The sequence below is a fragment of the Eulemur rufifrons genome, chromosome 29, assembly GCF_041146395.1.
Source record: "Eulemur rufifrons isolate Redbay chromosome 29, OSU_ERuf_1, whole genome shotgun sequence".
Lineage (NCBI taxonomy): Eukaryota > Metazoa > Chordata > Mammalia > Primates > Lemuridae > Eulemur > Eulemur rufifrons.
This window is the reverse complement of record NC_091011.1, coordinates 20009764-20081852: the sequence shown is the minus strand read 5'-3', so window position 1 is coordinate 20081852 and position 72089 is coordinate 20009764. Positions and strand designations below refer to the sequence as shown.

Genomic DNA, 72089 nt, shown 5'->3' with positions numbered 1-72089 from the left:
ACACCAGGGCTGCCCCAGTAAAACCCAACACCAGGCAGTACCCCTCAACCCCCCTGGGACTAAGCCTTCACAGTGAACTCGGTCTTGGGATCAACCTGTCACCAAGCAGCCCCCAGGAACCCTCAGCAGCCCCAGGCTTTACATTGCCCCCGGCACCTGCCAGCCCCAGTAGTCCCAGGCTCTGGACTGGCACCAGCACTCTTTGGCCCCAGAGCTCCAGCACCCAGTCAGCCCTGGCAGTCCCAGTGGACCGAGCCAGCACCTGTGAACTTAGCCTGAGGCTGGCCCTTGTAGATACAGGCTCCAGGTCTCCCCAGTGCCAGATCAGCCCCTGTGGCCCCCAAATCCAGGCTGTACCCATGAGCTGAATCTGCAAGATCGCTCCAGGTACCTGGCAGGATCCCACAGGAGCCTGGCAGATCACAATGGTACAAAACTAGAAATCAATAACAGGAGACATTTTGAGAAATTCACAAACATAGAAATTAAATAACTTGCTTCTGAGTAACCAATAGGTCAAAGAATAAAACAAAACAGAAATTTGAAAATATCTTGGGACAATCAAAAATGGAAAGACAACATACCAAAACTTATGGAATACAGGAAAAGCAGTTCTGAGAGAAAAGTTTATAACAACAAACACCTACATGAAAAAAAAATGTCAAGTAAACAATCTAATGTTACACCTAAAGGAACTAGGAAAAGTAGATTACACTAAGCCCAAAGTTAGTGAAGGAAAAACAACAATAATAAAGATCACAGCAAAAATACATGAAATAGAGACAAAATATAGAAAAGATCAATAAAACTAAGAGTTGGCTTTTTGAAGAGATAAGCAAAATCAGCAAACCCTTAGCTAGACTAAGGAAAAAACAGAGAGAAAATTCAAATAAATAAAATCATAAATGAAAGAGGAAACATTATACTTGATACCAAAGAAATACCTAAGACACTACTATGGACAATTATGTGCCAACAAATTGAGTAACCTTGAAAAAATGGACAAATTTCTGGATTCATAAAACCTATCAAGGTTAAATCATGAAGAAATAGAAAATCTGAGCAGACTAGTAATGAGTAAGGATATTGAATCAGTAATAAAAAGTCTCCCATTAAAGAAAAGCCCAAGACCTGATGGCATCACTGCTGACTTCACTGCTGACTTCTACAAAACTTTTAAGAACCAGGAGTAATCCTTCTCTTCCAAAAAATTAAAGAGGAGGGAATTCTTCCAAACTCATTTTACAAGGCCAGCATTACCCTGATACCAAAGCCAGACAAGGACATTACAAGAAGAGAAAATTATAGGTAGATATCCCTAATAAACATCAATACAGTGAATCTAAACAAAATAACTTGCAAACCGATTTCAGCAGCACATTAAAAAAAGCATTCATCACAATCAAGTGGGATTTATCCCAGGGATGCAGGGATGGTTCAATGTACATAAATCTATAATAGTGACATGCCACATTCATATAATGAAGGGCAAAAACCATATGATCCTCTCAATAGACGCATTAAAAGCATTTGACAAAATTCAACATCCTTTCACGATAAAAACTCTCAACAAATTAGAGAAGGAATGTATCTCAACAATAAAGGCCACATATGACAAACCCACAGGTAACAGCATGCCCCTAATGGTGAAAAGTTGAAAGCTTGCCTCTAAGATCAGGGACAAGACAAGGGTGTCCACTCTCTCTACTTCTACTTAACATAGTGTTAAAAATACTATTCAGAGCAATTAGGCAAGAGAAAGATAGCTCTCTCTTGCCACCCCTTCACCCACAGGAAAAATAAAGATTATTGAACTATAATCTATCAGTGAGTATCATTCATTTATGATGATTCTCATACAAATATAAATAGACCATTGGAAGAGAAAAGAGAATTTACAAAAATACACAAACATTTATGGCCACTTAATGTTTGATGCAGTTGATATTTTGGTGGAGTAGGTAATTATATCGACTTTTCAATAAATGGTGTTGAATTATTTGTATGTTCACGTGGAAAAGAAGAACAAGGGGAGTGGAAGGAAGAGGTGAAGGCAAACAACAAGAGGGAAAGGCATATAGATCCCCTGGTTTACACCATAACAGAAAATCAATTTCAGATGGATTGTCATTCTAAATGTGAATGGTAAAAAAAGTTTTTTGAATAAACATAAAACATCAGAGAACATCTTCATAAGCATAAAATGTAAAAGACTATCTTCATGAACATAAACATAAGATAATATCTCCATGATGTTAGCATGATCAAAAGTTTCCTAAACAAAAACAAAGCACTAATCACAAAGAAAATAATTTATAAATTAGGTTTCATTAAATTTAGTAAATTTTATTCATCACAGCACACATTTAAGACTTCTGGTTAACTAAAGAAAATACAGCCTGTGTAGCAAACAACCTCCCAAAATTTTCTCCCCAGATGATACAAAATAACTGCATAACTATGAAGATTCTATGTATAACCATGCCCTAAACATTATTTGAAGACAGAGAATGTGAAAACTACAAAGTAACTAAGTAAAAGGAGAAATCAACAAGACCTCATGAGTAACTTCTCCTGCATTCATCCTTCCTTCACGCTATCAGAAGCTTATGTGGAGAACAAAGATAGACCCTGAAAAATACGGGGCACAAAAGAGGAGGGAAAGCAAAGAGCTTGGAGTTATCTGGGTTAGTCACCAGAAAGATTAAATCCACCCTAAATATGAAAATACTAAAAATATAACCAGGCGTCTTAAATGGCCAGAACCCATAGAAAGGGCAAAACCTATGATTAAAAGAACAGAGATGGGTAAAGGGGCAATTGTGATTCGAAACAATAGACATAGTTTAAAGGACAATCTCCGAAAGTATAGATTTAGGACAAAAAAAAAAAGTCAAAATCATCCTTTGGCAATTTGGAAGTGAAAGGGAAAATAAGAAAATGGGAGAAAATATAGGGTCCTGTGAGACAAAAGAGAACCACAAAATCAAAGGACTCAGAACCCCTCTAAACAAACAAAACCATAAAAACCGACAAAAGTACCTGGACTTTGCTAGACTGAGAGAAATGGATGCCGTTAAACAGGAAATTTTTTAAAACACTATAATTATTGTAAAAGTTGAATGAGAAAATTGCCGATACCAAGATGAAGTCACTCTGTCAGACCCGACAAAGGAGAGCCGGGAAATTCTGAAGGAGGGAGGCTCATGCTTGTGTAATCAGAGAAATGAACTATCACAAGAACTTTCTAAAACAAACAACAAATTTCTTCGTGTCTTACATACATCTCAAGCCTTATTTGCCTTACATGCCTTGCTCCTTCTGCACATCCATACATATTTTTATAACAAGATTCATTGCAAGAAATTCTTCAAAACTGCAGAAGTTGAAATAAGACATTTACCTAGCAATGGCTGACTCCACCGATGGGCTCATGCCCACTCCTACAAGGAACTCCTGAGACTGGTGAACCTGGTTTCAAAGCAGCTTACGTGGTCTTCTCCTTTTGTCTTTAAAAGCTTCTCCTTACCTCAGCCTCTCTAGCTGCATTTATGACTTGTCATAGCCCATACATCCTGGATTACAATCTTCTGTCACTCATTCCCAAATAAATACAATTTTTCTAAAAGTCATCTTCTCTGTTGTTATTTTAGTTTGACTTAATAATAAAAATTAGCAAAAACACAGGAAAGCACTAGAGAACTAATGAGGAAATCAGGAAGTCAAATTTCCCACATATCAAGTAAGGAAAATATCCTTCCCAAAATAACCATGAAACAGAATAGAACTTTAAGTTGTTAGTCAAACAGAATTAAATATAATGTCATTTGAGAAAATGAAAAATCACTTTGAATAAGAAATTCTAAGCCCAAAAGCAAAGATGAACCAAAAAAAAAAAGAGAGAAATATACTAGTTGATTGAATTCAGCAAGAAAGTGGAAGAAAAAGACAATTTTCTCAGAAATGAAGAAATAAATCACAACTACTCAAGACATAATAAACTCAAATGACAATTTAATAAGAGACTTTGAAGAGGCATTGGTTGTGGGGAACAACCAAGAACTTTAAAGTGACACAGAAGGCCGAGCGTGGTGGCTCATGCCTATAATCCTAACACTCTGGGAGACCGAGGCAGGAGGATCGCTTGAGCCCAGGAGTTTGAGGTTACTGTGAGCTAAGCTGACATCAGGGCACTCTAGCCTGGGCAACAGAGGCGGACTCTGCCTCAAAAATAATAAATAAATAAATAAATAAATAAATAAAGTGACATAGAAAAGAAGTTTAAAAAAGTCAAAGGGAAAGTAATAGAAATGGATGACTGTCAAAAGAAATAGTATTTCTATTATCAGAATACATAAAGAAATAAAATAATGGAAGAGAGATAATTAAAATTATTATTCACAAAATTTTCCGTAAATAGAAAAGAGGCTCCCTGAATAACTGAGAAGATTAAGCAGAGTGATCAACTCCAGAACACATCCTAGTAAAATTACTAAAAATACAGATAATTTCCTCAAGGTCTGCAGGCAAAAAAATGACATAATTTATAAAGACAAAGGAATGAGACTAATTCCTTTTAAAACCAGCTTGTAAAGCAAGGAAGCAACGGAGCAGCACTTTTAGAAAGCTCAGTGAAAGAAAATGTGAACCAAGGATTATATCCAGCCAAACTGTCCTTCAAGCATCAATGGATATATAAACAGTTTTAAACATACAAGAACCTAGGAAATGCTGAGCCCATCAGCTCTTCCTAAGTAGATCTTCATAATCTGCTGGGGAATGAATTTCATCCAACAAAGTGATGACTGGGGAAAAGTCAGGAAAAGGATTGATATGAGCATTATAAAATATATAAATGTGTATACAAGAATAAAACAAAGTTGCAGATAAGGGTTAAAGAGTAATATAGAAATGATATATATTGTGACAAAGTAGAAATAAAGCATTTATTGGGAGGAAAGGGAGAGGAAAAGAGGAAACAGATAAAACTATTTGTTACATGCTAGCAGAAGGTATTAACAAATACAAAAAACAAAAAACAAACACCATGATATAACAAATTGTGAAAAGTTAAATAAGAAAAAAGGGGATTAAGGACATTTTAAAAGAGCATTTTAAAAAGTATAAATGCAAAAGTAATTACTAGAGCAAAAATACAAATGTTCCTAAATGCCAAGAAAAGGAAACATATATCTACAATACACATATACATAAACATATAGTATGCATTATTCATAAAAAAGAAATGTATTACTATATAATATATGGAAAGTAAATATCTATATCATCTATTTATATCTACATACATATAAAGAATACACATTTCATAGAGAAAGAAGCATAAGAAACAAAATACACATAATCATAAAACATTTTGACAGTTAAGATGACACATATCAGTCGTAATAAAATAACTTACCTACTGACAGAATAAGGTGCTCAATTAGGTTGGCAAAATGTACTCCCCAACTCTGTGCTGTATTCAAGAGACACACCTAAAACAATGTATTTCAGAAAATGTAAAAATAAAGAAATGGACACATTTGTACCAGGCAAATGGAAACAAAAAGAGAATAGGGTAACAATCCCAATGTCAGACAAAGAATTAAAGGCATTAGATGGGACAAAGAAGAATACTTTTTAATGCTAAAAGCTACAATTCACATTGAAGACAAAATATATGTGAATATTCAGGCACAAATAAAACAGCAATCACCTTTATGACACAAAACTAGAGGGGGTACAAGGAGACTTAGAAAGACACTAATAATAGGAGATTTTAATATACCTTTTTCAGTATAAGATAGATCAAATAAACAAATAACTAATGAGAAGATTTAAACAGCATCATCAATTGAGCAGATCTTATAGATATATAGCAAACCCTATAGCTCACTAATAAAGAATATATATTCTGAACATTCACTGTGGCATTTATCAATGGAAATGAAAGAAAACAAGTAAATGAATTAAAATCCCATCTCAAAACACCAGAAGAAAGAACAGCAACACAAATAAAAATAGGACACAAGGGCTTTACCAAAATAGTCCAGTTTGGTTTTTAAAGTATGCAAAAGAATATTCTTGATGGAATCAGGGAAAATAACTATTAGTTCTGAAATGACAACCTGGTCTTCTAATAGTTTCCATCTTACACCTTTGTTTCTCAGACCACCACCACAATGGTCTGAGCAAAATTTTCTCTAATAGTACTTATGGCCCTCAGACTCTTCTAGTAAGACCTTATTAGATGTGCTATTACTGCCCAGTGAAGTAGTGACTCTTTAAATGAAAGAATGCATGGATGATGACATGTTTGGGAGTCTTCGCAATTAAGTGAACTATTATGCAATGGCTACTAGGTGAAAGGAAGAATGATTCAAGGGACTCAGATGCTATTTTTTCCCTCTACTTGTCTTGCAAGATAGCAATGAGTCAGAATGAACCTTTTCATATACTAGTGGAATTATTCAGGATTGAAATGACAACCATATCAAAGCTATGTCAGTGTAGTTCTAAATTATAGACGGCATTGTCAAATATAGATACGATGAACATCATCCAACTGCAGAGTTAAAGACAACTACATGGACCTGATCGAGCACAAGGGATTCACTGTGTCCAAAGATTTAGTCTGAGACCCTCTTAAAGAAGAAAATCCATATTTGAGAACAGTCATAAAAATGTACATTTCTTAGTTAAACTTGGCCTTAGTACAAGTAGAGGAGGATAAATTGGGGAAGGAGAGAAGGTGGGGAGAGAGAGAGGGAAAAAGGAAAGAAAGGAAACCTCTTTTTTTATATTAGCTCCTCTGCTGGATGCTTTTGCATGTTATCTTATTTAATATGTCCCCAGATCATGTAAAAAAGATGATATTTCCTCCCCATTTTATGTTGTAGGGAGTTGACTCTTAGAAAGATTTATAAGATCAAAAAACTAATAGGTGACTGACGTATAATATAAAGTCATATTTGTCTGAATCCAAAGCAAAATACTCTTTTCATAAATAGTTCTGCCTCTGTGTCCCTCTGTTGCTCCCATTCTTTCCTCTTCTACTCAGTAAGCATTTCCTGACTAGCAGTGCACCAGGGACTGTTCTAGGCATAGAGGTGGAGCACTGAACCAGACAGACAAGTCCCTACTCTCGGGGCAGTACCTTCTTATGGAGGAGGCAGAACATAAACACGAAAAGGATATCATAATATCTGATAGGAAGATAATTAAGCTAGGTGATAAGAGAGAGCATGCATGGCTGGGAGACTGCTTTAGATTGGAAGGCAGGGCAGACCGCTCCGAGGAGAGGACATCATTTCAGGGACAGGCTCTAACAGGGAATGAGCTTTTGTGTTTGAGGAGCATAAAGAAAGCTAGTGGCTCTGGGGTATAGGGGACCAGGAGAGAGTGATTTGAAATGAAGTCAGAGAGGTTAGTAGGAACCTGATTGCATGAGAATTTGTAAACTGCAGTAAAGAGTGTGGGTTCTATTTTGAAGCTGGTGGAAACATGTGAGGGTTTTAAGGTGGAGGTTGACAGGACCTACTTTAAGTCTTGAAATATCATATTGGAGTGGTGGGATGATAGCAATAATAGAGTTTTTAAACCCTCCCCAATCATCTCTGACCAAATGGATCATCTAGGATAGCAAAGAAAAAAATCCTGTGGGCTATACCTTAGGCAAAATGATGGGCAAAACCTGGGAATATCTTCATGGGCTCCACGTTGTAGAAAGGGGCAAAAACTGTATATGGATATAAACAGATCAGTGTTGTGACAGTCTAAGCCCTTGCTCTCAAAGTTATCCAGCAAACACTTTCTCCTCAAAGGACTAAGCCTCACCTCACGGAAACAGAATCACACTTGAGCTAGACAAAGACAATGAGTTTAAGGAAGAGAGGAACCCAGAGAAAGCAGATCCCAGGAAATACCGAAGAAGAAAATCCTCCTTTCTAAAGGTGAGATCACTGCCTAGGGAGGGCAAAGCATTTGGAACCCTGGAAATCACAGGACTGCAAACACAGAAAACCTTCCTGACCCAGATCCAGCTCTGAGAGAGGAGAGGAGGTTGCTGATGCCGGGAGGTGAGACCATGTATTGGTCCTTCTCAGTAGCAGCAAGGAAGCTCTTGAGCTGTCAAGCTGGGAAACCACCATGGCCCATCCTATTCATTTCACAGAAAAATATAGCTCATTGAAACATGAAAACAAAGAAAGAATATGATATAACCCTGTACAAAGTTATAAGAAAAAGAGTAGATGAAAATATACCAAATAACATTCTGATAGACAGTGAGAACATACTGAAACAGGACCACATTGCAGACCAAAACTCCAACCATATTTCTAAATGATTCCAAAGAAACTTTTAAAAAGTGGAGCTTGGAAAGAATGGCACATATCAGAACTAGATGAACTTAGAAATGGTATGGTTAGGCAACAGGAAGATATGAAATTGAGGACTGACATAACATAGAAAAGGATTGTAAAAGAAAAAGTTCTGAAATGAAGAACAAATAGGAAAGTATATAAGAGAGAGAAGATGCTGTGGAAAAACATCATAAGGGCAATATGAGAAGTAAAGGAAAAAGGTGAAAAAATGGAAATTAAAGGAAAAAGGGAAATTAAAAAAATAAAATGGATTTGAAGGAAAATGATAAATATAAAAGTCAAGGAAAGAAGGTCAAATATGCATAAAATTAGAGACACTGAAGAAGCAGCTGTGGAAAGGAATAAATATTAAGAACCTATAATTCAAGAAATCCTTCCTCAAATAAAAGAACACTAGAATTTTCATATTCAAAAAGTATATCATACACCTTGGAAACACAACCCAGAATGCATGACAGGAAGACATCCTAGTAAAACCAAAACCCAAAGGACTTTAAGAAAATAATCTGAGGATCTAGACAAAGAGCTGTGTCATTTAAAAAGAAAAGGCAATCAGATTTGGATGGTATCCTGACACCCTTTTTTTAAATAGATTTTTTTTTGAACAAGAGAGCAATGGAAAAACATGTTTAAGGTATTCATGGGAAAAAAATATGAACCAGGATTTTTATATCCAGCAAAAATCTCTTTCAGTTATAAAGACCACATCCACACAGTTACAAGTTATAAATATGGAAGGACTCTGTGAAGATTGATCCCAGTGGTGAATCTGTTAGAGAACAAGCTTTAGACAAACCCTAATAATTAGAGAAGCTCCAACATAAAGTCTTAGAGTATCCATTGAATATATTGAACTATGGAACTAAACTAATACACAGGTATTTGGTTACAAAAGTAGGTAAACATTCTGTACTCTAACAATATAGAAATAATACCATTAATGATGTGAGAGGAGAGAAGAAGATTAAATGGAATGTAAGGACATTATTGATTGTATTATGTGTATTATCTGGGAGTAAAAGGAAAGCCTTTGAAGCTCACATATCTGGTCACAGAAGTTAAATATATTTCAGCCCGGCACGGTGGCTCATGCTGTAATCCCAGCACTTTGGGAGGCGGGAGGATCACTTGAGGCCAGAAGTTTGAGACCAGCCTGAGCAGCCTGGTAAGACCCTGTCTCTAAAAAAAAATAAAAATAAAACACTTAGCCAGACTTGGTGTCACATACCTGCAGTCCTAGTATTGGAGAGGCAGAGACAGGATGATCACTTGAGTTTGAGGCTGCAGTGAGCTATGATTGTGCTCCAGCCTAGGTGACAGAAGGAGACCCTATATCTTAAAAACAAAATTAAATATATTTAAAAATACTGTCATTAACACTAGGATAATACTTGTGAAATAAAACTGTATAGTGAGGGAGAAGGAAGGAAGGAAGGGAGAAAAAAGTTTCCTATGATTTCAGTATTGGTTATAATGGGAATCAGTGATATTATCTAAATAGTTTTTATAAAAGTGTTAGTAACTATTAGAATAAAATTACAACCTTTTCTAAACACGCATACATACACATACACACACACATAAATACTCCTCACAAAACAGTAAGGAAAGCAGAAACACAGTGAAGGATTTTATTATATAAATATTCATGATATTATCTCACCTATTAATAAAGCAAAACTCAATGTTATTTCTGAAATGTATCTAAAAAAATGATTCAGAAAGGTTAAAAACAGAAGGATTCTCAAAAATCTACCAGGAATATTAAAAAAAAAGAAAGAAAATGGAGGGAGGTCCTAATCGTGATATTAAACAAAGTACAATTCAGATCAAAGAACATTAAATAAAACAGAGGGACACTTTATACTTCTAAGACTACAATTCACCATGAAGATATAATTGTTATTAATAGCTATGCACTTACAGCACAGCATCAATTTTCATAAAGCAGAAACTATAGGGAAAGAAGAAATAGAACAAACATACATCGAAAATATAGAAAACTTTAACACTCCTCTCACAGATATCGACAGATCAAAGGCAAAAAACCTATAAGGATATAAATATATAATGAATAGTATACCTTCCTTTCAATTGCATGTGAATTATTTATGAAATTGATCATATAATAGGCCTCAGAACTTTAGTGAGTTCCAAAGAATAAATATATATGCAGCATTCTCTGCTCACTACACAATAAAACTAGAAATTAACAATAGAGTAAGAAAACAAAAATGCCCTTCCACATGGCTACTAAAAAGAAAGAAATGACTAGCCCAGTAAGAACTGAGACCTTAGAATGTGAATGCATGCTTTAGAGAAACAGGATTTGCTGATAGATTGCACATGGACAGAAACTACAGAGAGGTGTCAAGGACATCGACTAGATTGTGGGCTTAAGAAACTGGGGCCAGTTATTGAAGTGGGAAAGACTGGGAGCAAATTTAGTAAGGACAAGATGGTAATGGTAGAAATAAAGATTTTATTTTGATCATTTAAAAAGTAAGCTGCTCATTCAACATCCATTTGGGAACTGAATATATTCGGCTTCCACCCCAGGCAGCCTATCAAATATTCCTTTTGAGCACCTGAAAGGAGTTGTGGTCAACACATTTTGCTCCATCTAATCACTTTCCCAAGACAGTCTATTGCTGCAATGTTTCAGTGCTCCATGTATACTGCTGACTTTAGTAGCTAACCAACTGTCCCACTTCCTGATCTAGCTCTCTGACTTAGCTGGATGTCAGAACAGTGATTGGAACTTTGGTTTCCTGAGTCTTTGTTCATTTCTCTCACTAATGGCTCCAAAAGAAAGTAGGCAAAACAAACCCATTTTAAACAACTGTAGAACATCAGGTCTTACTAATTGTAAAGCTCCTTTTCATTTAAAATGCCAAACACTTTATCTAAATATACGTGAGTTGCCTTTTCTTCCTAATCTTGGCTTTCAATAGTTGCTTTGACAATTATTTTGGACATATACAGACTCTTGTTACATGCTGGTATGGGAAACAGGTACGCTAAGATAAATGCTTTGTTCTCATCCAGAGCGTGGTAACTTTTCTGCTTTTCCTGGGACAGAATTACTTGTGTTTTATTTATTTCCTTGATATTTTTATCACATTTCATAACATTCAATGAAGATTTTCATGCTAAGGATCTGAAAGGTCAAGAAAACTAAAAGTGAAAAAGAAAGTTGGCAAGACTATTGCACACGACACAGAAGTTATGACTCTTGACAATTTTCTTAAAGACTCTGGCAGGTCTACCTTAGGTCAAGCATCCAAGCCAATCACCTGGTCAGAGCACGAACCCAGAGAAAGGGGCAGAGCCACGTTATTCCCACATCTTCCTGCCCATGATAAATCATAGAATTTGAAGGAAGTGTAATAGATTAACTGGCATAGAATCTCTTGACTTTATAGAAGGAGTTTATATTACCTTTATTTTTGAGATAACATGCTTGATACTCAAACACTTAGTTCAGTGGTAGGGTGGAAGTTAGAAATAGAGAGCCCTGGCTCAATGCAGTGTTTTCTACTGGGTCCAATTTGGATTGCCTAACTACTGTCACCACTGCTACTGGGCCACTGGACTTTCAGTTTCTCTCCAATAAAGGAAGTGAGCACAAGATACTGGTTGGGCTGGAGGAAGAGGAAAATTGAGATGTAAAAGAGAAGAAAATAAAATGTATTAAGTATGAACTATATGGTGTTCTCTATGTATATTTTATAGATGCTATCTAATTTAATCATCACATAAATCCAGTTGGGTAGGCATCATCCTGATGTAAAGGGTAAGAAACTGAGGTTAAGAGATAGTAAATAACTTGCCAAGCCACAGAAGAAGGAGCTGCACATTGGACATTTGTTTCCCTGTATGCCTATTACATCGTGCATGATTGCTTGACCCTTTCCTATGACCAGTGCATTGTTCTTGGGTTTTCTATCCAATGTATGCTTGGTCTAGCATGGGAAGTTTCAGACTAGGACATTACTTTAGTAGCAAGCAAAACAAATAGCTTAAGAATCAGTCTGAAAGCTTGAATTAATTCAATCAATACATTTTAGAGCAAGATTTAAAGAAATATGAACATGTAAGAAATGTTGGGATGCTATTCTGAGTTACTCTTTCTTTTTGAAATTTAGAATTAATTGGTCAATTTTAAAAGTCTTGTTGAGGTTCTGAATGAACTGACATTAAAACTATTAATTTATAAAAATAATCAATATAGTTTCAATACTCAAGAGCATGATATGCCTCTCCATTTGTTTAAGTATTCTTTTGTGTCCTTCAGGAAAAAGTTTACTTTATACATGTCTTGCATATTCCTTTTAAAATTTATTTATAGCTTTTAAATACATTATTGCTATTGTAATTGAATTTTTCTTATAATTCCTATTCCATTTGCCTGAGATATGATGTATATTAATTTTTCATATTTTTAAAATGTAATCGTGTTTATCACGGGATTCTTGGAGTCTTTTGGGGGGGAACTAGAAGGGTAAATATTTTATAACCTGCAAATGGTGATAGTTTTATCTATTTGTCACCAGATATACCTCTTATTTTTTATTATTTTCATGTAGTTTGGGCTGGAAATGCAAGAATAACATTATATGACTCTGCTGAGAGGACTCACCCTGCTCCTGAATCTGGGTTCTAAGGAAATGCCAATGCTGCATTTTAAAATATGATTAGATTATGGTTTTCTTAATTGCTTTAGGGATGCTTTTACTTTTGTGTTAATACTTATGTAACCAGTCAAATAGTTGTCTCTTTTGAACAAATGATGAGATATTTCTAGTATTCCATCATTTCTATATTTCTGGAATGAAGCCAGCTGAGTCATACAGAATTGTTTAAAATATGCAGAAAGATGTGATTATTTTATTTGAGACTTTTTTTCAAAATGGAAGAATTCTATAGTTTCCTTTTCTTTTTTGGACATGATTTGGAATCAAGTTTATGTCTATCTTTAACTGACTTTAAAACATTTAACCTATTTCTATATGGGTCAGTGCATAAAAAATTATCTGCTTTGGAGGAGATTAAATAAATTCACTCAAATAGTTTGGAAATTTGGGTGTTTTTTTCTTAAGAGCGTTTTAAATTCCTTCCTCAATTTTTGATCTCTTCATGCTTTCTAGTTCACTCAGTTTTTAGAATTCCTATTTTCCTAGAAAATAATCCATCTCATCAAAATTGTGTGAATATATTTCTAAAATGTTGATCATTACAGACTCATAAATGTGCTTTCAATATCCTTCTGATTAGTTAATCACTCATTTCTAATTTTATGTATTTGTCCTTTTTCTCTCATGTAAACTTGCAAGAATTATGTTAATTTTCTTGTCCTTTTTTTAGTGAATCCTTAGATTTATAAATTCTAATTTTATATTTTCAACATAGTTGTTCTTATATTAATTTTCCCCCTTCCACTTTCATTAGATACCACCATTATTTTTATATTTTGAGTAAAATAGCAATTTTAAAAAAAATAGCCATTTTTAAATTTTAATTTTTATTGCTACAATGGATTTGCATTATTTCTTTTTAAGTAATAATGGAAACATTTAACACTAGGAATTTAATTTTTGACTACAAATTGGCCACATTATGTAATTTTTTATATAATTTGTTTTCACTATTTGTTATTGATTTTACATTTCCTCTCAAATTCTAGGATATTTTTATAAATATTTCTTCTTGTCTGGGTTAATTTTATTTTCTTAATTTTTAACAAGAATGCTTTTTCTATTATATTACAGAAATGTATTTTATATAATTATTATTGAAGCAATTGCCTTATATATTTTATTATTTCTCATGGACTCAAGAAATTTGTTTGAAGGATACATTGGGAACATACATAGTTATATTATTGTTTTTTATTATTTAAGCAGAGTATTGGAGTCAAATATACATGCTTTGAGGTGTAGCTGGCCACCATTACACCTAGGCCGTGCCACTTGTTGCTATGGGAGCTCACTCATAGTCACCCAACATCTCTGAGTCTCAGCATCATCTTTTGTAAAAAGGCGTTAATCATACATATACAGTCACGCGGTGCATAACGATATTTTGTTTAATGACAAACTGCATATATGACAGTGGTCACATAAGATTATAATACTATATTTTTATTGTGCCTTTTCTATGTTTAGATATGTTTAGATACACAAATACCATTGTGTTATGTTGCCTACAGTATTCAGTACAGCAGTGTGCTGTACAGGTTTGTAGCCTAAGAGCAATAGACTACAGTAGTAGTATAGACTATAGTAGTAGGCTATACCATCTAAATTTGTGTGAAAACATGATGTTTTCACAATGACAAACTCACCTAATGACACACTTCTAAGACTGTATCCCAATTGTTAAGCAATGAGTGAGTGTATCGTTAGCTGAGCTACTGAAAGTAAATCACTATGCATAAACCCTGGCACAAAGCAAATGCTTAATAAAAGTCATGATATTCTCTTTTTTGTTTGCTGCTTTAATCATTCAAAAGCATTTTGACGGGGTAAAGTTTTTCGTTTAATAAAAGAGTTACTTTTCCTGATTTCTCCCTATTCTAAGATTTTGCTTTATATGTTTTACAAACAGTAAATATAAATAGCTATTATGTTTTCCTTTATCAATGCAAATTAAACTCTGTTCAGTTGGTAAAATTTGCCTTGAATGCTGTTTTTGATGATAGTAATATTACCAGTAATATTACTGGTTTTATCTGTGGTTGCTTAACACTTTTTTCTTTTGAATTTTTGTGTCATTTTTTGTTATGTATATATGTTGCTTATACATAGAATTTTTTAAAAACATGATTTGTTGCCATCTATTAGGGAATTTTTAACCATCTACCCATCTACTGTTAATTTCACACAATGTGTTTGGTTATATTTTTGTGAATTTCTATTTCTGTTTTAATTTTCTTGCTCATTTCTATTTGTCCTCTATATGGAATGTGTCTTCTTTACACTAGTGTTTTGAAAGTTATAATTTTTATGTAGGTTACCTTTATTTTAATTAAAATACAGTATATAATATTTGTGATTAAAACTGTCATGAAAGAAACAGCACCCATTCAAATGCTGTCTGTTATGGCAGGTAAGGAAATTAGCATATTTTTTTCAAATTTTTAATCAGAACTCTTCCAGCACATCACAGTGTCTGTGATTATAATTTTGTATTTAAACAGAGGTTTCTAGTATTAAATTATTATTTGTATTATATTCTGGCACTCTCAAGAATATTTTTGACATTTTTAATGTTTTATAATTATATTGCCAATAATTATTTTTATCAAGGATGATTTCACATGATTTTTAGAAGACTTTCCAGTTTTTTAAAGAGACACTAGATACTTTATTGCTTTTGAATTCTTTCTTTCTTTCTTTCTTTTTTTTTTTTTTTGAAACAGAGTCTCTGTTGCCCAGGCTAAATTGCCATGGTGTCAGCCTAGCTCACAGCAACCTCAAACTCCTGGGCTCAAGCGATCCTACTGCCTCAGCCTCCCGAGTAGCGGGGACTACAGGCATGTGCCACCATGCTTGGCTAACTTTTTCTGTATATTTTTTTAGTTGTCCAGCTAATTTCTTTCTAATTTTTTAGTAGAGACGGAGTCTCGCTCTTGCTCAGCCTAGTCTTGAACTACTGAGCTCAAACCATCTGCCTGCCTCAGCCTCCTGGAGTGCTAGGATTACAGGAGTGAGCCACCATGCCTGGCCTTGAATTCTTTAATTCTTAAGTCTATTAACCAATATATGTAGTTAGTAACATTTTGAAAAAATGAGTGTGAATATTTGTTTAGAATTAAATAAACATTTTATTTGCTTTTACAGATAAGTAATACTATGTCTGCTATAAAATTTTGGAAACAGTACCTTTCACTTTCAAATTGCATTAATTTTGCTTCTTTTTAGTAATTTCCCTATACAAAGTTGAGTCCTAAGCCAATATTAGTTATCCCTTAAATAATTTTTAAACTTTTACTTTAGAACATTTTTAGATTTACAGCAAAACTGTGATGACGATACAGACTTACCATATACCCTCTACCCAGTTACCCTTATTATTAACATTTTACATTAGATCCACCCCTCCTTTTACTCCTCCTGCTCAGCCTACTCAGTGTTAAGACAACGAGAATGAAAACCATTATGATGATCCACTCAACTAAATGAATAGTAAATATACTTTCTCTTCCTTATGATTTTCTTAATAACACTTTCTTTTCTCAAACTTACTTTTTTGCAAGAATATAGTACATAATACATACAAAAATGTGTTAATCAACTGTTTATGCTGTTGGTAAGGCTTCCAGTCAACAGTAGGCTATTAACCCTTTGTGGTGCAAGGTTTAACCATATTTAATATTTAGTATGGTATATGTTAGTATGGTTTATTAAAATTAATGAAACAACATTGACACATTATTATTAACTAATGTCCATATTCAGGTTTCCTTAGTTTTAACCTAATATTCTTTTTCTACTCCAGGATCCCACCCAGGGTACGAGATTACATTTAGTCCTCATGTCTCCTAAAGATTCTCTTGGCCATGGCAGTTTCTCAGTCTTCTCTTATTTTTTTTATATTTTAAATAACCTTGACAGTTTTAAGGAGTACTAGTTAGGTACTTTGTACAATGTCCTTAAATTTGTATTTATCTGATGTTTTTCTCATGATTGGGGTTATGGGTTTTGGAAAGGAAGACCACAGACATAAAGTGCCATTCGCATCACATCATGTCAAGGGTGCACACGATCAACATGACTTATCACTGTTGATGATAACCTTGATCACCTGGTGGAGGTAGTTTTTGTCAGGTTTCTCTACTGAAAAGTTACTCCTACTTCCCCCACTTCCATGCTGTACTCTTTGGAAGGAACTCACTGTGGGGCACTCAGGGTGTGGGCAGTTATGTTCCACCTCTTTGAGGGAGGAGTATCTACATAAATTATTTGGATTTTTTTCTTCATGAGAGATTTCTTTCCTCACATTTATATATTTGCTCATTTATTTCTATAAGAATGGACTCATAGTATTTTATTTTATACATTGAATTATAATCCATTATTACTTTACTTATTTTGATGTTCAGATTGCTCCAACTTTGGCCATTGGAAGTTCTTTCAGTTGGGTGCTGTGTCCCTTTGACATACCGCATACCCCATCATTATGGATGTTTGTTTTCTTTTTTTCTTCCTTCTTTTCTCCTTCCTTCCTATCTCCCTCGCTCCCTCCCTCTCTCCCTTCCTCCCTCCCTTCCTTCCTTCTTTCCTTCCTTCCTTCCTTCCTTCCCCCCTACTTTTTTTGAGCACTTTCTTTCTGGTACTACAAGATGCTCCAGGCTCATCTTGTATATTGGGTTTGTGCCCATTAACCAACCCCTGTTGTATAATCCACCATTTCTATACAGATCCCTGGTGGCTTTTATTAGACAATTATATTAGAAACAAAGATCTCTGTGTCAGGTATACTCACTGGTACTGAGATGTTCTTGTTTCTAGGCTCTCTCAGTTGACAGAGCAAGGAAATATGTGTGTATACTAAACCATATGTATATATATATACATATCTATAAGTATTTATATATGTAACCATGTATATCAATATTAAACTAAACTTGAGTTCATCCTGATGTCTCTAACTCTAGTTCATTACCACATAGATCATTCTAGCCTCCTCCTGTTGCTCGTCTGTGACCTTTCATTCACAGTGAGAAAGGTGGTTCCCATTATCAGCCACCCATTTACTTAATTGTACAATTCTAGTACATATGTATAGAGGTGTCAGAATTGTTAACCTGTAGCCTTATGGGAATCAACTTTATCAGCTAAAGTACAGTGCTTATGTGCAGGTTCATTTGCATTCAATCTTACAGACTCTACCCATTTTCATAGCTACTTAGTTAAAAAACTTTTATCCCCACTCCTTTCAGTGAGGTTGTCTCATACATATGTAATATAGTTAGATTGTTTTGTCACATTCTGCATTTCATCTTGGGATCCTCGTGAGCTCTCATATGATTTATTTAAAACTACGTACATTGTTTTGATAAATGTATTGTCCATTACAGTGTTACACAGAATAGTTTTGGTTCCCTAAAATATCTCTTGTCTTTCACCTATTCAACACTTTCCCCCTTTTTCTACAACTCTGAAAACCACTTATCTTCTCACTGTCACCATAGTTTTGCCTCTTCCAGAATATCATGTAATTTGTTTTTTGTAAAGTTCACATATTAATATTAATAACTTGAATCATACAATATGTAGACTTATGTTTGCCTTCTTTCACCTAGCAATATGCATTTAAGCATCATCCGTGCCTGTTTGTGGCTTGAGAGCTCATTTCTTTTTTTCTTAATTATAATGTTATTTTTATTTTTTATTGATACATTATATTTGTGTGTATTTACGGGATATATGTAATAATTTGTTAAATGCATAGAATGGGTAATGATCAAGTCAGGATACTTAGGGTATTCATCACTTGAGTATTTATCATTTCTATGTGTTGGGAACATTTCAAGTTCTCTTTTTATAGTTATTTTGAAATACACAATATATTGTTGTTAACTAGAGGTACTCCATTCTGCTATTAAGCATTAGAACTTATTTTTTCTATTTAACTATTGTTTGTGCCCATTAACCAAGCCCTCTTCATCCTTATCCGCCAACCCACACACCCTTCCCAGCCTCTGGTATCTATCATCTTACTCTCTACCTCCATGAACTCAACTTTTTTAGCTCCCACATATAAGTGAGAACATGCAATATTTATTTTTCTGTGCCTGGCTTATTTCACTTAACATATGACCTCCAGTTCCACATATGTCACTGCAAATAACACAATTTTATTCCTTTTTATGGCTGAATTATATTCCATTGTATCTATATATCATATTTTCTTCATCCATTCATTTGTCGATGGGCATTTAGGTTGATTCTATATCTTTGCTATTGTGAATAATGCAAATGCAGGTATTCCTTTGATATACTGATTTTTTTATCCATTGGATACTCAGTAATGGGATGGCTAGATTATATGGGAGTTCTATTTTTAGTTTTTTGAGAAATCTCCATGCTGTTTTCCACAGTGGCTGTTCTAATTTACCTTCCCATCAACAGTGTATAAGAATTCCCTTTTCTCCATATCCTTGCCAGAATCTGTTATTTTTTATCTTTTTAGTAATAACCATTATAACTGGGGTAAGATGTTATCTCATTGTGTTTTTGATTTTTTTCAAGTGATTTTTCTGCATTTGTTGAGATGATCATATTTTTCCCTTTCATTCTATTATTGTGATATATCATGTTTACTGATTTGCATATGTTGAACCACCTTTGCATCCCTGGGATAAATCACACTTTATTATGGTATATTATCTTTTCAGTGTGCTGTTGGATTTGGTTTGCTAGTATTTTGTTAAGGTTTTTTGTGTCTCTGTATATTGGCCTTCAGTTTTCTTTTTTTTGTATCCTTGTCTATTTTTGGTGTCAGGGTGATTCTGGCCTTGTAGAATGAGTTAGGGAGAATTCCCTCCTCTTCAACTTTTTGGAATAGTTTGAGGAAAAATGTATTAGTTCTTCTTTGTAAATTTGGTAGAATTCTGCAGTAAAGTCATCTGGTTTATGGTTTGCCTTTGTTGGGACACTTTTTATTACTGATTCAACATTATTAATTGTATTCAGGTTTTCAATTTCCTGATTCAATTTTGGTAGATTGTAGGTGTCCAGGAATTTATCCATTTCCTCTAGGTTTTCCAGTTTGTTAGCATATAGTTGTTCATAATAATCTCTGATGATCTTTTGTATTTCTGTGGTATCAGTTGTGGTATCTCCTGTTTCGTTGCTGATTTTGTTTATTTGCATCTCATCTCTTTCTTTCTCAATTAATCTATTTATCAGCTTATTGATTTTGCTATTTTTCAAAAAACAAACTTTTTGTTTCATAGATCCTTTGTATTTTTTTAGTCTTTATTTCATTTAGTTCTGCTCTGTCTTTATTATTTCTTTCCTTCTATTAATTTTGGGTTTAGTTTGTTTTTGCTTTTTTATTTCTTTGAAGTGCATCATTAGATTGATTATTTTAAATCTTTCTATTGTTTTGTGTAGGTGTTTATTACTATACATTTCCCTCTTAGCATTGCTTTTTATGTATTCCATAGGTTTTCGTATGTTATGTTTCCATTTTCATTTATGTCAAGAATTTTTCTGATTTCCTCCTTAATTTCTTCCTTGACTCAATGGTCAGTCAGGAGTACATTGTCTGATTTCCATGAATTCGCATAGTTTCCAAAGTTCCTCTTGTTATTGATTTCTAGTTTTATTCTATTGTGGTCTGAGAAGATTCTTGATATGATTTCAATGTTTTAAAATTTGTTGAGACTTGTTTTGTGTTCTAACATATATGGTCTATTCTGGAGTATTTTCCATGTGCTGCTGAGAAGAAGGTATTTCTATAGATGTTGGATGAAATGTTATGTAAATGTCAATTATGTCCATTTGGTCTAATGCTCAGTTTAAACCCAATGCTTCTTTGTTAATTTTCTGTCTAGATGATCTGTCCAATGGTGAGAGTGAGGTGTTGAAGTCCCCAACTATTCCTATATTACAGTCTATCTCTCCCTTTATATCTAATAATATTTGTTTTACAAATCTGGGTGACCTAGTTTTGGGTGCATATATGTTTAGAATTGTTATATCCTCTTGTTGAATTCATCCCTTATCATTATATAATGACATACTTTGCCTCTGTTTAACTTAAATTCTGTTTCATCTGATATAAGTATAGCTATTCCTACTTGCTTTTCATTCTTGTTTGTATGGCATATCTTTTTCCATTCCTTTACTTCCAGTCTATATGTGTCTTTACAGGTGATGTTGGTTTCTTGTAGGTAGCATATAATTGGGCTGCATTTTTTAATCCATTCAGCCAATGTATATCTTTTAGTGAAAAATTTAATTTGTTTACATTTAAGGTTATTACTGATAGGTGAAGGCTTATTTCTGACATCTTACTAATTAATTTTTTATTGTTTTGTATGCCCTTTGTTCTTTTCTTTCTTTCTTATTGCTTATTGTTATGGTTTGGTGGTTTTCTGTAGTGGTAACATTTGAGTCCTTTCTCTTCCTTATTTGTGTGCTTGATCTATCAGTGGGGTTTATACTTTCATGTGTTTTTATGATGGTAGATATTGTCCTTTTGCTTCCATGTGTAGGATTCCCTTAAGCATTTCTAATAGGGCTGTTCTAGTAGTGATGAATTCTGTCAATTTTGCTTGTCTGAGATGTCAATGTAGCTCCAGGAATGTGAAGATGCAGGGGCCATTGGGCCCCAGGGTGGATGCAGTCTAATGGGGATTGGGGTTTCAAAATGTAGCTGTGTATGACTTGGGTTGTGAGGGATCCATTGTGAGCAATGCCATCACACAGTCTCCAGGTAGTTCTGTATGTTAGTCTCAGGGCACATGAGTGTTGAGAGGCTCTCCAGTGGTTAGGAACACAGGAGTCCCTGGTGAGAATGTGGACCTCTGGTGATCTCTCACTTACCATCTCCCCACATTGGAGAGCTTCTCTGGGCTCCCAGCTGATCCTGGCCAACCAGGCTGCCTTGCTTCCCTCTCCTTCTTTGCCATATTATTTCCTGTCACTTCTCTATTGAAGTCCAGTGTTATCTCTTGGGTTATCTACCTGAAATGTGATAATCTACTTACAATTTTGTGGAGGAGACAAATACCAGATGCCGATAGTCAGCCATGTTGAAACCATTAAAATTACCTTATTTCTTTTTAATTGCTGAATAATATTCCATTGTATAGATATACTACCATTTGTTTATACAGTCACCTACTAAAGGCCATCTTGATTTCCTCCAGATTTGGCAATTATGAATAAGACTGCTATCAGCATTCATGTGCAGGTTTTTGTATAGACATGCATTTTCAGATCAGTTGGATAAATACTTAGAGTGAAATTGCTGGGTTGTATTTTAAGACTATGTTTAGCTTTGTAAGAAACTGCCAAATAGTCTTCCAAAGTGTTATACCATTTTGCATTTCTGCCAGCAATGATGAGTGTTCTTATTGCTCTTGGTATCCTGATGTTTCCTTAGTTTATTTTTTAAGATGTGTTTAGGATATTTATTTTTACAATTTTATTTATTCTGGGGTGAGCATGAAATGTAGTACTTTTTATTTTCTTTTTATTTAATAACATCTGTACCCTCAGTTAAGTTTTCAACTCAAGTCAAGTATTTTTCAGTTATATATTTGGGATTTTGCTTCTATTCCAATTGCTTTGAATTATTTATCAAAAAATTACTAGTTCTGAAATTGAGTTTCTATTCATTATCCTCCCATTACTATTAATATCATCTGTAAATTTTTTTGTCATTTTCTCCTGCATTATAAGAGAGCTTATAAAATTTGACTTTTATATCTCTGATACAAGATTCTAAACTTCAAATGTTGTCTTCTAATGGAGGGGTTTTTTTGTTTGTTTGTTTGTTTGTTTGTTTTTTGAGACAGAGTTTCACTCTGTCAACCTGGGTAGAATGTAGTAGCATCATCATAGCTCACTGCAAACTCAAACTCCGGGGTTCAAACAATCCTTTTCCCTCAGTGTCTCCAGTACCTGGGATATAGGTGTGCCAATGCCCAGCCAATTTCTTATTTCTTGCTCAGCCTGGTCTGAAACCCCTGAGCTCAAGCAATCCTCCCACCTTGGCCTCCCAGTGTGCTAGGATTACAGGTGTGAGCCACCATGCCTGGCCTCTAATGGAGGTTTTTAATTCAGGCGCTAGCTCTCTTTGTTTAGTTTCCTTATAGCATTCATCTCTCTTTGCATTTCTGTTTTTATTTCATTTCTTATCTTATAATGGCTCCACGTTCCCATTTTTTTAAGCTTGGTTTATTTATAAAATCATTTATTTGTGATATGATTCTCTCAAGTCTTTAAAATGATGAGATGGATCTATTGTTTTCCAACAGTCAGGTTTTGTGGCTTGGCTTTCTTTTTACCTAATTAATGATATATATTTTTAAAATCTTTACTTTTTCTTGGAAAATATAAAGCATTGATAGAATATACAAAGATATTTAATGCAGGATGCACTGTGGCATTTCTCGCTAGAGGACAATATAGCAAAGCATCAAAGCATTACAATGTGTCACCTGCTTTGTCTAACTCATTATTTTCTGGGGGTTGAAATCTCTGAAGGTACTTAACCAAGAGAAATTTTGGAATGGGTGAGGGACAGTGTCTCACTGCTTCAAAATAATAACTTACTGCAGCAGAGAAATGGATTTCTTGTTTGGGGCTGAAAAAGGCCTGGGTTTCTGATCCACAGGCAAAGATGTTGTGTGAGAAATTTTATATTCTTTATTTTTCAGGTAAGAACATTTACTTTACCTTAAGTGAAAACCATATGTGAATCTCTTTTTCATAGTCTAATTCTCATTTCTGTTTCATACATTTTTAATTAGTGAAAATGGTCCTTATGGTCTGGCATTATGTTGACTGTCAGCCTTAGTTTCAGATGTAGTTACAAATTAGCATCATTTCCTGAGTTCTCATTGATATTCCATTGGGATTTGGGTTCAAACTAAATTTTGAAAAACTAGCCTAATGCTATAATATAATGGAAAAAACTATATTTCAACAGAAATATAGGATGTTTTCTTACAAATGTATCTTATCAGGTAGAGAATTCTTACAAAATACAGGGAAAAAAGTATAAGAAATCATAGCAGGTCATAAACAGATTATGTCAGCAATAATTTTATTTAATACATTAAATTCACAATATATAATATTAATGAAATAGAACATCTGAGATACAAGTATTAATCTAGTGTTTTACAAGCACCTTTATATTTTTCCCAGAGACTGAAACAGATTTTTGAGATGCACAGGGAGAAACTGAAAAGAATTGAATAAATAATAATAAATAGTAATTTAGAAAATGTAAAGTGGCACTTAAAAGCAAAAACTAACAGCCTCTAGACACCGCTATTCATTTACACACATTATTAGGAAATAAGAAAGAATCTTTAATCCATGTTTTTATAGCTTTATAAAGATATAATTGTCATACAATAAAATTCACCCATTTTAAGTGCAGTTTGAAGACTTTTGGTAAATGCATATAGCCATGCAACCACCACAATTATCAAGTTTAATAACGTTTTCCTCACCCTGAAAATTTCCCTGATACCACTTAGCAATCAATCCAGGCCACTAGCACTCATCTTGGAAGCACTGGTCTGCTTCCAGCCACTGTAGTTTGACCTGTGCTAGAACATGAAACAAACATGAAATCACACAGAATGTTGCTTCTTTCACGTAGCCTGATGTTTCTTGGGTTTATCTGCATTATTAGAATTTCAGTAGCTTGTTCTTTCTCTACTGCGGAGTGATAGTTCATTATATAGTTGTCTTACATTTTGTTTATCTATTCAGCAATTCATGGACATGTTTATTCTTTTCAGTTTTAAGTTATTATGAATAATGTTATAAACATTTGCATAAGTTTGATTAGCAGATGCAGGTTTTTATGTCTCTTGGGTAATGGAATTGTTGGATGATATAGTCAGTTTGCTTTTGACTTTTTAAGACACTGCCAACCACTTTTCAAAGTGGCTGCACTATTTTAAATTCCCACTAACAATACGTGAGGGTTCCATTTGCTTCGCAATTTGTTAACACTTGATATTGTCAGTCTTCTTACATGTAGCTCTCCTAAGTGTGAAGAACATGTTCAAAGGCAAAAAGTACGTTTGCATGTCTCTCCAAGCTTGTTAGCTTCCCTGGAGTCTCACAAGTTTACCAGTCAGCCAGACACGCGTGGAACGCTTATTTATCTGTTCTTCTGCAGATCTCTTGGCTCTCATTTCCAAATATTTCTGTTAAATTGTCCACCGCTCTGCAACCAACTCCAAACTGAACTTACCCTCTACGTTTGGAAAAGCTGTGGGTTTCAGTTATCTGTCTGTGGGAGACGTAGGAATGGCCATGGTGCCCGCCACAAACCATTTCTAACAAATGAAATATCAATTATTCCTGATTAAACCTTTCAAATTGTTGCCTACCTTTGGCCTATGTCCTGTGCCCTTAAATTCTTGTTTTTGAAATTTTTTTCCAGTTTATACTTGTTGTCTAGGGAAGAGAATCTCCCCACACCATACTACCACCACCAGAAGTAGTGCCATTAGTTCATTTTTTGTGAAGCAGGAAGGATCTGTGTATATACACATATGTATGTATACTCTCATATTAGAATGATGCTGAGGGCCATGTTGTCTCTGCCTCAGCCTGGTGGCACAGGCTTTGACGAAGAGCATGGCTGAGGTTACAGAAGTATTGCAGTTGAGAGTTTTCAGTGCATGACCAGGTTTTTATATACACCTGGTCAGGGGGAAGCTTGGAGAAGGGTACATCTTATAGTAAGGGTGAGTTTCATTCTGCACGTGAGAGGAGAGCAAAGAATATGAAGAATAAAAACAATGAATGATTTAGTTATCTGTGGATGTATTGCACATTATTTTAAAGATAATATAGTCCATTACTTTGTCTTTAGCTATAATTTTAATATAAAGTAAAATGGCTAAAAGTAAAATTAGCAATAAAGAGAAAGTTCCTTTGTTAAATATTTGAACAGGCCAGAAGGAGAAGTTATAAAACTCTCTTTTACTTTTGTACATTAAGAGTAGAAAAAAATGACTCTGTGGCTTGAAAGGTTGAAATCAAAAAAAGATGAACCTGACAAATACTTGATACTATTTCCAGGTGTAAAGATAATAATTAGGCTGTAAATTGTGATAAGATTTTGGAGAGGTATACATCAACAATTACTTAAAACTGTTTCTAAGTATACAAGGTACAACTATGATGGTTATTACAATTATTTCCTGCTCTCTCCCAATGAATGTTATAGTATTCAATTGGTTAATATAAAAAGCACATATTAGAATTACATATAAGAATTTTTAGTTGCTTAAGATCATAAGAGTATATCATATAACCAGAACATGGGCTTTAAAAGAAAAAAGCCTTATTACCACTACTTATATTATTATCTGCTGACTACCTCTTCTTGGCTTTAGCTAGTATATTCTGTGCCTTTCATAAAAGCAACTCTACATCTGAGATAAATGAGTATTCATGCACAGCCTAAAAATGAGCAAATCACTATGTACCCTGTATATTATTAGCAGGATAAATATTGTATGTGGGTCAGACAAAAAAAAAAAAAGGAAAATTGTACATGCAACAAAAAATTGTCTTTGATGATAGATGTAAGCAAATCTGAAGGAAACCATTAAAAATGAGCAGAATGGTGACTGTCCCACCCACATTGTCACTGTTCTTTGCTGTTTAAGGCTGAAGTTTTATTTTCTCATTTATATTTACAGATTTTTTTTCATTTAGTTATATTGACAATACACCTACTTCCAAGTACTTTCTACATTTTGAAATATTTTCACTTAATTTGTTTGATCACAACAATTCTGCTGTTCTCCTCATCGCACAGATGGCTTTCAAAGGAGTGAAATAAGATAATTAGCGTGTGGCTCTATTAGTCATGATTCTGTCCATTCTGTGTTTGCACAGAATTTGCACCCAGGGATTTTTTAAAGCTGAGTTAAATGCTCTTTCCATTGTCCATGCTGATGCAAACTTTCGAGCAGACATTGTTTCTTTGGCAGTCAGAAAAATGGAGGTGTTCAGAACACATCATGGAGTGCTCAGAAACATCAACAAGAGGTATCCCTTTTCTTAACTGCATTGTTAGATACAGACACACTAGCAAGAAATAAGTCATCCAATGATTAAGTTCTGATTAAACTTCCACAGGGAGGGGAGGTCATCTAGAAGATTCACAAACTCTTGGTTCTGCAGTACAGTTGTGTGCCACATAATGACACTTTGGTCAACAACAGGCCGCATATAGGACGTTGGTCCCGTGAGATTATAATATCATAATTTTACTGTACCTTTTCTATGTTTAGATACACAGATACTCACCATTGTGTTACGACTGCCTGCAGTACTCAGTACAGTAACATGCTGAGCAGGTTTGTAGCCCAGGGGCAACAGGTTAGAATGTGTAGCCTGGGTGAGTAGTAGGCTGTGTCATCCAGGTGTAAGAGCTCCATGATGTTCACACAACAACGAAATCATCTAACAACACAGTTTTTAGAACATATCTTTGTCTTTAAAGCTATAAAGGCTTAAACTGTACTTTATCTGTACCAATCGAACAACCTTACCACTGTCTAATTTTTGTTATGGCTTTCTCTTCATGTATGTGTTTTTCTCCTACTGAGCTATAAATTACTGAAGGCAGGATTTATGTCTACTTCTGTTGTGAATCTCACACAGTGCTTACCATATTGTGTTGTGCACTGTAGCTCATGATAAATGTTTGTTAAATGAATTAACTGCACAATCCTGCTCTTGTTGTTTGTGTATTATATTTCCTTGGTCTATTGACAAGAGCAATTAGATAAATGTAAAGTGTAAAAGTGGAGCTTTGACATGTGTTCATGAATGAGAGCTGTATGCATAAGCTAAGAAGGTGCTATATAATAGAGGGAGAGGCAATAATGAGCTAATGTGGATGGTATATGAAAAAATATTAGCAATATTAGGGGACAAAATTAAAGAAAGTCAGGGAGAACTGGGAGTTAGCAAGAGGAAGAATGGAGTCAGTCTAGAAAAAGCTAGGAAAGGCACTAATTGGATATAACCTTGGGTAAATGTCCAAAAAAGGAGCCCAGGAGGATGAGACATCCACAAAAGTAACCCCTAGAGCACTCATCTTGGGAGAGCATTTTCAGTCTTAATCTAAAAGGAAAATTCAGAAAGGATAAGACTTCCTCATTGGCCAGAGAGGTGCATGGTATCATCCAACTAGACTCTGTGTGGAAGCAGAATAGAATGAAGATAAGAATTATCTCTCCTCTATTGAAACATGAAGGTCAACTCAGTTGCTGTGACTTCAGCTATGTGGAACAAATATGAAAACAGATTTCAAGAGATAAAGAAGAAAGTGCTTGATAACGACAACTGCAAATCTAACAGGACACAGCTTGCAAGTGTTGAAAGGAAGAAAAACGTGGTTCCTTTAAGAGGCAATGGCAGAATTCCTCTCTAGGAGAACCTGGTTTCTACCTGAGGAAACGCCAGCACTGGGTGACAGAGATGACGCTGCTGGAGTGATGCACACAGGTAGTAAAAGTGCTTTGCCATTTATCCGTGCATTTGTCAGAATATAGGGTTAAGGTGAGTGAGCTAGATGAAGCGGAATGAAGATTTAAGGAGAGATAAAACTCCAGAATATTGGTAGGAGATCTGAACACTGTGACAAGAATGATTAAAGCTCTTTTTAACCCAGGGATGTTTAATATACAATTTTAATTTACTGTATGATTTGGGGACGTGGCCCCTCCCCATTACCATGAACTTGCAGTAAAATGTCCTAAACATTAGCTGGACTCAAAGATACTTTCAGGAGCTAAAAAAATTGGCAGCTATCCAGTTTGAGTGGGGAGGGGGCATAGAAAAATATTACGTAGGAAAAGAAAGACAAATCAGAAAAATTTCAGTAGAAGCGGGAAATGAGAGTCAGAGGGGTCTAGAGAAAATGTTACCTCCCTTGAGTAGCTTTCTCTCTCTGATAGTTGAGGGTGCTTTGTTTCCCACTATATTGTTACGGTAGTTTGAGACAATTTTGTTTGAATCTTGTTGGGCAAGTGACCTGAAGAAATGAAGAACTGGGAGTATCCAGAGGTTGCCATCTGGATAAGTAGCTCAGAAAAACATTCACTCTCATTCACCAAATGCATGCTTATTGAATAAAACACAGTTTAGGCACAGGGGATTGGATTTCTACTGAACTAACTACACTAAGGGCAACTGAGAAAGAAAGGAACGGCTGGTTTACCCAGAGGGTGTCTAGAAATGTAATTTACATGTGTATATTATTACCTGAAGGAAAACCTAGCTAGACAGTCAGTAGAATGATGTTTCTTCCAACAAGGGCAGACAGACTCTGGAATTGTGGGAACATATTTTGGTCAGGTGAGTCCTCACTTCCCCAGGATCGTGCACCATGTCAGATATCAATAGGTCAAGAAGACAATGGGCAAGCGGGAAAGTATGCACGAGTTTCCTGGACTTGGTTAAAAAAAAAAAAAGACATTTTGGCTTATAGAGAATCAATAATTGAGCCCTCTAGATTGGAACACACCTTGCTAATCTCTGCTTGTGTAAGTCCAGGTGGGCTGGCCTCTCAGTGGGCTCACCTGCCCAGATGAGTGCAAGGTGTGTCTGTGAGTGATCACATGACAGATGGCTGCTTATGGGAATGAACACAGGGAAGACATGGGATGGGAATATGTGAGGATATGAGGGGATAAAGTTTCCTAATAATAATAATAATGGTATTAAAAATGTACCAGACATCATTTAAGCCCCTTGCAAATACTAGTTTACTGGAGTATTGTCTGTTTGTGATTCATATAAAATCCATTATTATAAGATCTTGCATTTATAAATTTACAGAGGAGTTTATTTAATATATACCTACGCATTTTCCTTCAGGTCACCGTGTCTTTCTTTGAGCTTTTTTCACCATATGGTACTAATAGCTAGTATTTATTAGGTGCATACTAATTGCCAGGTGCCTGTGCACACTGAATCTTATTTAATCCTCACCAACAATTCTGTGAGGTCACTGTTATTATCCTATTTCTTATAGATAAGGAAACTGTAGCTTGGAGAGTTTATTTCTCAAGGTTAAGTGGATAGCAAGTGGTAAATCACTGACCAAGGACATGGCATGCTTCATAACAAGAATTAAGGGACAAAATGGTATTACCAAAGCTGTTATTGAAACTAAGTCCTTATCATTTCCTGGGTAGCAAAAGGACACTAGGCAATGTTCATTTACCTACTCAGAGTTATCAGTGTCAAAATTAAGGTTTTCTTGAAGGTAATGAAGACACCTAGCATGTGTGAGTGTTTGTATTTATTTTCTGGGCTCACTTGTCTTTTCCAAAGGTTATATTCATTCCAAAGAGCCATGGGCAGCAAACTGCACACTGAGACAAACACTAAGCCTAAAACATTGACTGCAGAACCTCAGTGCATAGGTAAACTGTAGCTGGATTAATCAGCCCTTCCAAGTAACCTGATCAGTTAAGAGTTTCTGGTTTAAAATGCATTTACACTGTGAAATAGTCTGGGATAGCACTTCATTTTTCTTTTTAAGTAAACTCACTAATTCAGTATTTCTCCCATCAGTTATTCCAAACTGGCCAATATTTATTGATTACTCCCCTGTGTCCAGCAAACAAGCCTGTCTGTACAAAGAGACCACTTATCCAAGCCATCCGGAAAGATACTATATGCCAAGAAAATTAGCACCAGGTCGAGCCCAGGGATATACAGGTAATTAGGTGCAATGATTGCTGAGATTTTAGTTCCGCACATTCAAAGTAAGAGTCACCTAATTGAAAGTGGTTTCCACAGAGGATTTTTTTAGCCTCCACTCAAGTCAAGTTTGGCAGTGAATAATATTTAATCAAAGGGGCTCCTGGGCCAGGGAATAAGTCAACACAGAATTTGAAGTTCCTCTTTCCGTGTGTATTTTTTTCCCCTTGGGATAAACACATTAGCAGAAAAGACTGAGAACTGAGCGTGAAGGGCTATTCAGAATTCAGATACTCATTTCCGTGACAATACTTGAAGTTCTGATGATGCAAACAGTAGGTAGCAGCCCCAGGAAAGCCCACTTCTGAGAAGAAAGAAGACGGAAAGCATTGTGAGCTTCAAGTTCAACCTCAGAGTTTCAATCCTTCTCTTTGTACAGGGAAAGAATTAAAAAATAGAGGACTACTAAACACAAAAGGGAATCAGAAATTTTGACCAACTGTGTTTCATAATATGACTTTCCAAGGTCTGGCGTACACACCTCTCGATTCGTTTATGTCCAGGATGTGCCTGCGACTTTACATCAAAACCGAGGCCATTTGACAAATGTTCACTGAGAGCCTATTCCATGCCAAGTCCTGTGGGGAAATGAAAGGACATGGGACAGTTACAACAGTGGCAAGCTTTTGAATAAGAACAGGTGGATTTGTAGTGTTAATATTGCCACACTACTGTGCAAATGTAGTGGACACTAAAACTACTCCTTTTTGTCTGCTACACTCTTTTTCCCTTCTCCTTTTGCCATCTCCTTTTGTAACGGGGGGCCCTTCCCTTTGGTCAGCCTCTCCTCTACTCCCCATTGTACAATGTCTTCCTGGACAGGTCCAACGAAAAGGGCCATGGCTCACACACTAGGACCTTCAGAGGTCTTCCCTGGGAGTTTTGAAATTAGAGTTGCAGGCACCAGCATATCATATGTGAGAGCCCATATGCAAAAGAGCACCACAGCGGGGCAAGCAGAATTCATGGATGGAGACAGAGGGTGTGAGCTATTGCCCTGGTGGCATGGAGCGTCCCCAGGTCCTGTTCCTGAGTCCCTGGTCCTTCAGTATTTTTTTATGGATAGCTCTAGGCTAGGGTCATCCCCTGGTTTCTGGGCCTCTCCCACCCTACCTCCAATGTCCTCTTTTCCTAAGAATGCCCACATTGATTTCCCATCTCCAGCAACTGAAAGAGTCTTGGCTAGTATTACAACCTCAGGACAATTATTTAAGCTAGTGTAGCTTTATTTTCATTTTCTATGGGGTGAAGTACATACCTCATGGTGCTATGGAGTATTAAATTGGATTATAATTAGGAAACACCCCACACATAGTAAGTGCTCGATAAGCAACAGCTATTGTCACTGTTGTTACTACTAATGCTGGCAAGAGGCGGCCCTGAAAAAACACCAAAGGTCCTCATTATAAATAATAAATTGACATTATCCAATTTATGCTTTGGTGTCATGTGTATCTGGTCCATATAAATCCATCACAGAAAGTGACCATCTCTGAGTGAGCTAATATGTACATAGTTTGGGGCTAAAGTATGGGGACCAGATCCCAGATTTGGGAACTCAATTGACATGCTGTCCACAGGTGAGCAGCCATTCCCATTCCCATTAGCAATCTGCAACTAGCTGTCATAGGAAATCATCTTGGATGATGGCTTGGGTCATGCTTCACCTCCTAGTGAAGGGGATTTGTTCTGGAGTTTTAACCAGGGATATGCTGTAGTGCAGTGGGATTGATTTAATTTAATGAAGATGCAAAAATGGCCTGGCATGACTCAGTAAAACATTGGTGACAACTCTTTGTTCTATTCCCTCTGAGAACTTGGAGGTTAATAGTGACACAGTTAAATGTGCAATCACTGATCTGGCATATTTTGATAAATGCTCAAAGTTCCATCTCTGAGGACCCTGCAAAACTTGAGTCCCATGACTTCCCCAGCCAGTTTCCGATGTTTGAGGAACCCCACCTTGTCTTGGGAAGCAAGTTTCACAAACACTGAATGCAAGTCACTGCTCTGAGCCCTTTTCATGTATTCACTCATTTAATCCTCCAAGTTCTACAATGTAGTTACTCACATGTCATTCCCATTTTACAGAGAAGCAAACAGAGGCTCCAATAAGGTAAGTAACTTTTTCAAATTCATATGGTTAATAAGATTCAAACTCAAACCCAGGCAATCTAGTCTAGTTCATGTTATTACCTCCTACAGAAACCCGCCCACCACTACAACTACAACTGGTACTACTGCAGGGCAATGCAGGGAAGTGAATGGACTCTTTATTGGGCTGGACATAAGTGATTGGGAATAGAATGATGTCAAAGAATGACTTTTGGTTTTGCCATTTGGAGAAAGGCGCCATCCACTGAAAGGGAGAATATCCCACACTCCTGACAATGCTCTCACCACTCAGCCTGAGATTTAGGTTACTGTGACTATGGGAGGGCAAGTAGGGTTGTGAAGGGTAAGCAAAGTGCACTGGGAGAGAGCTCTGGACTTGAGATATTTGCCCACTCAAGTCTTTTGAGATGCAATAGATCAGTTGTCTGTCTTGTTCCCATTTTGAAAACAGGGTTAATAAGTCTAGGTTAATAAGATCGTCTAGGCTTTGCAAGCCATGGTGGTCTGAGCACTGTATACTGGTGGCTATAGAGACATACTCTGAAATGCACCCTGGGTATTAACTTTTTTTAATCTCTCCCCTTATACACCAGCCCCTCACCCCTCAGCTGCAGGGTCCCCATTCCCTGGCTACCACTCCTAGCCTTTGGGAGTCCACATGACAATTGCCACCCTTCTAAGAATCCAAGAGAAATGTATTCTCTTTTCTGAAATTATTTTTGTACCTTTTACCTATGCTGTAAAAGTTTATTTTAAGAAACAACTTGGGGTCTAAATTGAGCTTAATTTTTCCGTCTGGTTGGTCTCCATGTGTTTAGAAAATGTTTTTATGTTTTAGAAATCCAGGTTATAAGAAGAAATGTCTAGTTAGTCCAGGAGATTTGCCTCATTCTCTGCAAAAGCCTACTTACATATTCAAATATGATCTTCTTAGGGGAATTCAGATCTTTTAGTATTTGATCTTAGGGTACAGATGGGGGGTTTAAGTGCAATAAACACCAGAACCATGTGGAAGAGAAAGTCATCTTAGAATTCATCAACTCTGTATCAGGCAGCAAGCTGAGGGAGATGTGTCCCCAAACATCAAGAAAGAATATGCCATCTCACAAGGATGGACACACGCAGTGTTTGTGACCTCTCCAGTATGTTTCAGTGATAACCTAAAGGGAATTCAGGGAACCGGAGGAGAGAATCAGACGGACTCCTCCTGAGCCATGTTGCCATGTTGGAGTCGCTGAGATCCCCTTTCAAAAGTGGTTTGAATCAGAGTCCCAAACAGAGTGAAACTTTGTCTGGGTTCAGTTCAAAAGAGATTTTGAATTCTGATTCACTGGCTGTAAAAATAGATTTGTTCCAACTCAAACTAGTTTACTACTTTGGTTTAAAAAAAATTAAATAATTGAGGAGAGGAAATGAACACTTGGGTTTGTTGTGAGGCTTTCAGACTGGCAGGGAGCGCGACTGGGCTAGCGTTTACATGACAGGTTGCACCGAGCGCCGTGTGGGAATGCAGACTTCTAGAAAAGGGAGGACATCATTCAGAGCAAGCCCGTTGTTTCTCGGGTTTGGTGTATTCTCAGGTTTGGTGCACTCCCAACGGGCTTGCGAAGGAAGCGGAGAAAGCCAGCCAAATTAGCTGGCAGAGAACATCAAACCTGGCTGAGGAATTTTAAAAGGCAGAAAAGACTTTTAATCAGGAGGCAGTACCCTGAGGGAGATCAAAAGCCTGTTAGATACAACCGTTAAGATGAAACTTAGTGCTAAAAGGGCCATTTGGATAATTAAAGTCTCATATGTGATTTTTATTGCCTCTATCCTTAGGTGCCTCTGAAGAGAACAAAGGCCCCTGTCTGCCTGGTTGGAGACCTGAGCAGGAATACACCTTCCCCAGTGGGAAGCAATGTGGTTTGCAGAGGAGAAGGTGTTGGCTGCCAGATACAGCCCGGAGGTCCCAGCCTCGCATCCTACGGGCCATACCTGACTTAAAGAGACGTGGTTTTTGGCCTGTATGGTGTTTAAAAATCAGACTTATATATATGTTTTATGAATCTTTCCTTTAGTGGAAGGGAATGAGGGTACAACTATGCTGAGAAACATGTATATTCATATAAATTGCTATTTAAAAAAAAAAAAAAAAAAAAAAGGTTTGAAAACTAAGAACCTGGGAAAGAACTGTGGTACATTAAACCAAACCCTAAATCTTGAACAGATATTTTAATGACTATATATTTATATTTGACATGTCAGTCATGTGTGTGGATGCTTTTAAATTTCTAGATTGAAGTTATTAAATTTCAGCTCTCTTTTGTTGACAAGAAAGATTCAGATGAATTAGTGGGGGGAAAAATTCAGTTCTGTGACTTCCCTTGAAAAACGAAAAGACCTGGAAACTCTTTAATTCCCACGTGGTAACATTCGGCTGGACCTGAGTAGCATCTGCCACTTTTAGGCGGGGTGTGTAGTCTTGGTTTACTTCAAGCCTAGTGCTTGCATTATTGCTTATTTTTAAAATAACAGTCTCTATATCTTTATTTGTATAAATATGGGAAACTAAGAAATGGAAAACTAAACAAATTGATGTGTTGGGCTAAAATGACCCGAGGCCAATCAACAGTCAAGTCCTGCCTAACTCCCTGGCTCAGCAAACGTCAGCCTCCTTGTCGTCACTTGGCTTTCTGACAGAGCTGCCTACAGGGAGGGAATGGCTGGTCAGGGTGAGATGAATGTCTAAGTTGTGGGACAGCTATTTCATATTGGAAATGGATAAATAGTGATTCTGACTTATTAATCTTTGGTAAATTTTTTTCCAGCCTGAATTAGCATTTCCAAATCCAATTAGTTTTGACATATAGATGAGAATGTTTTTATGAGCCTATGTGGCTAAGGGCCAGGCCCTCAACACTGGTTAATAGATGAAGGTAGTTTCACTTTGAAAGGGCCTTTCTACGTGGCCAGCCAACTCCCCATGGCCTAAGCCTAACAATCACGCTGGGCTACATTTTCCCCAGCAAAACTTCACACCCTTTCAGAAGGTTAGTGTGGGGATTCATGGAATTATTACAAGTAAAGTACTAATGAAACATAGTGAATATAATGTAACATAGCAAAACATAGTAAATGCTCAATTAATGTTAGCTATTCTAATGATCATGACTATGGTTATTGAAGTTGCTATCACCATTATATCCATTAAATAGGCCTCACTCCTTTTTTTAAGTGTTCTGATATTAAAAGATTATAATTCACTGGATACGGATTGCTGGAATAGAGAAAATTACAATAGGCTCTCTCCAATTCCTTAACTAATTTAAAGTGACTCTGAAATAGCTCCTCTTCTCATAGGGTATCTAAAAGTGCTTTCTTGCATGCCATCAAAGTTACTTAAGAAGAGAAGGAAAGAGGATCTCAAATGTAATCTTACTCTCTTTCAGCATCATTAGATACAAAAGAAGTTTGCAATGATATCTCCACTTACAACCCAACACCACAGGATTCTCTCTCTGACCTAGACCTCTAGCTCTTCAGAGATTTAAGGGTATGGGAGAGTGAAGAAACAAGTTTCTTTATGTTCAGGTTTACCCTCAGCCTGTTTCTTTCCAAGGTTTTGTCCCCATTTGGACTGTGAATCAGGGCAAGTTCACTAGCATCTGAGGCACTGAGGTGGATGTGTTGAAGCCACAAGCAGAGGAGGAGAAAGATCAGATTATACCCCAGGGAGAATTTAGGAAGTAAGACAAATTACACTTTAGAAAGGAAGAGATGGGTCAGAGCCTAACACTGGAGACACAGCAGGCAAAGAGGAATTTAAATGAGACTAAAAACAGAAACCAGAGCAGATGGCAGCTTGCCATCAGCAAATGTGAGCTCCAAACCAGTGGGGTTATCACTATCAAAATTTGCTGGCCCTACAAGGAGCTGGCTGAGTGTTTAAGGGCAAAGATACAAGGATACAATGGATATAAGGATTTAGGACAAGAGTTCACTGATCCTCTCTGAGGCAGTAGGAAATGTCAGCAGCTGGGTTCCTAAGATTGCTAAAGCAATGCTTTAAGAATAAGCTTTAAGAATAGATCCAATACCAAGGAGAGCAGGCTGCAGAAGCAATCCAAAAAAGCCAAAGTAGGAATCCAGGAGAGAGACAGAGAGTCAAGAGTTCAGGGACATGGATTAGGAGGGCAGGCAGAAAACAAACAAAAAGTTGTAAGAGGCCAAGGAGTGAGGAAAAGATAGAGAAAGGAAGGGAGAAAGACAGGCTGGCATTTGGAGTGGTCGATTCACAGGCTGATTGGTGTTCATGACTTACTTTAGGAATTGGCAAGTAGGGCAGATTCACAGTGTTATGAGAAGAGAGAAAGGCATAAAGGCAAGCCTTTAGAACTAGGGCAAATACATAAGGATGGCCCTCAAATTCTTTATTAAGCCAAGCCCGGGATGGACAGATGAATTGATGGCAGGATGATAGAATAGATGGATGGAAAATATACACAACCTGTCTTATTTAGGGTGTCTCACATCCTGTTGTAGCAAGGCATGCACTGCATGTGCTTCTCTGAGCCTCAGTCTCTTCTTCTGCTCCATGAAGATTATACCATCTCCAGAAGCTGTGAGTGAGCAAGAAACCAGACAACAGGAGGAATGCACCGAACATGGTGGCTACCACAACATAGGTGCTTAAGACACGACATTTCCTTGCAGGTATTCTTAGTGCTCCTTGGTGGACAGACCTGTATACCTGTAAGGCTGGTTGATGAGGCAGACTGTGTTCTGCCCGCACCCTGCATGCAACGGCACAGATTTAAAACCCTTGACCACTTCCAGTGGTTGAAAAATAAAACAGAAACTCATTACACACTGGCCCTCTCTGCTAATCCAGACTCCCTCTTCTTCCCAGGCTGAGAGCACCAACCTCCCTGCATCTCAGCATTTTCCAAACACATCCTTTCTTCCTGCCGCTTTGCTTCTGTTTGTACTTGTCCTATTTGGAACAACCCTTCCATCTTATTCTTCCACCTGTCCAAGCCCTATTTACCTAACCCAAAAGCTGCTTTATCTAACTATTCTCCCTCCACCCTTTTCTCTGCTCCCTTTGCACTCTGATTTCACTTTCCCATATCCATTTCCTGTAGGCTTATTAAAGCACATGGCTAAGTACACCTAAAGGGTCTGATTCAGTGGGTAGAGAGAGGCTCCAGAATTTGCATTTCTAATGAGTTCCTGGGTGATGCTAATGCTGCTGGTCTGAGGATCACTCTAGGAGAAACACTGCAGAAGACGCACAACCATATAATGGGAAGAGCTTGGGTTTGGAGTCAGGAATTTGATCCTGGTTCTGTCATTTGCTACTAGCGTGACTTCGGGCATTCCAGGCCTCAGCTCTCCACTCTGAAAATAGGATGATTCCTTATGTGATTGTTTTGGGGCTTAAATGAGATAACATGAAAATGCCAAGAGCAGGGTTCTCTGCACTGAGGAACTCAGTTATTGTTAGCTCCGTAAGCAAAATGCCATTTGTGCTACTGATAAAGACAATTTTCTGCCTTCTTTCTTTTGTGGCTGTGGCACTTTTGTCCTTGACAGACTCAGTTGATGGATTACCTCCTACATAACCAAAAGACTGAGAGGCAATGCACGCAGCCTGCTCGGAGGGCTGGCACCTGCTGCTTCACCTGTTTGTAGTCTGGTCGCTGCAACTTTGCTTCTGACAAAGATCCTATAACTGCTCTTGTTGGTTCATTTCCCCTTGGTCCTCAATAATAATAATTATAATATAATAGTAATAACTGTTCTGATTCGGAGAGAGATACAATCTACAGGGTACTTTGCCTGTGTTACAGTACTTACATCTAACAATGAGCCTGCAGGGAAGGTATTATTATCTCTCATTTCCTAGATGAGAAAATTGAGGTGCAGAGAGGTTAAGCTTCTCAAGTTCCCAAAGCTAGTATCAAAGACCCTTTTGGGTCCACATTTGAGTCATGCTGGGCAAAACTTACAACAACAGTAGTTTTATTCAATAACCTCATGCAACACATATATCTCTTCCATTTTTCTACTGTCAAAAATAGATGGAATGCAAATTAAAAGGTATAATAGGAACCTAGATGAAATGGAACAAGACAATGCTATGTAATTCTCTGGGTAGAAACAAGACATTTTGTTGCCAAAACAGGATGGTGTCTGAATCACAGGTGAGGGAAATTCCCCAAACAAGCCCAGTCAGGCCTCACTGTCTGGACCTCCTGCTTTTGAGCACCTTTTTCACTGTTGGCATACCCTTGCTCATCTACTTCCATTGTTTGGGAAACCTCTTCACAGTCTTGAAGAACCCAGTTGAAACATCACCTCTTCTATCAAACCTTTCTCAATGCCCTTAGGCAGAGGTCAAATTCCCTTCTCTGTGATACCATGGTCAGTGTGATCCTTGGGAAATGGGGCAAACGTTTGTTTATTACTTCTTCCTGTTCCTCACACTGGTGGAGTCCATGTGGAGGATATCTGATGGAGTTGTGTTTGGGGATTCTGCCTTTTCCCCAGGGTCAGCATGTGGTCTGGGTAAGACTTAGCCACTTTCAGCTTCAGGGATGGCAAATTGACTTAAAAAAAATATGTATTCCATGTCCAGTGACCACGTCAGATCCTGGAAGGGCAGGTGGTCCAATTCAGGCCAAACAAGAGAGGGGAAGACATTTTCTTCTAGGGCCTTCTAAAAGTGGTAGAAATTTCTTTGCTCTTCTGGAAGAGCCAATAAAGAAGATGGGTTCTCTTCCTCTGGAATCCCAACCCTCTTAGGTAACCACTTGGAACACCTCCGGGCACCTCAAACCCAACACTCGCCAAGCAGAAGTCAACACTTTCTAACTTTGCTGCCCCCCTGGTCTTTGCTGCATTTGTGAACAGCACCAACATCCAGGCACCTGGAACCTGCTGGTCACTGTGGGCTTCTCCCTCTTTCTGACCCCATAAATATTCATCAATAAGTCTTGCCATGTCTTCCTCCTAAATATTACTATAATTTCTCATATCATTTTTTAAAAAGTGAACCATTTCATACATTCAAGTGGAAATTCTGAGGGTTAAGAAGAAATCAGAGCGAAAGATTATATACAAGTTATTCTAATTTTACAAAACTAATGTTCCTTACTGAAACTATGAATTTTCAAAGGAAGAATAAAAATTAAGAAATATTAATAATTTATGATGTTCTAAAAGCAAATGAGGAATTACACAAAAGAAGTCAGTTTCTGCTAAATCAGCCAAGACAGGCGACATCAGTAATCAAAATAATGCAAGCAGTGCCCTGTTTCAAATTTGATCCAGATTTGAGATGACAATACACAAGAAACGGCTCTACTGGAGTCAAATACATGGGGTATTAGAGATAAAATCTAGGCATTAGGAGCTACTTAACGTTGAGCTTTCAGCTCCATTTCCTGAGGAATTATTGGAGCCATAGGTGAGGGAAACAATAGTTCTTGTGAGGCATCACAGCTACTGAAATGCAGACACAAGGAAATTTTGCACTCTCTACTATAATACAGAAACAATCTCACAATAGGATAAACACTTATTGCTTTAAAATTTTTTCTTAACCCTAGAGAGAGGATATTGTATAGACTGGCTGGAAATTTTTAATGTTTTGGTTTTTCATTTTATCTTTGGTTTCCTGTCTACCCTTTATGAATCTGTATTTGTAGCTATAGGAGTGCGATCTTGCACTGAATCCTCAAACACTGTACACATGGAACATGTTTAACATTTTGACAATTGAAATCCATAGACGTAATTTGTATTGGTACTGAAATTGTGGGGGTATAATGAAAAACTAGACTTTTATTGTTGATATTATGAAGATCTTAAGATGCTACACAGCATCATGAGAAACTTACCAAATCAACTGGTACTTAATATTCAGCAAGTTGAAACTTAACTTATTTTTTAAATCTACCCTTTACTTTTCCTGCTTTGGGCCATCATTATGTTTTGCAGGACTATTTCAAAGCTTTCTACTGATTTCCTTCCAGCCTAACTCCGTTCAATCAGACCTCAGCACTGCTCCAGGCTCAAGTCTGACTATAATTCACAGCGCTCAGAATGTTTCTATGGGTCCCCATCAGATACAAGATAAATCTCAGCTTTCTTAAAATGCTATGCAATTCCCTTCATGATCTGGCCTCTCCCTACTTCCTCAGTCTCACCTCTCCCCAAATCTACTCCCTAATAATCTACACTCAAGAAATACGGAATTTCTATTAATACCATATTCTCTCTTGTCCTCATGTCTGCCCATGCTGAGTCTTTCACTTTAGTGCTTTTCTTCCCCATGTCTATGTGGCTGACACTTTGTCTTTCTGCCAAAGTCAAGTCAAGTACAGTATTAGTGTCTCTGTGAATCCTTCCTCAACACTGTAGGCAAAGTTAGGATCTTGTGATTGCAGCCTTGAGTATTCCCGAGTCTTTCTGCCTACTAAAGCCACCTTTTCTTTTTAGTCAATACTGCAACCCTCCACCACCAGACATCCTAAAATTCCCTGCAGGATGAATCATCCTAATTGTGTTTCAACAATTAGGTCTGCATCTGTTGTGGGCAATCCTTCCACTATTTCTTTTCTTCATTACTTTCATCAGTTGATTTCCTGGTTTTCCCCCTTCCTTTTATAAAGACACTAACAGATAGGGTACAGTCTTACTCCTGTTTTCATTCTCAGAAACTTCAGGGTTTGTGTGGATGACCTGGTTAAGCCCCTGTGTTCTGAACTCCTTTATCTTCTTGTCACAAAGAACTTTCCATTACTGCTCTTTAGCCACAAAATTCCAAGGTCACACTCTGGACCTATCATCAGTATAAACTAACCCACTCCTAAAATTACAAATGCTTAACCTTACTCTCTAACCACAACCTTGTAGCCTTCTGGCTCAACTGTGTAAATAATACTGTACACAGACTTCACCTACACCCTTAATATTGATCTCCAAAGTGCATACAGCTTAGGCATTGCAGGAGAAAATTTATTAGACTGTGGGGAGAAAATATTCCAAATTCCATTTATTTTGCAACTCATTTTTTGGCATATGTTTTATCATGTGCATGATATACTAGTAGAATAATTCATTAAAATAACTTTATGTACATAAATAAGAGCACGAACTCTGCAGCAAGAGTCTGTGAGTTCTAATCCTGTGGCATTTACTAAATGTGTGACCCCGAGAAAGTTACCTAAGTACTCTCTGCTTAGTTTTCTCATTTGTAAAATTGTATAGCAAAGGTTTCTCCTTCATAGAGTTCTTATAAGCTTCCAAAGCTTGAATGAGTGAAGCACTTAGCTCAGTTCTGGAACCTAGAAAGTACATGTAAGTGTTAAATAAACAAACACCCATGCATGTATGCATGAAGGATATATTGCCCAAAATGTTTCAATTTATAGGGAGGACCTATTTACAAACTATGAAGGCGATTCCTCTTACCCATTTCAACACCATTGTCTTCTACCACAAAGTCTTTTCTGTCTTCGTTTTCTTCCATGTCCAGTTTGGATAACACGACCCTGAGTTTCCTGCCCATTCTCCCCTATCATATGTGCTTTTACAAATTAAAAAATCTGGATGAACTTAAACAGTGCCACTGTGGGGCCTGTACCCAGAGCCAGTATTACCAAAGGAAAGGTACCTTGGCAGGCTGGTGTCTCTCCACATTGCCGGTCACCGGCATCATGTGGCTCTCTACCCTGACCATGAGTCCTTCTCAGTTCTCGGTGGTCTGCCTCATTCAGCAGCAACTATTTCATATCTCTTCCTCTCCAACCCTCCCAACCCTCCTATCTCTATTGTATTTTCAGCTTGCAATATTTACCTCTTCTTTCACTGAAAACATTTGAAATCTTCAAAAGAGCTTCATGGTAACACAACCAGTTCTGGAAATCTATCAACATCTGCTCACAATGTCTTCTTCTTCTTTGCAGTTGCTACAAAGGAAGAGCTCTTCTTTCTCAAAGGCCAGTATCCCCCACTTGAGGTCTGGACCCCTACCCTGTGACCTCAACATGCCCTTAGCTCCTTTACTGATGCTCCCTTTGTCCTTATACCTCCCTACTGGGTCATGTTCTGCACTATCCAAACAGGCTTTCGTATTTCCCATCTTAGAAACAAAAGAGAAAAAAGAAAAGAAAATATCTGTGGCTCTGCAATACCCTTCAGCTATTACCTGGTTTCTCTCATCCCTTTTATAGTCAAAATTCTTGGAACCTCATCTTTCTGCCTCCTTCCATGCATTCTTCAGACAGCTCTACCCTGAATTTTGCTCACGACCACACTGGCAGCGCTATTTGAAAGATCTATGGGCCTCTCCTAACTAAATGCATGTTTCTGTTCCCACCCTCCTCCACCTCCCAGCAAGATTCCACACCAGTGACAACTCCCTATGGCTTCAACACTTTCCTGGTTTCTGGGGCACATTACTTTTCCTCAGATCTCTGGCTGATGTTTCTATCTTTTTTACTGGGTCCTCTAACTTTGTTTATCTTCCAAATATAGGAGAAACTCAAGTTTCCTTGGATAGCAGTTCTAGGTCACACAGTCCCATATTTCTCTCTCCCTCTCTCTTTCTACTCTGTAGGAGATTGCATTCATTCCCTCTGGATTTAAATACCATCTTTATGTTCTTGTCTTCTACATTTGTGCTCCTCTTAGATCGTTATTCTTCAATAATCTATTGATTTAAGCTCTAGAATAGTACTAGAACCTCTCTGTCACCGAGAGTAAATCACCTTTTCCTGACCACCACCCTAGTATCATAATTGTTTTTTCTATCTTTTCTTTTGTCCCATGTTTACTCAATCTGGTCTTCAAACAGTAAGAGTGATCTTTTAAAAGCATAAATTGGTTTAAAGCTCTTCAGGTCCTCATTGCATTTCAAATAAAATATGCATTCCCTACCTTGTCCTGTGAGTCCTCGTGTTCTGTCCCCTGCCCACCTTTCCAATCTCCATTTGTGCCGTTCTCCCCCTTGGGTGCTAAGGTGCAGCCACACTGACTGATCCCCAAACACACCAAATTTTGTCCAACACTGAGACCTCAGTGTACCCTGTTATACCCTTGACCTGAAATGTTCCTCCCAACCCTTGCAACCTGGCCCCTTCCTTTCAGTCTTCAGGTCCTAGTGTAAATATCACCTTTGGGGGGATGATTCCTCATTTCTCTTTAAATCAGATCACACCAACCTCATTATCCTCCATTCTTATTCTTTGTTTCCCTCTTAGCTTTTTCCTCTTTGCAATCACATATCTGTTTACCGTTTCTTGTCTGTGTCTTAGACAAGCATATTGTCACTAAATAGTACACTCATCTCTGAGCACAATGGCAATCAGTAGGGTCTCATACTTTAGAGTCAAATCTTACCTCCAGCATTTACCATCTGTGGAAACTGAGCAAGGTTTTTGAACATCTCTCTGCCTTAGTTTCCACATCTACACAATGAGAAAGAGCATATGTAACCTCATTGGGTTAGTATGATGATAAAGTAAGATAATATACTTATGGCTTGTAGAATAAGGTTTAGTAGAGAGTAATCACTACTATTACTGCTACTACAGCCACCACCACTGACAATGGTGATACTATAGTCGGTAGCATTCAGTATGAGTGAATAAAGACGCAGATTCATGTTATTGTGCAACTAGGATGTGCCAAGCACCATGCTATTTGCTGTCACATATGCTCTGTGTTGCAAATTACATTCTCATAACAACTTAATGACATAGAGAGCCTTATCACCAGGAAAAGGTATTCAGAGCATTTGCGTAACTTTCCCAAAACTGCATAGCTCCAAAGTGATGGGACCAGGATTTGAAACCAATTTGCCTCTAAGTCTGGTGCTGTTTCTAACAATCCACTGTCCATGGACCAGGGTCAACTTGTCCATAAGAACCACTTGGGATCTTTTAAAATTACAGATTCTTGGTGTCATTTCAAGAGATTAAAATTCTTTAGGTCTGATGTAGGATCCTGAACTCTGTGGCTTTCACAGGAGCGTTGGTGTCTCTAAAATGGGACCCGCTGCCCTGTCCTGGCTCTGCATTGTGGTTTTCTGGCTTTGCCCCTTGGCTCTGCGGTGACAGCGTGAGCCGTGTAGGGGCCACAGCAAGAGGGTAAAGAGGTCTTCGTGGGAGATCTTTCACTTTCATCGTCACAACCTGAACTGCCACGCAGGCCCCAGTGTGGCTCATTTTTGGCTGCATCACCATAAACCCATCACCAGAGGCTGGAAAATACCAGTCTCCCCCTAGTGTTTTGAATTTTTATCCTAAACCTGTACATAGGTCTAAAAGCAACTTCTAGGAACACTTGGGGGAAAAAATGGTTTTGTTTACATCAGGTAAGAAAACAAAGTGATAAACAAATCAATATCTAACTGATTCATTATGTTACTTTGTTAGAGACCCTATCAATAGAGTTTGCCTGGGAAAAGTTTAGGCGATGTGATCTGTAAGAGGCAGGCAACCAAAGCCATAGGGAAATGTTTGCAGAAAGTTCCCCGTTTGACTAAATAAAGGACCAGATGTTACCACAAACTGCTTCATGTTTGAAAAATTCTTCTGCAGAGTTCTGGCCAGGAAAAATAATTGACATCTTGAAAACATGGGTAGCTTTTAATGCTGGTGATTATGTACCTAAGTTTTTTCAGTTATCATGCAGCGTTATCACTTCTCTCAAGCCAAGTAATAAACAGGTTTGGCCATGTTTCAATACAAATTTGGAAATGTTCAAAGAACATTGGAATTATATTCCCCAATGATCCTTTCAACTTCTGCCCTTGTTTCTATGGCCTAGAATTTGTCCAGAGCAAGAAAAATAAAGTTGTTATCCTTAACTATATGTAAATCCAGAGACCATTTAGGGTGGGCTACTGAAAACTTGTTTTAGAAACATAAGGCCTCTGGCAGGATGTGGTGGCTCACACCTGCATCTTAGCACTCTACTCTGATAGGCCAAGGCAGGAGGATCATCTGAGATCAGAAGTTGGAGACCTGAGCAAGACTTTGAGCCTGAGCAAGAGTGAGACCCTGTCTCTACAAAAAATAGAAAAAATTAGCTGAGTGTGTTGGTGCACTCCTGTTGTCCCAGCTACTTGAGAGGATGAGGCAGGAGGATAGCTTGAGCCAGAAGTCTGGGGTTGCAGTGAGCTATGATGATGCCACTGCGCTGTAGCTAGGGTGACAGAGCCAGACCCTCCCTCTAAAATAAATAAACAAATAAATGAGTAAATAAACCTTCCGTGCAACCAGTTATTAAATCCTTTGGGAACAGTCAGGCTGGACATGAGTGGAGGAAGAACGCTCTGTCAAGAATGATTCAGGATCAGTCTCCTAGAGGGAAAAAGGAAAGAATGGTTGATGTTCAGACTTATTAATACTTCTGTACACAGCCCATTGAAATGGCCCAGGGCTGCAGTAGGCAGCATTCCCAGATCCTACTGTCTGAATAGGCTAGTCTATGCTACAGTATCAAAATAATAAAAAAAAACGCAAACCCCAGGGCTTAAAAGAACAAAAGTTCTACTTCTTCATATTCCACGGCCACAGAAGGTTGACGGTGGGGCTCAGCTCAAGAACTCAGGCTGATGGAGCCTCCATCGTAATACATATTTCCCTAACTAAGTTAGTAAAGGAAGATAACATGATGCACCTTGTACCAGCTCTGAAATTATTTTGCCTAGAAGTGATGCATGTCATTTCCAACTACATTTAGTTCAAAGACCTGGTCACCGGGCCACACCTATGTTTAAGTGCAGGAATTCTCCATGTGTCTGAAGGTGAAAGAGCACTGGTTATTGGTAAAAATTAGTAATGGATATCCCACAGCTAAGAAACTTCGTGTCCAGGATGGAAACTCTGCTAGTACTCAAGGGGAAGAAAATGAATAGGGAGGCCCCTTAGATGAGGAGGGGCTGCCTGGCCCTTGTCCACAATGCAGAGCAGTAGCTGCTTGTGCTGAATTGAGTGGTGCAGGCACACAGATACTGCAGCTTTGTGAGACCATCCTCCTGCCTGACACAGGCTCTGTGACTGTGCCTGGAGCCCTGTTGAGGTGAAGAGGCAGGAATGCAGAGGCTGTGGCCTGGGCAGGAGCAGTCAGATGCAAATTCTTTAAGGGGTCCTTTAAAGAGATCAGGTAGGGAGGCAGCAGTTCTAAAAATTACTGCAAAAATGAAGTTCTGATGCTCTCACAATATTAAAGGCTGACACTGATGGATAAGTCAATGTCTGTGTGGCTGCACCTTGTGGCCGAGGAGGAGAATGGCACACAACTGAGACTGAAAAGGTGGACAGGGGCCAGAACATGTGGAGGCCTTGCAGGCCAAGGTAGGGAATGCAAATTTTATTTGAAATGCAATGAGGACCTGAATGGCTCTAAGCCAATTTATGCTTGTAAAAGATCACTCTCACTGCTGTTTGAAGAATGGATTGAGTAGAAATAGGGCAAAACAAGATGCAGAAAAAGCAATTATAATATTACGGCAATGGTGAAGTCAAAGGTGATGGTGATTTATTCCAGGTGAGAGATAGTTTCCAGTACTATTTTGGAGGTTAAACCAACAGGACTTGCTCATATGGTGGGTACAGAAGAGGAGAGGAATCAAAAGTGACTTCCAAGTTTCTGACTTGAGTAACCAGGAGATAATGGTATCATTTATTGAAATGGGGAAAGAAAAGAAGCAGCGCACGTAGTAGAAAAAATCAGAAGTGTAATTTTGAACATACTAAATATGTAATGGTTATGATAATTTCAAGTAGGGATATCAAGTAGACAAGTAGATATCTAAGAACAATGATCCAAGAAGAGCATAAATGTGGAAGTCAAGGACACAGAGATGGTATTGTCCTAAACATTTGTATTTATTTATTCAATATATGTTAATTGAGTGACAATAATGTGCTTGATACTGGAAATACAGAGGGAATCTATGAAAGGTCCTGGCTTTATAGATTTCCTATTCTAATTGCTTTCTGCATACCCTTTAATCCTCAGGGCAGAGGTGGGCAGTGTGATCATTCCCTGTTTATCAACAGGGAAACCAAGGCACAAAGAAGTCTTACACAGCTGGTGAAAAGTGATGGCTCTGGGGTTTGAGTCTCCTCAAAATGACTCCAGAGCACATGATTTCAATCACCATGCTATGCTGCCACTGCTGATGCCTGAGAAGAACAGTCATTCTTTTCTGTTCTCAACACATGAGACAATGGCGCTTTGAGAAAGGGAGGTAAAGAGAGCAGGCTGTGTATTACTGTAAGTCAGATGGAAAGCCACATGCTAAACTAGGTGCCAGATTGTCCTGTGTTAAACAGCACTAAAAGCCTCGAGCCTTCAAAATTTCCACTCCCTCTGTCTGTTCACTGCAGGGATTCATATCCTACTTCTAAGCTAGAGAAGTTCAAGAATCTGCTGATCCCAGAAAGCCATGAATCAGGAGAGCCTGGCCTCAACCTCCAAGCCCATGTTAAGGCAGTGCAGGGGACTGGCACCCAAATGGCATATGTTAGAGTCCCAGTGCCTGGAATGTGGAACAAGTCACTTAACCATTCTGAAACTTAGTTTTCCCATCTTCAAAACGAGCATAAGAAGAGTATTTTCCACATAGGTTTATGGTAAGATTAAAAGTGATAATGCCAGTAAGTAGAGCCCTGGAACAAAAAATGCCCCCAGTAAATTATTATTCATAGTGTCAAACAGCCTAATATTCCTTTTTTACGTAAGAATGCAGAGGACCTTAGCTAGCATTAGTTTAGGAAATTTAAGAGGGAGGATTGTCTGTGGAATGGGGGAGTGGTTACAGGACAACGCAAATTGCCCTGGCCCCTTCTCCTTTGGCCAAGTAGAAAGGATTTATCCCATGTTTCTCTCTGAAGTCTGCTTTGTCAGGCTACTAGCACTCGCTTCTGTTCTGATCACGTTTCATCTAATTGACATCAAATTCCAATTCATAATTACTACAGGGAAAAGCATCCACCAGGCAAGACTTCTCTTAATTCCTGGTGATATGTAATTGAGGCGGGTGTTTGCTGGGCCTGGGACAAATCCTACTAGTCCAATATTTAATCAAGGAATGTGGAGACTCATATATAAGCAACTGAGCGACCATGATTAGAAGAATTTTCCTTCCAAGGCTATTGGTTCCCTGAAGGAAACGTATCAAGCACTACCATAGAGGGAATTTAGGACAATTTTCTCTCAAGGGGCTCAATTATTTCTAAATATATTTCCAAATAAATGAGACTTACTTAAACCATTTATCACCATAGCAACTAAGCTGGCAGGGTTGGTAGGAGTTTTCGCTTGTACCAACTGTGAAATATGCTTATTGCTTGCAAGCCTTTAGAAAAAGGTGCTACATTAAATAAGAAAAGCAATAAATTAATGAAGGCTCACAGGAAATTAATAGGTAAAGGAATGATGAGAGAATTTGCAAAGATGTACAATTGTGAGTGTTAAAGAAATAATAATGATACTACTAATAATAAAATTCCATTAGACAGGACTTCATTATGCCCCCAATTTTGTTATCTCTTAAGTAAACTGATTTTCTTAAAATACAAACGCTTTTCTCTAATCATGTGTCCCAGTATATGTGGCTCCTAAAAGGTGACGGCCCAGAGATGAAGAGACTTGGGTTCCAGTCTTGGTTCCGATGCCAGTTACAACTGGGTATATTGGGCAAGACTTCCAGCTGTTTCCTTTTCTATGTGATGAAAGGATATTGGGTTCTAACACTAACTTTTTGAACTTCTCTATGGCTTTTAAAAATGTCTTTCCCCATTTGCACAGTTGCAATTTACTTCTTCACTTTTTAAAGTTCTAGGAAATAAATCCAGTGTTCAGACTCATGGGCTATGTGCGTATGCAAGACCCCGACTCACCATCTGTCTTTGCAGAGACTCAATGATACTGAAGAGCAGGGAAGGTCGGCCACTACAAGGCATTTTTGAAGAAGGGTAGAGGGCAGGTATTTATTGAGAAATTTTGTATGTATAGGCACTTTAATAAATTGCCTGCTTTAATCCTTACAACTTTATATGTTAAGGATTATAATTATAGAGCTGAGGAAAGAAAAAGTTTAATCCATTTGCTCAATGTCCCACGAGCAGCAAGCGGTGGAGCCGGAGCTTTCACCCATGTCTGCCTCACTCCAGATTCAGGACCTGGCAGGCTGCCTGTCCTTTGAAACCATCAGGCTCAAAGGCACGATGGAGTGGAAAGAGGCACGGTCAGGGAGTCAAGATCTGAGCTTCTAGTTCCAGCACTGTCACCTACAGGCTGCTCATCCTCAGGCAGGTCCATCCTGTACTTGGACTTCCATATCTTTGCCTGCAAGAGACTGGTTCATAGGAGTGACCACTTCTCAAGGGAGTGGGCAAGCTCAGATGAAAGAAGATGAGAAAGGCGTCCCAAGGAGGAATCAGAGGGTGAGAGTTCAGACTCATTGTGGCCATGGGGATTTACTGAGGGTGGTAGGGTGGGGACCATCTGTGAAAGAGAAGGTTCAGCCTTGGAAAGCAAGGATGAGCTTGGGTAGCACATGTTTTGAAAAAGTTCATTCAGCATTCACACCGAGAAACTGAAGTCAGGCTTAAATGAAACAAGCTAGAAAAGAGCTTTCTGGCAGCCAGAGCAAGGGTTACCTTGAAAGCAGCAGGCTGCACTCAGCTGTCTCTGTATGTCTCTGCAGGCAAGTTACTTTCAAGCAAACCCAGTGTCCAGACATGAGAAAAGCAGAATCTACTGGATGAATAGACCTTGCTGAAACATTTCGTTACTATGTTTCATGGGGCTCCCTTTTCAAATTATCTCATACTGCATTGATAGGGAAATTATATTTTCGTTGAAACCACACCTCTACTTTTTCTATCCACCCCAAAGGAATAATCATCTTCAGTGAAGGGAAGAAAACACACCCAACCCTCACCTCACTCCTGGCAGCTTTTCATCAAGGCTTAGTAACTCTACCAAACACAGCCCAGCTCTAGATCCCTAATTTGTGAACTAGAAGAGAAGCCATTGGTTACATTTCTTGGACATTATCCCTCTGAATGCAAGTGGAAGGGGGGATTTCTAAGAAGAATAACATAGTAGAAAGATCATAGACCTGGAGTCAGGAATGAGTTCAATCCTGAGTCCTTCACTTATCAGTTGTGTGACTTTAATGAATTACTTAATCACTCTGTACCTCATTCTCTTCCTCTGAAAATGACTAGGGAAATTCCAACAGTTGTCAGTTTCTAAGGAGTTAGTGTGGAGTTGAAAGCAAAAGACAAAGCAAGGAGCTGAAAATGAGAAACTTGGGAAGAGGCTGGGGAACAAGATTCGAAACAGGGTGACAAGGCCAGAACACTGATGGGATTAAGAGTTGGGTATCCAGATGCTGTCCACAGTCATAGACGGATTGGCAGGAGCTGAGGCCCCAATCTCCAGCCAGCTGCAGAAGTACTGGCAAGCCTGGCACTGTGACTGTTCACATTGTGACCAAATCAGCAAGACAATCAGAGAGATGCAGAAGCAAGAAGTTCTCAGACTCTGTGAGCAGTCACAACATCTAAAACCATTGCCTCAAAGCCAGAATGATAAAATGAGGACTGTATGAAGGAGCTCAGGTACAAGTTGCTTCATTAATAACACAATTTAAATTTGCATTCCAGGGGCTACAAATGTGAAAAAGCCACGTGAAGCCCTCCAATTCTCCTGCATGTCCTTCCCTTTGCTTTCATGTCAAGGATCCCATCAATGACACTTTCACTGCTCTGCACATGGCATTCACCCAGGCACTCCCCACCTGAACTCAGGAAGGAAGAAGGAAAGGGTTATGAGTGATGCTGTTCTGAAAGTAGCAGAGTTAGAGTAAACAATGGCCATTCCTCCTTCCACAGGGGGTACTGCATCCCCACTCCTGCCTCTGTGCTGGGCTGAGAAGACACCACTTAGTCTGCCTCCATGGTATTGGCACACTGTCCTCTGCAGCTGCACATCCATGCCTGGGTGGCATGGGAGAAGATGTCCAGTGCTCTTCACACAAACCCAACCATGGTAAACCAGATGTGTAACCCAGAAAGGTGCTTTGAGCAGCCTCTGTTCATAGTCATAGATCTCTCTCTTTCCTTATGGCTGTGCTTTGTACTTGTGTAGTTAATAACCATCCACCTAGGCTATTTCCAAACAGTTTCTTTTTTTTTTTTTTTTTTTGAGTCTGAACTTTGGATTTTTTAACATGTGCTTCTGAAATAATTCCAAACTTACAGAAAAGTTTCAAAAATAATACAATATACTCTCATACTCACTTCACCATGATTTAGTTGCAAAAAGCAAGAATATGTAAAGAACCCTCATCCACCTTCCATCCAGGTTCACCACTTGCTAAGTTTACCACATTTGCTATATTACTTGCTACCTCTTATGTAATCTCCCTTCTATGTACATGTGTATATGATTTTCCCTGAACCATCTGAGAGGAAGTGGCAAGCATTGTGCACCTTTACTCCTGCACTTCTGTATTTCCTAATAACAGAATATTCTCTTATATAATTTTAGTGCAGTTATCAACATCAAGAAATTGAACATTGATAAAATGCTATCATCTAATCCACAGTCCATATTCAAATTTGGCCAGTTTTTCTAGTGGTGTTCTTTATATTAATAACATTTTTATCCTGGTCAGGTTTCATATGCTGCCTTTAGTTGCCACACCTTTTTAGTTTCCTTTAATCCAGAATTGTTCTTCCATCTTTCTTCGTCTTTCACAAATGACATTGACATTTTCAGAAAGTACAGCACATTGCACATGTTTGTAATGCCTCTCGGTCTGAGTTCACCTGATGCTTCCTCATGATTACATCCGGGCCATGCCTTTCTGGCAGGAATATCCCAGAAGGGACATTGTGTCCTTCGCAGGCAGCACGATGGGAAGCACAGGATGCTGGTCTGTCTCATTAGTGAGATGCTCACTCTGATCACTACATAATTTCCCCTGCTTCTTACAATACCATATGAGGGTATGGATCAGTGGTACTCCAGACTTTTTGCACATTAGAACCATCTTGAAATTAAACAAAAACAACCACAATCTTGAATGTCCAGCTTTCACCCTAGATTAGTAATTTCCAAACCTTGGCTCTACATTGGAATCACTTGGGATGATTTTTAAAACACTGATGTCTGGCTCCCCCGCTCAGAGATTCTGACATATTACATTTGGTGTGGGTGTGGCCTAGGCATTAGAATTCTTGAAATGCTTTCTGTGTGAAGCCAAGGATGAGAATCACTGCCTTAAACCAATTACATTGGATTTTCTGAGAGTGAACACTGGAAAGTTTCAAAGCTCTCCAGGGAATCTTGATGAGCAGCCAGCATGGGGAACCATGGGTGTATACCTGGAACGTTAGCATCTGCAGTGAGCCAGGGGCTGCATTGGTTTCCTTAAGATCACACCGCTGATCAGTGGAGGGGCCAGCCCTACCCTTCTTTCCTGCTAACTGTAATTCTTCTATGAATGAAGCCAAATTCAGTTAATTGATACCTGCGTCACCTGGGAGGGGACTAGACATGGTATTTTTCTGCTTTCAGCCCAGGAAATCTCAGAGAAAAGTGGATAGCCATGTTCAGGTTGTTCTGTTCCTGACTACATCATTTCTATTCAAAGTATGGTCTGTGGAGCAGTAACATGGACATCAGAATGTCAGGTCTCACCTCGGACCTGAATCAGAATCTGAACTGTAACAAGATCTCCAAGTGTTTTAAATGCAAATTAAAGTTTGAGAAGCACTGGAGCATGTTACAGTGCACTAATGCCGAGATTGGCAAACTTTTAGACTTTGTGGGTCATATAGTCTCTGTCACAACTACTCATTCTGTCTTTGTAGCACAAAAGCAGCCACAGTCAATATGCAAATGCATATGCAAATGCACATGCAAATGCACGAGTTCAGATGTGTTTACAACAACAGGTACCAAACCAGATTTGGCCTGTGTGACATAATTTGCTGATCTTAGCACTAATGCAATGAGGTAAATTTGAGAGAAAATGATACAGGCTCACAAAATTGGGATATTAAAATTCAGACCTTGGTTCTGGCACTTTACTAGCTTTGTGACCTTGGAACAAATTACTTAACTCCTCTGGGTCTCACGTGCAAATTGTGTAAAGAAAACCTTACTATGTTGGGTTGAAAATGATCAAGCAAAAGGGCATGTTAAATGCCTGGGATGTGGAAGGCATTCAGTGACCATCAGTTTCCTTTTTTCCTTGCAGCTCTCACTGTGTACAAACTCAACGAACCTAGCAGTGTTTTCACCAGGACACAAGAACACAGATAAACCAAACACACTTTTGTCCAAAACAGCATTTTAATTTGGCTTTGGAAGATTCTTTTACGTGTATTTTGATTGTAGGGAAGCCTGACCACCTGAAAATCTTCAATATGTCTAATTAAATGATGATGTCGAAGTACAAGAACCCAGCCTCAAATACTGGAAATCCACCAGCTTGATCCTTCTCCCTCCTCACCTCATCCCTTCCCTTCCCCTGTCTCTACAGCTCATTCTCTCTCAAAGATAAAAGGCATCCGCTCCGGCCGACCTCTTTCTCTAAGTCCAAGTTTGTCTGACTCATAACTTCCTTAAAAGAGAGAAGAAAATAGAAAATGAAATGATTTTGCTTAAAAGACCTTGATGAGTTAGGTTTGAGGGAAAGTGGTAGCTCCGGATGAAGGATGAAATTTCCAAATACTTATAATAGGATGATTCAACAGCAGACAAAAATGTCAAATAGGACTTACACCATGCCGAGGATGGTCTACTGGGTAATGGTGACAGCAATTAAGGAGGAGATATTCAGTGAGCAATGACATTATGATGGCACATAACCCTAAACTAATTATAAAACAAGAGTACATGCAGGAGACTGATCGGTATCTTTTCTCAGCAGCTTGGACGTCAGCAAGAAAATATAATTCTTATTTTAGTTGTCATCAGATTGGTAGCAGGAAGCTGATGGACGAACACATATGGAGGGCCACAAAAATAAAACTGAGGACACAAGGAAAGTAATATAATGAGATAGAGTCACCCTATCTTAGAGGCTTATTCAGTACAGATAACCCCTACATAGAATCCTGGGAAGACAGCCTGTGCATGATGGTGTTTGGTTAGAGAGGGCTTACAATTTTCTGAGATATCTAATTTATTATCAGGCCACTCTCGTACAAGCAGCCCTGGGGATTTTATTTAGGATGATAATTTGATCACCCTTATTCTTCTCTTCTCTATGACTCATGTCCATTGATGTGATCAAGAAAATACAAGGTGTCCCAAAAGTTGCCATACACAGGGAAAATGGGACATTGTAGCTAAAGGTACCTTTATTTACAAAATATTCATCATAAAATTTTTCCTTTGTATGGAGACTTTTGGGACACCCTGTATAATTGCGATCCCTGGGTCCTGGAAAGAGTCCTATTCGGATTTTGAAAAAGCTAGAGAGTAGACAATTGAGGTAAGAGAATGGTAAACCCTTACATTTTACCGTATACAAAGAGAAAACACATCTGAGAAATAAGTGGATACAAATCCCTACCAGATTTCTAAGCTAAAAGGATATAGATTGCGTGTGAGAGTTGGCTATAGGAGTGAAAGAAATTGACCTTGATTCAAGAAGCATACCAGGGTTGAAGGCTATGGTTCTCACTCCAAAGTTATACTCAGCCTGGATGCTGTCCTGTCCTCAAGGATAGGAAGTGTGGATAAAGGAGTCTGGGTCAGCGATGTGTAGGTTGCATATAACACAGAGACAATTTTTAGCATGGCTGTGATATTTCCTTGCCACTCTTCTATGTAAGAATAAACAAAAACCACCAGATGAAAAGATTCAGCAGTTCAAAAGAAAAGGAATAAAGGTAAGGAATTGTGATAAATGTCAACATTTATAGTTAATATTTTCAATGAGATTTGAGATGACATTGTAGGAACAAGATGTTAGAAAAGAAATATTCAATATCAGGGAAACATTGTTTCAGATAATAAACCTCATTGCCAATTTTTAAAAAAACACTATGGAAGTAGTAACTTGCAAATTGGTTAACGAAAGACATTGAGAAGATGACAAAACCTGAGTTCTAAACATTATCCTAGAACTCAGAGGAAAAAGATAAGAATATAATGATAATCAAAATGACAAGAGATTATGAAAAATGATACAGAAGAACCAACATACATGATATAGGTAGTGTAGTAGGATAAAATTGAGCACAAAGAGAAGCAAAATAACATAATTGAGTAAAAGTTGCTTGAGTTGAAAAAAATTGAATCTTTATCAGAAAAAAGATGTCAAATATCAGATATCAATAATAAAAGGTGAAAAAAAATCCTTCTTTTCAACAGAAAATAGAAACTACCTACAGAGAAAAAAAACTTTCAGGATAGAACCAAATTTCTTTATTGCACTGAATACTAAATATATATGAAACTTTTTAATAAGATTTTGAAGGAAAAGTTTGCAAACCTTTTGAAGGGAAAAAATTCTATACTCAGCCAAGCTATAATTTATGCATGCGATCATTAAGATTCATTCTTGCATTCTCAGATATACAAGACCTTCATGAAATGTTACCCAGTGAGATAATTTATTCACCTGAGAAACATACATAAATAAAACAATTAACTCAGGGAAAGTGAAGATGTGATATAAAATGTATAGACATAAAATAATAAAATTACTTAAACCTAGACTTAATGTTTGTCTTAGTCTGTTTTCTACTGCTACAACAGAATACCACAAACTCGGTAATTTTTAAAAAACAGAAATTTATTTGGCTTATGCCTCTGGAGTCTATGAAGTTCAACAGCATGGTGCCAGCATCTGGCAAGGGTTGTCCCATGGCAGAAGGGTGAAAGGTGAAAGCGTGTACGTGAGACAGAGAGAAAAAGGGGGCTGAATGCCCATGATAACTAACCCACTCCTGCAATAATGGCATTAATCCATTTATAAAGGCAGAGCCCTTGTGACTTACTCACCTCTTTAAAGTCCCACCTCTTAATATCCATACAATGGTGATTAAATTTCAACGTGAATTTTGGAGTGGACATTCAAACCATAGCAATGTTCAAATAATTATTGTTAAGACGTTTTCCCCCATGAGAAGAAACATGGTTTAATTTATTCCAGAATAAATTAAAATAATTGCCCTTCTTCAACATAATATTTTTTAAGATTTTTAAAAAATTTTTTGAATAGTTTAAATTTTTTTTTAGTTAAAGAACAGTTTAAAACAAACAAACAGACCAAAAAAAAGAAGTTAGCATATATTCCCTGTTCTACTACCACAATCTGGACCAAGGTCCCATAGTAGCCAAATTCTCTTTTTAACAACTTTAATAGAGTATGTGGCTGGTAAAATGTCAAAATAATTTTTGAAAAGTAATAAACATAACTAATATGAATATTAATAATGGCAATCTGGATATAAAATCCCATATCATCTTAATTAAATGACTAGGAGAAGGGAAAAGATAAAATATAGACACATCATACAATTTGCACCTTGCATAGTGGGTATCAGTGGATACTATTCTCAATCACCATCTGGAAAAGGAGACAAGAGGACTTGATTTCCTATTGAAAGAGAAACATCAGATGCTAATTACATAATTGCTAGTAAATAAATATTAGAAAGATGCTAGAAAATACCTATGAGATATGACAAAAGCTGGAAATTAGGAATATTTAAGCAATAAATGAAGTATACTAAATGAAAATGGAAGGAAATAAGTAAATAAAGCATCTTTTAAGAAAATAAAATGGCATGTGAAAAAAAAGTATGAAGATATTATTTTTTTCTCATTCTTCTTTTCCTGGTTTCTCCTCTTTTAGTCAGCTTTTAGAGATTACAGAATATGTAGGCATTTGTAAATAATCTATAGGATGAGTATAGATAGAAGAGGGGAGATGATCCAGTCCTAGGCCATCTTTCTCCTCTGTCAAAATTCATTTTCTTGATCACCTCAATGAGTCTCATGGTTTTAAATCCCGTATTAACCTATGACTCTCAAACTTTTATTTCTACCTACTTCCTGAGTTCCTAATATGTATATTCACCCGCCAACTCTAAAACGGTATTTGGATGTCATTAGGCATCTTAAATTAACATGGCCAAAATAAAACTTTCAACTTGCCTTTGACCGAGCTACTGGGCATCTTTCCAGCAGCCTCCATACTTCCAAGTACAAGAGCAGAACCCAGAGTTTTCCGTGGCTAATGAGCTCGTGTGGGCAGGAGGTGAGGCACTGTGGAGGCCTGGAAGCACAAGCTCCCGGGCAGCACTAGTTCTCAGGTCATGAGTCTCTGAGTCAGCGAGTCCACTCAGCCTTCCTACCTCCTTTCCTCTGCCCACATTACCTGTCTATGTTTTGGTTCTTCAATAGTCAGCTGAGCAGGGACTTTCAGGACCTCCACCCTGGAGAAGGATCCAAGTGGTTGAAAAGACCAAAGCGTTGGCTGCCTTTGAGAGCAGCTGCCTGTCAGAACTAGCAGTCAGAATGCACCAAGGGCTCTGGAGAAATATAACTTTTCAACCTGTTGTTTAAAAATGAAAAAGTAAATAGACAAATTCAAATAATGGCTAATATAAAAAGCAGATAACCGAAGTCTACTTTGTAAGCCAGTTTCAACTCATACAGTTTAGAAATAAATATGTTGAATGCCATAATGCTTAGATTCCATTCCAGGAACTTCAGCTATGAAGATCTGTAAGCAGGGAAGATAGTGAAAAAGTCTCTAGATAAACCAGAGTTACCGCAACGTCCAAGTGTAACATGTTGCACAGAGGTAGAGATGTGGCCCAGGAAGACAGCAGAGCTTGTAAAGCTTGTTTTCAGGGACACCAGAACCCCAACTTCAGGAGTGAGGTAGGATCTACAAATTCAGGTGTCTTTATACCCAAAAAGCTGAAAAAATTACTTAGTGGAGACTTTATAAAGTTTACGAAATATTTGTTGCCCAAAACTACATTCTTAATCCAGCTTATTTATATGTACATAATGCAAATGGTTGACTAATATTCAATGCGCTTTTGGTACAAACTTATGAATGCTATATAATTATAGATTTTTTAGTATTCACATTTTTCAAATTCCAAAATTTATACTGTTCAGTCATTTATATATGGTCTGAAAAAAAAAACCCTATATTTTTATCACATTATATTTCACCATGGAACTAGGGGAAACGTTCACATAGAGTAAACTAAGAAAAGAGAATCTCCTTTCTAGAAACTGACACTTCCAGAGATTAATATTTTTCTTTTACATGCTAAACTGTTACATCTTTTTTTTACCCCCCAGGAATGAAAATTCACTATATCAAAGACCTTATCACTTAGATTGTTATAGTATTTGTGGTTATGCTTCATGCCTTGGAATACATTCCTTATCGTTTGTTTTCTGAGTATGGTCTCTTCTTTACCTGACCCCACAACTTTCCCCACATACTACTTATTTGGACAGGAAAAGTTATCTTCCAATTTGAGTATCAAATAATGAAAGATTTTCCTATTGGGAAAATGTCCTGATGCCCATTTTGGATAGCTTTAAACATCCCTTAATACAGTAGCTCAGGAATTTTACTGTTCTCCAAGTAGGCTGCACATGCACAAAAGCGTACCTCTTAGCTGACAGGTATGCTTTTTAGAACTACTTTTAAGGACCTGTTTTCATTTATTATCATCATGCAACCAAAAAGCTTGCTTGTCTGATTTCTCAACCACTAGCATTTTAGGAATGGCATAGCCACAGCAACAAGAAATAAACATAAGCAGTCTTACGGGGGGTTTGCTAAGCAGTAAAAGCAGAAATTAAAAATCAATAGGTGGCATAGACACTCTCAAAGCAGAGCAATCTCAGGGCATTTAGCAAGAGGGAAAATGGCCAGTCCCTCACTTACAGGTAGAATAAGGAGTGTCATCGTTTTGTGGTAGGTTGAATAATAGTCCCCAAAAGATGTCCACATCTTAATCTCCAGAATTTTTTTTTTTTTTTTTTTTTTTTTTTGTTTTTTGTTTTTTGAGACAGGGTCTTACTCTGTAGCCCAACGCTAGAGTACAATGACCTCATCATAGCTCACTGCAGCCTCAAGCTCCTGGACTCAAGCAATCCCCCTGCCTCAGCCTCCAGAGTATCTGGGCCCATACCACTGTGCCTGGCTAATTTTTCTATTTTTTGTAGAGACAGGGTCTCAATCTTGATCAGGCTGTTAATCTCTAGAATTTATGTTACCTTACATGGCAAAGGGACTTTGGAGATGTGATTAAAGATTTTTAGATGAGAGCATTAGCTCAGATTAGCCTGGTGGGCCCAATGTCATCACAAGGGTCCTTAGCAAGAGGGAGGCAGAAGAGGAAGAGTCAGAGAAGGAGATATGAAGACGGAAAAGAGAGATTTGAAGGTGTGACATTGCTGGCTTTGAACATGGAAGAAGGAGCTACAAGCCAAGGAATGCAGGCAGCCTCTAGAAGCTGGAAAGGTATAGAAATGACTCCTCTCCCCCAGGGCCTTTAGAAAGATTGTAGCTCTGCTGAGACTTTGATTTTAGGACTCTGACTTCCAAGATTGTAAAAAAAAATAAATTTGTGTTATTTTAAGCCACTAAATTTATGGTGCTTTGTTACAACAGCAATAGGAAACTAATACAATGCAATATTATATTTAGTGGCATGTCTTGCTTCACCAATTTATATTATGAAATACATTCACATTTTAAGTCCATCTTATAATGATTCTAGGTCCCCATCTTACTGATCATGAAAATCCATTTTTCTCTCTCAGTCTTATTCCACAGCATGGCCATGAATCCCAGGGCTGATTAGTTAGTCTAAAGGGGTCAGTTCTTGTCACCGACACTTGTGACGAAGACACCAGAATGTCTGGTCAGTTGCCCAAAGGGGAGCATTATCCACAGCTGCTGCTACTTTGTGGCCACACACTCATGCAGGTAACAGGAAGTCCAGTGGCTCAGAGCAAGATCTGACCTGCTGCTGAGACACAGAGGTTCGTGGACACCGAAAGTATCAGTGTGTCTCCAGAATCCAGGGCAGAATGTCAGCTTCCTCAGCGTCGCCCTCAGCTCTGGGCGCTCCAGGCCAGGGCAATGTGGATTCCCAGCGCTACAGTTCGGCAGCAATGCAGCTTTTCCAGGCTACATAATTTGCAGACATGTGGCCATCCTCCCAGGCAAATTCACAGTGTCAGTGCAGCTGGATTGGGAAGGGACATGGCCTGAGCCAAAGGCAGGGCCCAAGCCAGCTCCACCTACAACAAACTCGGCCTTGGTGGGAAGCCTGAAGCCCCAATCCAGACTTCCCTTCCCTTGAAGGTGTGTTTCCTCTTAGAGTATCCAATGCCTTCTTCTGCCAGGTGGGCTCAGTCACGGTCATTTAGTCATATGGATGTGTTTCACTAACTTGGAGCTTCAAAAGAAAGATCTTGAGCTTTCCCTTCTTAGAAGAGACTCCTCCCCAGGAATCTTACATCTCTGGATAGAACAGAGTGATCATCTGCCCCAACTACCTGCAGAGTAGGAGCCCTGGGCCTGCTTCAGGGCCATGCTAATGACTTGGTCTAAACATAGGAGTTTCACCAAGGTAACTTGATATTTCACCACTAAGAAAATGGTAACTACTCTTAAATGTTGGCTCTCTAAAATAAAAATTATTAATTTTTATCTCATTTAGCTACTTACTTCATATATTTTATTTAATAATTATGACTTGAAATTGTCAAGAAATAGTGAGTCGTGGTCTGACTTAGCGATGGTCTAACCAGTCAGCAGTCTAACAAGTGACTTGTGTCTTTCCTAACCATGGTTTGGAATCCAGCATCAAACTTTCTCAAGGAGCCTGTATAAATGACTGTTGGGAATGATTTTGGACCTAGCAGGTTTTATCCTAATTTCCATGACTCCTTTAATTCTACTGATATTAACCTGAGACTGAACTATATGCTTGTGTTCAAACCTGGGGCCTCATGGCATTAAGGGGAGGAAAACTCTTGGTCACAAGACAGCCATGGGACTGCTGTCTGGGTCAGAATCCCATGTTGTGTACCTTAGACAGAAGTTGTTCCTGGCTCCCCTTAGGTGGTTGATAAATATGTAAAGTGGTTTTGGGTAGGATTTTATCTTCTCGAGTATTCTTCCCTTATGTCCAGCCCTTCCCATCCAAGCAGGATTTATCAAGGGCCTGGGGGCAGGGCTGGCTACATAATTTGTAGGATTTAGGGCAAAATAAAAATGCAGGGCCCTCTGTTCAAAAAGCAAAAAAAAAAAAGTGTCATGGAAGGTGCATTTTGAAGTGTTGTCCTTCCTTCTGCAGTCTCTCTAAATGTCATGGTGCTTTCTTTATGCTACTTAAAGTCATTCTAGGTAAAGGAAAATCAAAATTTTTAATTATTAGCATGAATTTAAATATTCATAAATTGTAAAATGCCAGTTCTAAATGCAAATATTTGTACATTTAAGTCATAAGTGGAAACATAAAAATAATATAATCATCCTGGCTGGTCACCGGAAAATGCATTAAACTGACCAGAAGGGACAAACAGGAGCCCAGCTTGAGAAAGTTGGAATAGAAAGAGAGGGTCCTCTAGGTATGGAGGCTGATGCCGAGGGGGTGCCACTGGGCACAGGGTTACTTGCAGGGTGTGTACAGACCCTCACAGGTGCCACAGGCCCCACCGCTCAGTGTTGGGAACCTATACCCTTGCTCAGGTCTGATGGCTGCCAGGTTCCCTCTCTTGCCTGCAGCTAGACCAATGTGCCACGCCTTGGCCTACGGTGGGGTCTAGAAAAGTACATTCAGGCCTCTTTCCTTCCCGTAAGCATGCCACACCAACCTGTGGGAGACTGACAGCTCCCAAAAGTCTCTATGCCGGGATGTGCTTGGTACCTGGATTAGGGGTCAGGGAGAGGTGCCTTCAGCCAAGACACGGCCCCTGGGTGGCCACCCACCAGATATGCCATCATGCTGTCAGGTTGGGACAGGGACAGCATCCTCAAGCCCCACACTGAGATGCCATGGGGCACACAGAGCTGACCCCAGTCATTTCCATGTTAGTGACAAACCCTGACAGGGAAACAAACATGGCAACTGTCAGGGCAAGGAGGAGGAAACCAAGCATAATTGGGGTGCCAGTGGTTAAGGAGGCAGGTGTCTGAGAACCCATCCTGGGGAGGTGGGGAGGTAGAAGGAGTCTACGCTGCCGGGAGCCTAAGCTCTAAGCCTTTGGTTTCTTCTCCATTGTCCCATTGGACCACTTACAAACCACAGATTCAAAGATGAAGTTATTAAGAATTTCAAGGCCAGGTGTGGTGGCTCACACCTGTAATCCTAGCACTCTAGGAGGCCAAGGCAGGAGGATCACTTGAGCTCAGGAGTTTGACACCAGCCTGAGCAAGAGCGAGACCTGTCTCTACCAAAAATAGAAAAAAATTAGCCAGACGTGGTGGCTCACACCTGTAGTCCCAGCTACTTGGGAGGCTGAGGCAGGAGGACTACTTGAGCCCAGGAGTTTGAGGTTGCAGTGAGGTATGATGATGGCACTGCACTCTATCCGGGGAAACAGAGTGAGACCCTGTCTCAGGAAAAAAAAAAAAAAAAAAAAAGACTTTTAAAATAGTGACCACAGGGCATTAAACCCAAATTGTAGGGACCTCCTAAGAGTGGGTCCCAGAGCAATTACACGGGTTAATGTGCGTGAAGCCAGTCCTGTCTGGGGGATCCTGCGCCTTTGCTTCTCCTATGCTCCTAAGCTGTCATCATTCATCCTTATTATTGCTGATCCTGTGCGTCGTTAGTGGCGTGCACCACAGTGCCCTTGCACAGCAGGCATATATCTTTATTTTCCTGGTTCCTAACCATGGGCGGGTATCATACTCTCTTCTCAATATCTTCTGCCACCGCCACCACCATCCTTTAGCCCTTGTTTTGGCTTCATATTATAGTAGGAGAAATTAAATATAACTGAAAAAAATCAATTAATTTTAGAAGATTGTCATAAAATACATAGATGTCATAAAATACATAGATATTTTTTGATCTATAAAGAAATCTAACTTTTTTATAAAACTGGACTGGATTGAATGCCTTATATTTTCAGCAGAGCCAGAAACAGGTTCAGTTGTGGTTAAATGTAAAATGAAATGCATTTCTTTCTAAAATATCTTGCAGCATTGCACAGTATAACCGATTTAAAAATGTAATGAGGTTGGATACTTATCTTACATCTGATGCTAAAGGAACCAAAAACTGAAAATTTTCCAAATGCATCCAATATTAACATATTAAAGTCATTAATAGAATATTACAGAACTTTAATAATCTTTGAGTATGATAAAAACATAATCTGTAGAAATGATTAATAAATTTTATCCTATACAATTTTCAAAATATCCTTCACCATAAGAACCAGCATAAGTAAAGTCAAAAATTAAAAATACTGGGAAGAAATATTTTACAAATTATATCAAAAACATAACAGTAGTTTTCAAAATAGATACATAGTTTCTACAAATCAATATGAAGAGACTGATAAGCATAGAAAATTAGCAAAGAGTATGAATTGAGGATTTACAGAAAAGAAAATATGAATGGTTCTTAAACAAATAAACATTTCCTCACGTATATTTATAATAAAATAAATGCAAATAAACTTTACCAAGATATAATTTTTCACCTATAAAATCATAAAGATCAAAATGTACAATGGCAAATTTCCCATGCAGAAGAATTTCATGTAACTTATGTAGAGAGTCCACCCCCCAAAAAACTGGAGCATAATTCCCCATTCCTTATGTGTAGTCTGTGCAGAGTAACTTTTTCCCAAAGAGCTCAGTATGAAAAGAGGGCAAAAAGGAGTAACTTTACAGTGGAGAAACTGACAAACACTACCTCAGCCAGGTGATGAAGTTTAACACCAAGAGCGCTGAATCACTTTGATAGTAAAGAACCTTGATATGATATGACAAAAATGGCCCTTCACCTCTGAGATCTTCTCCCCCCCCCCCCCACAGAATCCTAGTTAATCATGAGGAAAACTTTGGACAAATCCCAATTCAAGGAAATTATACAAAATACATGACTAATACTCCTCAAAATGTCAAGGTTATCAAAAACGAAACAAAAAGAGGGGTTTTTTTAGCCAAGAAGAGTCTAAGGAGGCATGACAATTACAATGGTTCACCCCATCCGTGGTTTCACTTTCCACAATCTCAGTTCCCCTCAGTCAACCGTGATTGGCAATATCGCAACAGCTGACCTGAAAACCCAGGTGGCTCGTCAGTGACTAATGGCAGTACACGCACGGGATTTCATCACCACTGCTCAGAACAACACACAATTTAAAGCTTATGAATTATTTCTGGAATTTTCCATTTATGTCACAATGCCTGTGTAACTCGCCTCACTTCATCTCATCATGTAGGCATTTTACCATCTCACATCATCACAAGAAGAAGGGTATGTATAGTATAAAATATTAATATGTGGAGAGAGAGAGACCACATTCACACAACTGCAATTACAGTATATTGTTATACTTATTCTATTTTATTACTAGTTAATTGCTGTTAATCTCTTACTGTGCCCAATTTATAAATGAAACTTTATCATAGCTATATATGTATAGGAAAAAAACAGAGTGTATATAGGGTTTGGTACTATTCACGATTTCAGGCAGCCACTGGAGGAATTGGAATGTGTCCCCTGGCGACCACTGTAAATGTAATGTAGTGTCAGGGGTGGACTCCTGGAACAGCAAAAGGATGTTAGGTGACATCTAAGGAAATCCAAATAAAGTAAGGTCTTTAGTTAACACAATATATCAATATTAATTTATTAATTGTGCCAAATCTGTCATACTAATGTAAGATGTTAATAATGGGGGAAACTGGGCTAAAAAATACAGAGAAAAAGCAATCCAATTAGAAAATTGGGCAAAAGACATGAAGAAATAATTTCACCAAAGAGGATATACAGATAGAAAATAAACACATGTTCAATATCTTTACCCATTAGGGAAGTGCAGATTAAAACAACGGTGAGGTATCACTACACATCTATTAAAACGACCAAAATTAAAAGGAGCCACAACACCAAACACTGGGAAGAATGCAGAAAAACCGAATCACTCACACATTGCTTGTGGAATGTACAACAGTACAGCCCTCTGGAAAACAATTTTCTAAAACAAACACACACTTAACATATGACCTAGAAATTGCATCCCTTAACATTTATCCCAGAGAAATAAAAATGATGTTTACCCCAAAACCTACACATGAATGTTCATAGCAGCATTATTTTTAATACTCCAAAACTAGACATATCCCAGATGTACTTCAACAGGTAAGTCTTTAGTTTGTGTTGCGTTCACATCATGGAGTACTACTGAGTGGTTCAAAGGAACAAACTATCAATAATACATGCAACAATCTGAATCTCTAGAAAACTGTGTTAAGGAAAAAAAGCTAACCACAAAAGGTTACATACTGCATTATACCATTTATGTTAATATATGATTCTTGAATTGGCAAAGGTATAGAAATGGATTAGTAGTTGCCAGGCATTACAGAGGCTATTGGGGTGGAAAAGAAGAGATGTGGTTATGAAAGTACAATATTATGGATACTTGAGTGATGGAAAGTGTTTTGAATCTTGGCTGCATCAATATCAATACCCTGGTTGGGATAGTATACTGTAGTTTTGTAAGATGTTACTATTGGAAACAAAGTAAAGAATGTATGTGATCTCCCTGTATTATTAATATTTCTTTAAACTACATGTGAATGTATAATTATCTCAAAATAAAAAGGTTAATTTAAAAAATATGTGGTGACACTGCTTTGATATGGTTGAATACAAACAAGCACTCTCAAATAATGCTATTGTGAGTGAAAATTAAGACAATTTTTGGAGAAAAATTTGGCAATATCCACCCAAATTGTATATATACATCCCTTTGGCCCACCAATTCCACTTCTAGGAATTTAGACTGCAGATCTGTAGATACACTATGTATATGAAATAATAGATATAAAAATATTTGGTGTGGCACTATTTGTAATAAAAATGGAAATAATTGGAAAGTCTATTAATACAAAATTAAATAAATTTTTAAATCAATAAAATAAGAGTAGGAAGATGCAAAATACAATCAGTATAGTCAATAAGCTCTATCATACTGCCATGAAATAATCTTTAAGATATATTGTAAGGAGAAAAAGCAATGTTCAGAACACTATGTATACTTTGGTTTCTTTAAAGAGAGAGAGAGAAAGGGAGAGAGTGAGAAAAAGATAAAGAGAGAGGGAGGGAGAGAGAGAGAAAAGTAATTTGCTTCCTGGAATATGCATAGAATATCTTTGGAATCACATATAAGAAAGTGGTAATATCATTTCCCTTCTGGGGAAGGGAGTGGTGAGAAGGAGAGTTTTCACTTTGGGGTTTTGGATCAGTTTCTATTAGTCAGCTTAGGCTAAGCAATGATGCAGTAACAAGCTGAGAAGTCTGATGCAAGTGTTAAGACCCTCCAGGGTATCTCTCCTCCAGGCAATGACTCAGCAAACAGGTTATGCAGCCATTTATACATTTGGCATCTGGGTTCCTGATAAAGATAAGAGAGAATATGGAGAATCCCCATCTACTCTTATCTTTCATGGGATAATTGCCTGTTGAATAGAACTAGTCATGTGTCTTTTCTTTAATTGCAAGTGAAGCTAGGAAATAAAGGGGTATGCAAGTAATATTTAGTGAGCACTACTGTATTTGCAGCAGTGTTGCTGTCTTGCCTTTTCAAATACATAAATTACACTGATCTTTTTAAAATAAAGGGGTTTAAGATGATGTTGATGTTTTTTTTTTTTTTTCCCTTTAAAGTTAAAGAAGAGTTAGTGTTTCCTGAGATAGGAGTCGAGGGAGATAGGTAGAATACAGTTGTGAGCATTCCCTATCCTTTTAGCAACAAAAGACAAAACTCTGATGCATAATTTGGTCTGGAAGAGCTTGGAAGCAGGAGTTAAGTTTATGAATTGCCCAGTTGCTAAGAAAGACATCTAGAGGCAAAGTTACAAGAATGGGGCAAGAGAGGGATAAAAAAATAATTGACCACAGAAACAAATTAAATAACATATGGGAGGAAAACTCTGTAATGCAAGTTGATGCACTTTCCTTACAGTTTTTGCATTTTTTCAATTTCTGGAAACTTATTTTGCAATCTTATTTTAGATATGCAGCTCTCCTAGCATCCTCTCTCAGGAAAGGTGCAGATGGAGTCATGTTAATGTTAGTGTGAATCCAAAGAATCACCTCTGCCTAAGGCTTTGCACTGTAAATCTCAGTAATTATTTCAAAATTGAAACCCCTGTAACTCCTTAGAAAATTCCAAGCATTAGTGTTAGGGATAGGTGCAGGTTGGCAATGCTAACCACAGGAAAAGAGAAAGTGGGCAAACATGAGGAAGAGAATGAGCATTTAGAACCTAAACCCACAATAGCAGGAACTTGAGATTAGGGACTTTTCCTGGCCAGGAGCATGTGCAGAAACTAGAAGCTCATCTACAAAGGTGACCTTTACCCCATTAACATACATTAGCATAGTAAAAATCACACTCATCAGTGCCATGAAGTTTACAATTGTCATGGCAACCCCCGAAAGTTACCCTATAAGGGTAAATTTGGGGAGTGCCCTTAGCTCTAAGAACTCCCCACCCTTTTTCCAGGAAAATAATGAATGTTCCACTCACCATTTAGCATATTACAAAGTATAGACATAAAAGTAGAAGTGTGGTAAGACCCCAGCATCATCTCCATTCACAAAGATAGACTCATTTCCCCTCAGGAAGCGTCCTTTCACTTTCTATTTCTATGCTGAAAAGCCTGCAATAAAAGCTGCTTGTGTGAGTTGCTTGTGTCTGTCATCACTCTGTTGCACCAGCCCTGCCTGTGATTCTTCCAAGCCAGGAGCCAAGCCAAAGAATCGGAACAACAACCCTCAAAAAAATCAACCCTGATAATCGGCAAGTGAGTATTGAAAATATTTTGAAGAGCAGGAAATATCTCCTGAGCCCACAGAAAGTCCACAGAAAAACCTGCACGCAGATGTTTATAGCAGCTTTATTCATAATTGCCAAGACTTGGTAGCAACCAAGATGTCCTTCAGTAAGCTACTGTATAAATAAACTGTGGTACATCCAGACAGTGGACTATTACTCAGCCCTAAAAAGAAATTAGCTGTCAAGCCATGAAGAGACATGAAGGAACCTAAATGCATATTAGTAAGTGAAAGGAAGCCAATGTGAAAGGCTACCCACTGTATGATTCCAACTATATGATGTTCTGGAAAAGACAAAATGAAGACAGGAAAAATACCACTGGTTGCTGGAGGTTAGGAGAGATGGATGGATAAATAGGCAGAGCAGAGAGGATTTTTAGAGTGTGAAACTATTCTGTACGATACCACAATGCTGGATGTATGTCAGTATACATCTGTCAAAACCCACAGAATGTACCACACCAAGAGTGATCCCTACTGTAAACTACGGACTTTGGGTGATAATGATAGTCAGTGTAGGCTCATCAATTGTAACAAATGTACCCCTCTGATTTGGGATATCGATAGGGCTCTGAGTGTATGATGGCAAGGAGGTATGTGGGAACTCTCTGTTATGGACTGAGAGTTTGGTGTCCTCCTAAAATGTTGAATTCTTAGCCCCCAATATGATGGCATTAAGTAGTGGGGTCTTTGGGAGGTAATTAGGTCCTGAGGGTGGAGCCCACATGAATGGGGTTAATACTCTTACAAAAGAGACCCCAAAGAGCTCTCCCACTCTCTTTCTTCCATATGAGGATATGAGAAGACAGCAGTCTACAAACCAAGAGGAGGACCCTTACCAGACCCTGAATCTGCCAATACCTTGATCTTGGACTTCTTAGCCTCCAGAACTATGAGACATAAATGTTTGTCTAAGCCACCCAGTCTATGGTAGTTTGTTATAGCAGCCTGGACTAAGATGCTCTCTGTACTTTCTGCTCAATTTATATGTGACTCTAAAACTGCTCTAAAAAATAAAAGTCTATTAAAAAATTCCAAGCATCTGCAAGTGAGTAAGAAAAGTATTTTGAAGAGCAGGAGATATATCCAAAAAGCCTCTATATTTATATCACTGGCAGCTACTTTGCTAAGGCTTCCCAACTCAGAGCACAGCCACTGTGGTTGTGGGGTTAACCCAGGTTATACTGCTTCATCTGCTCATTAACGTCAGCTATGTAACCTTGAGCATGTCATTTAGCTACAGTTTCTCCCCTCCTTCACAGAATTGTTGTGCTGATAAAAGAGTGCATATTCAACAGAAGAGTATAATAAATAGCAGTTGTTGTGATTTTTGTCATTATTTAATACATCCCAGAGGAATTTCATGGGAAGTAGGGAAATTGGAAATGAAGCGAACAGCCAATGGTTTTTTGCATCCACTATACACACATACATATATACACATCCCTGTCCTGTGAATGGCTCATTTAAAATCCAGTGCATTTATGGAAATGCCTTCCCTCAGAAAAACGTTATCACACGTCAGATCTGATGGAACAGATAAGGGTTCAGAACCATAGCATCTAAGTCTTGTTCTCCTAAGACATGAATCTACTCAGTTTATGCAAAGAAACCAAAGAAGGAGGAGGAGGAAGAGGAAAGAGCAAAAAAAAGTAGGTGAGGAAGGAAAACATGGTATGAATTTTTGTGCATAAGTAATAAAAAGAAGGGAGTTGCAGCCCCAGAGTTTCTGGGCAGCTTCTGTTGTGTCAGCGGCTGTCATCAGCGGCTCCCCTGCACTTGCGGACTGGGCTACAGCCGGCGTCAATAGACACCTGCCGTCCTTCTGCTGGGGCCAAGTGGTGTGAGGGGCTTCAGCTATGGCTCCAAGTAGCTGGGCGTCCCCATAGCTAACTTTCCCCAACAAGTAGTAGATAATCTTCCAGCTGATGTATCCGCTGGTGTTTATTATGGTTGGGCTAGTGTTGGAAGTGGAGAAGGCCATAAGATCGTGGTCAGCATAGGATGGAACTCATGCTACAAGAATACAAAAGAGTCCATGGAAACTCATATCGTGCATACCTTCAAAGAGGACTTCCATGGGGAAATCCTCAATGTGGCCATGGTTGGCTATCTCAGAATAGAAAAGAACTTTGATTCTTTATAGTCACTTATTTGAGCCACTCAAGGTGATATTGAAGAAGCTAAGAAGCCACCAGCTCTACCAGAATATTTGAAACTCAAGACAATTTCTTCCAGATTCCTAAAAGCAAAATAAGGAATGGCCATTGATAAAAAAAAAAAAAAAAATCATCTTATTTATTCATTCACTGTTTTCTAGTATTTCACTGTTTATAACTGTCCAGTTTCATCTTGGTTATATTTGAAAAATCAAACATATTCCTAATTCAAACAGTACAATGTAGTAAACATATTGTGCTTCAATTGTGAAACCTATCAGTGTCATAGCAGTAAAAAGATTCATTTAAAAATCAAGATCTTTTTCATGTAATATGTTGACTAAAATGTACCATTAAAAATGTAGTAAGTGTCTTACGATGGAAATGAAATGTTTATAAGTATGGGTAGAGTCACCAGTTCAAGATTAGAACTATAATTATCATGATAAAATATCAGCATGTTTGTACTTACATAGCATATACTACTAAGCAGAGAAAGCTAATAAAAGTAAATACATGAAACAGAAGTTTGATAGTTTATTATAAACTTAAGGAGGAAAAACCAGACTTTGTATTTTTGATATTTTGTGCATTAACAAATTATTACAAACATGCAAAATTTCATTTTAGTTATTTCCTTTGAAGTCACATCATTGTACTCTCTTAATTTTTGTACAGAGCTGCCTCAATTCTAAGTGGTCTAGATTGCCTCTGCCTATTTTTCTGTTTGTATATTAAGACAGTAAAATAAATGTTTTTTGAAAAGAAAACAATAATAAAAGGATAGTTTTTATAAGA

The 72089-nt window shown here is 37.9% G+C and overlaps 1 pseudogene; it reads left to right on the top strand.

Moving 5' to 3' along the window:
* The first annotated feature begins 47258 nt into the window (after positions 1–47258).
* On the top strand, positions 47259–71403 carry LOC138376958 (riboflavin kinase pseudogene; annotated as a pseudogene).
* Positions 71404–72089: the final 686 nt, after the last annotated feature.